Source organism: Pipistrellus kuhlii, unplaced genomic scaffold, assembly GCF_014108245.1.
Source record: "Pipistrellus kuhlii isolate mPipKuh1 unplaced genomic scaffold, mPipKuh1.p scaffold_m20_p_33, whole genome shotgun sequence".
NCBI classification, from domain to species: Eukaryota; Metazoa; Chordata; class Mammalia; order Chiroptera; family Vespertilionidae; genus Pipistrellus; species Pipistrellus kuhlii.
This window is the reverse complement of record NW_023425533.1, coordinates 839,247-911,335: the sequence shown is the minus strand read 5'-3', so window position 1 is coordinate 911,335 and position 72,089 is coordinate 839,247. Positions and strand designations below refer to the sequence as shown.

The window sequence follows — 72,089 nt, the reverse complement described above, 5'->3', positions numbered from 1 at the left end:
GGCAGTGGGGGGAAGGCTTATTTTTGGGGGACGCCTCATATTTCACTCAGAAGGAAACCTGTAAGTATGTCTTATTTCGAAGGATGTCTTATTTTCAGGGAAACACAGTACTTACTGGTCCCTGGGCCCCGAGGGCAAGCTTTCTGCTGCGTTCTCGGGGAAAGCCCTTCCTTGAGGACAAGGGACCTTCTTGCTGGCATCCACTCTGCTTCAGGCTACAAAGTTTCAATTGTAAAAGATGCATAAATCCCAGATACCAGCGGCTCTACTTGGCTCTCCAGGGGATGTGGCCAGCCTGCAAACCACCACAGGCCCCTTGCCCAGGCCACCCCACACCCCAATGGAACCTCCACCTTGATCTGGGACACCCTTCAGGATAAACCAGCTGGTCCCCACCCATGCACCAGGCCTCTATCCTATCTAATAAAAGTGTAATATGCAGATTGACCATCACTCCAACACACAAGATGGCTGCCCCCATGTGGTCAAAGATCCTGCTGTCATGTGGACACAAGATGGCCAGCAGGGGAGGGAAGTTGAGAGGCACCAGGCCTGCAGGGAAGGGCAGTTAGGGGCAAACAGGCTAGCACAGGAGAAGTTAGGCATCAGTTTGGTTGGAAGCAGAGTGGTTAGGGAATGATCAAGCTGGCAGGCAGAAACAGTTGTGTGCAATCAGGAAAGTAGGAAGGCAGGTGAGCAGTTGGGAGCCAGCAGTCCTGGATTGTGAGAGGGATGTCTGACTGTCTAAATGGGCAGTCAGACATCTCTTGAGGGGTCCCAGATTGGAAAGGTTGCAGAGTGGGCTGAGGAACAACCCTCTCTGTACACAAATTTATGCACTTGTCCTCTAGTTATTGAATATTACACCCAGAACTTGGGATTTCAAGAATTCATAAGAATATGAATACTCTAAACCTCTAAAGTCCACAAATTTCCTTGATCAGCAGAAGCCTTCTGATAAGATCTTTTCTCATAAGTTCATGAAGGTAGTCCTGCATTGCTAAAATATCCCATAGTGCTATCACTTATTTAGAAATTGAAAGCATCTCAAAGTCTAACTTGGGGAATAAGGATCACATGCAAAAAGTATTCTAATATTGTGTTAATTTTTGTCAGTATAAACTTGAGGAATAGATTTAAGGATGCATGATGAAGAAAGACATTTTTATAAGATTTGTAGAAATAGGTACACCTAAAATAATATCTAATGTTAATATGCTAGCTCAGAGAGCTGCATGTCATTTGTCAAGGTCGATAAACAGTAGAAGCCCTGGCAAAAACCTTGTAGTTTGAGTTGGAACCCTAGAGAATTGCACCCTAAGATTCAAGATAAATTGGAAATAAAACACTTTTCAGACAGATTGAAGCTCAGCTGTGAATCGTTTTGGTGACTAAGAAAAATCTCGATCCTAATATTGGATTAAGACATATGAAACATAATGATCTATGATATTCATTGTAGTAAACATGTCCACCTTGCATCTTGTAGTTAAATGCTGCTACTTGGCATCTGCCACTCTTCAATACCATCATTCCCATTAAAATAAGTTAGCCCATTTTAATGGTGGATCTCCTTTCATTATCTCCAGACCTCAGAGACCAGGATAGTTATTTTAAACCTCCTTTTTGGGTGAAATATAACAGACTCAGAAAATTACATGAATACAAATGCAAAAATCCTAACAAAATGCTAGGTAATAAAACCCAACTGTGTATAGAAGAGATAATATATCATATCTAAATTTAGTTTATCCCAAGTATGCAAGAATGGCTTCATATTAGACAATCCATAAATGTACCTTATTATATCAAGGAATTAATACAAAACATACATGATCATAAAAAATTAAAAACATCTGTAAAATAATCCTAAATTTACTGTTACCAGAAATGAGCAAACACTGGGAGCATTTTCTTTAAAATCAGAAATGAGACAAGAAAGTCCATTATCACCATTTCATTTAATATCATACTTGAAGTTCTATCCAGTGTAATATGACAATAAAAGTTATAAAGATTGGAAAGGAAGAAATAAAATTGTGATTATTTGAAGATTATTTTTAATGATGTGATAATTTAGAAAGTCCAAATAATAATCTTTGCTTCAATAGAAATGACAGAAGAGTTTGGCAAAATGGCTTCATATATGATTAATATACAAGAGTAGTTTTGATTTCTATTCACAAATAGCTAACCATTAAAAATATACTTTAAGAAAGACAAGTTTACAATAGTGTCAGAAATATCAAGTATCTGGGAACAAATATAATAAAAGATTAATAAAATAATAAAACATCTAGCCAAAACCAGTTTGGCTCAGTGGATAGAGCATTGGCCTGTGGACTGAAAGGTCCCAGTTTCGATTCCGGTCAAGAGCATGTACCTTGGTTGTGGACACATCCCCAGTAGGGGGTGTGCAAGAGGCAGCTGGTCGATGTTTCTCTCTCATTGATGTTTCTAACTCTCTATCCCTCTCAATTCCTCTCTATGTAAAATCAATAAAATATATATTTTTAAAAATTAATAAAACATCTATTAGGAAAATTATAGTGTTAAGATACACTCTAAAACATCTAAATAAATTAAATATGCTTTATTATTGGATTAGAGCATAAAATATTAAAGATATTGATTTTCCCATTTTTTTATTTTTGTTTTTAGTTCCCTTGCATTTGGGGACATATTCATAAAATTCTCTCTGACACCAAGGTCCATAAGTTTAATACTGAAGTTTTCTTCTATATGCTTTATTGTTTTAGATTTTATATTTAGTTCTGTGATCCTTTTTGAGTTAATTTTTGCATATGGTGTCATATAGCAGTCTTGTTTCATTCTTTTGCATGTGGCTTTCTAATTTTACAATGAAAAAAAACAGACAAACTCATAGACACAGACAACAGTATGGTGGTTACCAGAGGAGAATGGGGAGTGGGAGGAGGTTGAAGAGGATGAAGGGAGTCAAATATGTGGTGATATAAAGAGACTAGACTTTGATTTGTGAGAACACAATGCAATATACAGATTATGTATTATAGAATTTCACACTTGAAACTTACATAATGTTATTAACCAAAATCACTCTAATAAATTTAAAAAAATAACACCAAAATAGGCATAGCATTAGGTTCAAATTCATTTTATTAAGTAAAAGATCCTATTGAAGTTAATACATATAGAAATGTCAAAAAATATAAAACAAGAAAAAAATAGCAAAAATGACATGGATTTTTTCCCAAATTTACCTAGAAATAAACTCAATGCAATGTCAACCTATATTACAATAGTGTTTTCTTGTCACTTGATTATAAAAGATAAAAGGGTAAATAATAGCTAGAACATAACTGAAGATGAAGAGCAGGTTTGGGACATTTGTCCAACCAGATGCTGGGAACTATTATAAAACTATACCAATTTAAGCAGTGAAGTATTAGCACAGAGATATATAAATTAACCAATGAAATAGAAAACACCATAAACAGACCCACCCATGAATGAAACTTTGATATAGGACAGAGATGGTATACCTACTCAGTAGAGGAAGTAGGGGATCTTCCAAAATGCTGTTAAAATGACTACCATATAGAAAAATATGAAATTGACCCCTATCTCATACCATATCCAGAAAACAACTTCAGATGGATTAAGAATCTACTAATAAAAGTAAAAAATTAAACTTTAGATTATTTTATTTTATTTTAAAATAAATGATTTCAGTAATCTTACAAGATACAGAATAAATATACAGAAATCTGTTGAGTTTCCAAACTAAAATAATTAATAACCAGAAGAAGAAATTATGAAACAATCCTATTTACAATTGCAGCAAAAAGTATAAAATACCTAGAAATAAATTAACCAGAAGGAAGACCTATACTCTGAAAACTATGACATTGAAGAAATAAATTTAAACATTATGAACAAATGGAAGGATATCTTTGTCATAGATTGAAAGGATTAATATTGTTAAAATGTCCTTACTATGTAAAATAATAACACATTCAATGCAATCCCTATTAAAATGCCAATAGCTAGACCTCCAACTTATACCATATACAAAAATAAACTCAAAGTGGATACAGGATTTAAACATAAGATGGGAAACCATAAAAATACTAGAGGAATCAACAGGCAGGAAAATCTCAGACATATGCCAAAAGAACTTCTTCACTTATACTGCTCCTAGTGCAATGGAAGCTAAAAAGAAAATAAACAAATGGGACTACATCAAAATAAAAAGCTTTTTCACAGCAAAGGAAACCATCAATAAAACAATAAGAAACCCCACCTCATGGGAGAACATATTTGCCAACGATATCAATGATAAGGGTTTAATCTCCAAAATTTTACAGAGAACTCATACAAATTAACAAAAAGAAGATAAACAACCCAATCAAAAAATGGGCAACTGAGCTAAATAGACACTTTTCGAAAGAAGACACAAGGAAGGCCAAGAGACATATGAAAACATGCTCAAAGTCATTAATCATCAGAGAGATGCAAATCAAAACAACAATGTGGTACCATTTTACACGGTAAGAATGGCTATCATCAACAAATCAGCAAATGACAAGTGTTCGGGAGGATGCAGAGAAAAAGGGACTCTTTTACACTGCTGGTGGGAATACAGACTGGTGCAGCCACTGTGGAGAACAGTATAGAGTTTCCTTAAAAAACTAAAAATGGAACTCCCATTTGACCCAATGATCCCACTTCTAGGAATATATCCTAAGAAACTAGAAACACGAATCAGAAAGGATATACTCATATTTTCCGGCATATAAGACGACTCCCTAATTTTACAGTTAAAACATAGGTTTAGGCCTATATTCGCTGTATAAGACTACTCCCCACTTCAAAGAAAAGACTTACTTTGCCATCAAGATCTGCAGGTAATTTTTGTGCAATTTTGGTCTTTTGCCCCCAATTTTCGGTTGACTTTTTCGTTTCAAAAGTCATCTTATACGCCGGAAAATACAGTATGCACCCTTATGTTCATAGCAGCTCAATTCACCATAGCTAAGATCAGGAAACAGCCTAAATGCCCATCAACAGATGAATGGATTAAAAAATTGTGGTACATCTAGTCAATGGAATACTATGCTGCGGTAAAAAAGAAAGAGTTCCTACCATTTGCAGCAACATGGATGGAGGTGGAGAACATTATGCTAAGTGAAATTAGCCAGGCAGAGAAAGATAAACATCACATGATAAACATCATTTATAGAATATAATGAATGGCATAGACTGATGAACACCGGAGAATGCCTTTTCTGCCATTCTAGCAGTCAGCAGCTGTACCCAATAGCCCCAGAGATTTATATATCTCTGGGGCTACTGGGTAAGTATTTCTGGACTTATGTTCCTAATCCTCTATGGGTGGGAGCCCTTACCTGGGTTGAGCCTCCTGCTCAAAGTAGTCACTAATGATACCAACACCTTGGTCATCCCAGAGGACCACGGGTGGGACAAGGAAGTATAATTACATAGGGGTCACCACCCAGCTGCTATTCTGTATGACACAAAATTAATCCATTGATCTTTTGTGTATAAAAGTAAAGAGAGGTTTCTGGCTTGTGAGGACACCAAAGGAAGGGACCATCACTACTTCCTCCTAGGAGAGGTGGAGAAAATGTAACAAAGACCTTGTCTATTTTAAAATGGAATTTCCATGGCCTAGAGCAAAGATTATCCTTACATGATATTATTCTACGAGGTCATTATCATTTTTGCCAGACTTGGGTTATCCCCATTACCTATAAAAGTACCTCGCACCATGTGGTATCAATAAAAAATCATTTATTTTATTTTATATATAACACTTGCTGGTGCTTGGAGACAAAGGTAACACATCTCTAGATATTTTAGAATTACAACAGCACATTGTACAATTTTCCCAAACACACATACAAACCAATCCTTTGAATGTCTGGCAGCAATTTAAAAACTACATGAAAGGACTTCATTTCTTCCATTGTGCAGAGGGCCCCCTGGGAAGGCACATGAGCATTCTCTATTGGCTGGTCTTGCCCTTTTGGACAAAAATGACCCTCTTCTCATGATCCAGGTGACCACAACTGTTGCCTGACCTTTCAGCTCATGACAAGGCTGAAGCACCATGGTGGCTGGTACCGTGGATCTCTCTCTTGCCCAGTGGGGTGAGCTGGGCCCTCTCTGGATAAGAAACATGGGTTCCCCAAAATATGAGATCAGCGCCAGGGCCTCCCCAGCAGTTGAGGGGTCCCCAAGGCAGGTGCTTGGCTTGGAGCCCATGGGGGCATATGCTACCAAGGAGACAGACCAAAACTCACATCACCCTGCTTGGCCCTGGAGGATGGCTGGTTAACCAGAGACGGGTAAGATTCCTCCGGGAAGGAACAACCTAAGACAGGCACAGTCGCAGAGGGGCCATCAGGAGAGAACTTGGGGGTCAACAGAGGTGGGGCACAGACCCTTACCACCCCCCCTCAATGTGGCAGGCCCCTGAACCTTCTTCCATTCTGAGGGAGGTCTCCTGCCCCCATGGCTGCTTAGTTTCTCATGCACAGCTCAAATTGGGTCCCAGGTAACAGACAGAGACTTGGCTGATAGAAGCTGCCCTCTCACTGCAACAAGACTTGTTTGAGAGGGCTTGTACCCATGATGTGGAAAAGAGGGTTTTTAATATCTAAATCCAGCCTACTACCAGGAATGCTCAGGCCCTTCTCAAGAAGGCAAATAATCAATTCCACTAATGCACACATGGTAAATAAGATTGTTGCTAGAGTGTTGAGTTTGACAGTTGAATAGTAGCCAATTTCTCAGAGGAAATTAATGTGGCTAATGGAAATAAATGAATATTCTAGAAAAACTGATTGTACTGTACAGAAAGCTGTTCCTAAAGTGTTAACAAAAATTCTTATTGGCAGAGCGTCTCATGGTAAAATTGCATAACATGTCATGAACCTAAAGCAGTCATAGTTTAGCACAAATAATTAAAATGTAAAAGCTATCAAGACTACATTATAAAATTTCCAAAAGTCTCCTATTATTTAAATTAAAAAAGGGGGTGACAGTGGAAGAATATCATGTAAGAAAAATATCCTGAGAATAATTTACATCTAAAAAAATTATACTTCAGAAAATTAACCTTCATTCAAAATGCTAACAGAAAGATAACCATGAAAATATACACATGGTGTCAAAACAAGCCAGAGGAAAATCATTTGGGGGGGAGGGGGAATGAAAAAGAATCCCAAGTCAAATTTATAGTAAATATCCCTTTATTAACTTTTGGTCGAGAATATGTTTGTATATTTTCAGAAAACAACCCCAAGACCATCTGGAATCCTGTAACAGAGAGGAATAGACAGAAGTGCTCCAGCCATGAAGACAGAAGAGAAACAATTCAGAGATGGAAGATGCTGACGACACCTCGTCATACCAGCAGACAGCAGCTGGATGCCGAGGACCAAACAGACAGAAGGATGCCGAGGACCAAACCAGAGACAGTCGGACCTGCATTACCACCATTTGTCCACCAACCAGATCTGAAATAGCATGGCTATTTGATATTGAAATTGGGACTCAAAAGAACCGTTGGTCCAGAAAGGAACTCACTACAAACTGATTCATTTGCCTCTCAGCATAACCATTATGGCTTTTCTCAGTTTAGGTTCTTACAAGGGTATTTCATAGATCACATGATCTCACACATCTAGAGGAAATGATGAACAACATAGACCGATGAACAAAAACAGACCCAGAGAAAGAGAAGCACCAAACAGACTTTCAAACCTCAGAGGGAAAGTAGGGGAGGATGGGGGTAAAGGGGAAGAGATCAACCAAAGGTCTTGTATGCATGCATATGGGCCTGGCCAGTGGCCATGGACAACTGAGGGGTTGGAGGGAGTGAGGACATATGTTGGGAGGGGTTTGGGATGGGATTGGGGGGGATGAGGACAATTATGTGATACCATAATCAATAAAAAAAATGGGAAAAAATAAAATGCCAATAACATTCTTCTCAGAATTATAACCATTAATTCTAAAATTATATGGGACCACAAAAGACCCTGAACTGAACTAAAAACACAGTGGAAGGTATCACACTCCTTGATATCAAAATATACTACCATGGTATAATAAAACATGGTACTAATAATCAAAACATGGCATCAAAACAGATATATAGATCAATGCAATAGAATAGAGAGACTTACCTGGTCAATATAAATAATGAAAGCAAAGACATATAATGGGGCAAAGATAGTCTCTTCAATAAGTGGTTTGGTAAAACTGGACAGGTACATGAAAAAAAATAGAATTGGAACATTTTATTACACCATATGCAAAAAGAAACTCAAAATGGATTAAACACTTGAATGTTAGACCTAAAGCCATAAAACTCCTAGAATCAAACATTAAGCAGTAAACTCTTTGACATTGTTCTCAGCAATATTTTATTAAATATATCTATTTGAGCAAGGAAAACAAAAGAAAAAATAAACAAATAGGATTACATCAAACTAAAAAGGCTTTGCACAGTGAAAAAAATGAAAACAATCTACTGAATGGGAGATGATAGTTGTTAATGATACATCCAGATATATTAAATAACTCACACAATTTAACACCAAGAAAAAAACACACAATACAATTTTTTTAATGTGGGCAAAAAACATGAATAAACATTTCTCTCAAGAAGACCTACAAATGGCCAACAGACATATGAAAAGATGCTCAACATTAGAAAACATTAGAAAAATGCAAATTAAAACCACAATAATATATGACCTCACATCTGTCAGAATGACTATCATCAATAAGTCAACAAGTAACAAGTGCTATTGAAGATGTGGAGACAAAGCAACCCTTGTAGAGTGTTGTATAATTATAAATTACTGCAGCTATGACGGAAAACAATATGGAGAATCATTAAGAAATTAGAAATAGAGCTGCAATATGATTCAGCAATTCAACTTCTGGGTATTTATCTGAAGAAAACAAAAACATGAATTAAAAAATATATAGGCACCCCTATGTTCATTATAACATTACTAGTAATAGGCAAGATATTGATGTAGCCTAGATTTCCATCAATAGATGAATGGATAATAGAGTAATATGCAAATTAACCATCACTCCACGACAAAAATGGTGGTCCCCATAGCCACAAGATGACGGCTCCCAGTCAGCTTAGCCCCGCTGCTGCAGCGAGGCTGTCTGCAGGAGCAGCAAGGCTGAATCTGCCTCACCATTCCACCGCTGCTGCAGTGTCTGGATCTCTCAGTTTGCTGGGGTTGAGGGGAACCAAGCAGTGAGGCTTGATCTGCCCCCAGACATGGCAAACAGAGCCCAGACAACAGGGCATAGAAGCTTCCTTAGTGTGGCTGCAGAGGCAGGGCTGGCTTGGGTGCTTCCTTAGAGCAGAGGCAGCGGGAACACCCCCAGATTTAAAAGACAGAGCCCAGACAGCAGGGCTTGGGAGCTTCCTTAGTGCTGCAGTGGCGGGGAAATCCCCAGACATGGCAAATAGAGTTCAGACAGCAGGGCTTGGGGGCTTCCTTAGCAAGGTAGCGGCGGTAACACCCCAGGCCCCATAGATGGAGACAGGACAACAGGGGATGGGGGCTTCCTTAGTGTGTCGGTGTCAGCTAAGCCCCCAGGCCTGGCAGGCAGAGCACACTGCAGGGCATTGGGACTTCCTTCGCATGGTACATGGCTAAGGCAGGCAGAGAGCAGGGTATGGGGGCTTCATCTCCATGGCTGCAGCGAAACCTTCAGGTCCGCAGAGAGCAGAGAACCACGGGGAGTAGGCCTAAATCATCAGTAGGACATCCCCTGAGAGCTCCTGGATTGTAGATGGTGCAGGTTGGGCTGAGGGACCCCCGTGCACGAATTTCATGCACCGAGTCTCTAATATATATATTAGATGAATGTATAAAGAAGGGAGGATAATCTGAAGAAAACAGAATATAAGGTATATAACATTATATCAATATATATATTCGCATTGCTGTGGTTCAGTCCGGTTAAATGGAAAAGAAAGAAAAGAGAAAGCATATGTTTTTAATATGTTTAATTTCACAGCTCTTGTGGGTATACAATATTTTTTGTTGTTCTATTGTCTCTGCAGATATAGAGATTGTCTGGTTTGCTGACCCTAGAACATGCAACATACAATTGTTCATGTGAGAAGCAATCCCTGTCTAGATGTAAACCGCACAATTCTAAAGATTGGCCCTGAGCTTTGTTGATGGTGATTGCAATCGAATTGGGAATTGCAATCTCTTAAATTGAAATGGCATATGTGTTGAAATCATGGGAATGCAAGGAATGAGGACATATTCACCTTTGAAAGTTCCTGTCAAGATTGTTGCTTCTATGACGTTGCTCATTATTTTTTTTACTGCAAGCTGCGTGCCATTGTAAAGCTTTGGTTGGTTGATAGTTCGCAAAATGATAATTGGCATACCGATTTTCAATTGTAGTACTTGCATGGTATCCCGAGTGAGTTCAAAAATTCTGTTGGATAAGTAACCGCTTTATCTGCTTCCACAACAGTGTCCACAAACTTGTATGTGACTGCCTTACTTTGAATGTTAGACTGAATAATATTGTTAAGTTCATAGATGTCTTTGTTCTTGGCAGCAGGAATGGCTCATTCACCCAGCCAATTGTAATTCTTATAATTGGTTTGAATATTGGGAAATACTTTTTCAACTGATTCTTCTTTTGACATCACTAAATTGCAGAAGTTATGAGGCAATGAAATTTGTCCTGAGGTCAGATCAACCGGCACCTTTCTGTTCCCAATTTCCAGCAATTGATGTGAGAATATTTCAGCTGATCAATCATTTTGCAGCTGGACACGCATATTTGTAGTTAATTTTAACATCTTTAGGTGTCGCCACAGAGTATTTCAGGCAAGCGTTTATTTTATCCTCTGGTGTCGATAGAAGAATTACAGGTAATGTGTGCCTGAAATCTCCTGCAAGCAATATTAATGCATTCCCAAATGGTTTGAAGTTTCCACTAAAATCTTGCAATGATCAATCAAGACCCTTGAGCTAATTTTTGTGCGCCATTGTGCATTCATCCCAAACATTTCTGCAAGACTTTTGCCATGCTGGATGCTTTGGAAATGTTGCATGTGGGAGTTTCAATGAATTGCATGTTCAATAGCAATTTTAAAGCAAAATGAGCAGTTCTTCCACCTGGTAGCAATGTCACAGCTATTCCGGACAGTGCAACAGCTAAGGCAATGTCATTGTGGGATCGAATTGCTGACAGAATCAATCTAATTAGGAATGTTTTACCAGTTCCTCCTGGAGCATCTAAGAAAAAGATTTCTCCAACCCTGTTATTAACAGATTGCATTATTTGATTGTAAATGCCTTTTTGCTCAATTGTTAGTTTAGGAATATTTGATTGCACATACGACTAAAGATCACCCATGTTGTAATTTTGTTCACAATGCAATTCTACGTTGAACTAAGCAGCAGCAGATAGGTTCGGTGATGGCATTCCTGATTGAGAACTTTGTTCATGATTTCTAAGCACAAATCTTCAATCATTATCAACATTAAAATGGAATCGTAAATTTAGAAATTTGAAATTCGTAAATAGGAAACATTGAAATGGACTCATAAAATATTTAGTATAGCGTGTGTTGCTTTTACGTCCAACAGATGGCGCTGTTTTTTAAAAAAAAGCATGTTTTTACCTGTCACAGGTGTGACATCTATATAATAGTAGGTATACGGTATATAAAAACACACACGTATTTGAATGCAAAGTTGTCAAAATTTCAAAGCAATTGGTGAACTTTCGGAGATTTAAGTTTTGAACAAATGAACGTTTACATATATGTATGTATGTATTAGAGGCTCAGTGCATGGATTCATGCACCTTTGGGGTTCCTTGGCCTGGCCTGCACCCTTTAACAATCCAGGACCCCTCAGAGGATGTAGAAGAGCCACTTTTTGCCCGATCCTCTCAGGCCAGGCCAAGGGACCTCACTGGTGCATGAATCTGTGCATTGGGACTCTAGTATGCATATAAGATCTTTGGTTAATCTCTTCCCAACCTCATCCCTCCCTTTTTCCCTCTGAGATTCATTAGTCTGTTCCATGTTTTCATGCCTGTGGTTTCTGCTCCTGCATTGAGAGTCTGCCCCTGGTGGTCAGTGCACATCATAGCTACTGGCCAGCTGGTCAGCTGGACACTTAGACATTATATATATATATTCCATTATATAATATATACTCCATTATATAATACATATTCCATTATATAATACATATTCCATTATATAATACATATTCCATTATATAATACATATTCCATCGTATAATACATATTTCATCATATAATATATATTCCATCATATAATATATATTCCATCATATAATACATATTCCATCATATAATATATATTCCATTATATAATACCAGAGGCCTGATGCACAAAGATTCTTGCAAGAATGGGCCTTCCAACCCCTGGCTGCCAGCACTGCCTTCACTCTCAACCAGAGCTGCCTTTCTCCCTTCCCATGCTGCCCAGAGTCCCAGAGCAGCTGCTCAGTACTTGCATATGCAAATTAACCTACCATCTTTGTAGGGTTAATTTGAATACTCATTCCTGATTGGCTGGTTGGTGTCATGAAGGTACAGTCAATTTTCATCTTTCTCTTTTATTGGTGTAGATACTAGAGGCCTGGTACATGAATTCATGCATAGGTAGGGTCTAGCTGGCCCACCCCAATTGGGGCCAATCAGGCCAGGCCAGCAAGGGGAGAGTCCATGGGCAGTTGTCTGGCTAGCCCTATCCTTAATTGAGGTTAGGAGGGCCTATCAGGGATGGCGCCAGCAGGGGTGAGGGGTCATGGGTGGTTGTGCAGCTGGCCCTGCCTCTTATCGAGTTGGGGGGATTGATCAGGGGTGGGGCTGGTCAGGGAGAAGGGCCATGGGTGGTTGGCCAGCCAGCCCCACCCCTTGATCAAACTCTTGGTTTAACTCCCCAATACAATTTGCATATTAGCCTTTTATTATATAGTATATCCCATTGTATAATATATATTCCACTAGAGGCCCAGAACATGAAACTCATGCACTCAGGGGATCTCTCAGCCTGGCTGGGGCCCTCTCACAGTCCAGGAGCACTCAGGGGATGTCTGACTGACAGTATAGTTAGATATCCTTGCTGTTGCTGTGGATGTGGAAGAGGCTTCTGCCACTACCGATGTGCTTACCACCCATGAGCCTGGTTTCTGGCTGAGCAGTGCTTCCCCTGTGGGAGTGCACTGACCACCAGGGAGAAACTCCTGCATTGAGTGTCTGCTTGCTGGTGGTCAGTACACACATCATAGGAACCAGTTGTTCTGCCATTAGGTTGATTTGCATATTAACCTTTTATTGTATAGAATCCTATCTAATAAAAGAGTAATATGAAAATTAACCATCACTCTGCTACACCCACTAGCCATGCCCACCATTCAATCAGAGAGAGTATGCAAATTAACCTCAACCAAGATGGCTGCCACCACAGAGAGCAGGATGGAGGCTTGGATTTCCCTGGCAATGGAGGAAGCCAAGCTTTTCATACACCCTGGAGGGCCCCTGCCTCCACTCAAGTGTACAAACTTTCAATTATAGAAGGTAAATAAATTCCAACAGAAATGGTGGCAGCCACAGAGCTGGAAGAGCAGGAGGCTAGGGTTTCCCTGAGTGATGGAGAAAGCCAAGCTTCTGCAGCCCTGGCAGACTTAGGCCTCCACTCCAGGCTACAAAGTTTCAATTGTAGAAGATAAATAAATTCCAGATACCAGGGCCTCCACTTGGGTCGTCAGAGGGTGTGACCAGTCTGCAAACCACCACAGGCCCCTTGCCAGGCCACCCCACACCCCAAGAGAACCCCCACCCTGATCTTGGACACCCTTCAGGGCAAACCAGTTGGCCCCCACCCATACACTAGGCCTCTATCCTAGCTAATAAAAGAGCAATATGCAGATTGACCATCACTCCAAAACAGAAGATGGTTGCTCCCCTGTGGTCAAAGATCCTTCCCCCGTGTGGACACAAGATGGCCACCACAAGATGACCAGCAGGGGAGGAAAGTTGAGAGGCACCAGGCCTGCAAGGGAGGGCAATTGGGAGGGACCAGGCTAGCAGAGGAGGGAAGTTGGGGGCAAACAGGCTGACAGGGAGCAGTTAGACATCAATCAGGCTGGCATGGGAGTGTTTAGGGGCTGATCAGGCTGGCAGATAGAAGTGGTTAGGGGCAATCAGGCTGGCAGGCAAGCAGTTGGGAGCCAGCAGTCCTGGATTGTGAGAGGGATGTTCCATTGCCTGTTTAGGCCAGAACCCCTAAAAGGACAGTCGGACATCCCTCGAAGGGTCCCAGATTGGAGAGGGTGCAGGCTGGGCTGAGGGACCCTCTGCACCCCCTCATGCAGGAATTTTTTGCACCAGGTCTCTAGTTATATATTTAATGCTAGCAATGAAAAAGTGAAATTTTCCTATTTACAAAAACATAGATGGACCTAGAGTGTATGTATTATGCTAAATTAAATAAGTCAGACAAACACATATACCATATGATCTTATATGTGGAACCTAAAAATAAACAAATAAATAAACAAACTATTGTAGAAACAGACCCATATACAGAATAAGTTGATGATTGCCAAAGGAGAGGTGCTGGGAGGATGGGAATTTTAAAAACTCGTGTATTACCATTGTTGGGGGAAAAAACACTTTAAAACTTTTTTTTAGAAAATGGGCATGACAATATTTTATCAATTTGGAGTAGGGAAATATTTTTAACAAGCTACTAAATGATTGATAATATTGACTATAATAAAACTCATTATAATACTTCAACAATAAAAATGAAATAAACTCATTAAAGGTACTTAAAGAATTTGAAAAAGACAAACTACAAACTGAAAAATTATATCATAGTACATACAACCAATAAATAGTTAATATCAAGAATAACAAAGATATGGGCTGGCATGGCTCAATGGTTGAGTGTCAAACTATGAACCAGGAGGTCATGGCTAGATTCCCAGTCATGGCACATTCTTGTGTTTCAGGCTCAATACCCAGTGTGGAGAGTGCAATAGTCAACCTATCAATGATTCTCTCTCATCATTGATCTCTCTCTCTCTCTCTCTCTCTCTCTCTCTCTCTCTCTCTCTTTCTCTGAAATCAATAAACATATATTTTTAAATAAAAATACATAAATTCTATATAACCAGAAAAGATGCACAAACAGCCCAATAGGAGAAAAAAAAATGGACAAGGGATATTTTACAAAAGAGGATACACTTAAGGTAAAAAAATATATGAAGTAAGTTTAACATCAATGATGATCGAGGAAATTCAAATCAATACATCAATGAGATACCAGTTTATACACATTTACTAGGACAAAAAGTCAAAAGTCTAACAATACCTAATGTTGAAGATGACATAGATGTGCCATATGACTCTCCTGTCACTTTTGGTAATGAAAATTTCTGCAACCACTTTGAAAAAAAAATGTTTCATATTACCTCCTAAAGTTACACATTTTCATCGCCTATGGCTTAGCAATCCCACACTCATATATATTTCAAAGATAAACTCTTAATGTATATACAACTGGAAATATATATAAGAATGTTCATAGGAGTACTGTTCACAACACTAATACCCTGAGAACAGCCCTAATAGTAATGAGAGAGATTAATAAACTGTGGTATAGGCACATAGTGGATTAGTATAAGCCAGTCAAAATAGATGAATTACAGCTACACAAAGCAATAGGTATAATTTTTGAAAATATAATGTTGAGTAAAAAAAAAATCAAAATAAATTTTAAACATTACATGTAGCATGAAAACCATTCTATAAAGTAAAACACAACTAAACATTTAAAGTATATTCTTGCCAAAACTGGTTTGGCTCAATGGATAGAGCGTCTGCTTGAGGACTGAAGGGTCCTGGATTCGATTCCGGTCAAGGCCATGTACCTTGGTTGAGGGCATATCCCCAGTAGGGGGTGAGCAGGAGACAGCTGATCGATGACTCTCTCTCATCGATGTTTCTAACTCCCTATCTCACTCCCTTCCTCTCCGTACAAAATCAATAAAATATATTTTTTAAAAATAAAGTATATTCTTTAGAAATATATTTTTTCATGCAATACAACTATATAAAAATGGAACAAAGGAATCATAAAAAGTAGAAACAGGTTGATGCTTTTTCTGGTGGGGGAAACTGGTGTTCGGAAAAGTTATTGTCAAGGTCTTAGCTTTTGTTTTCAGTGATTGGGTTTAGAATGTTTATTACATTATCAAATACACCTACAGTTAATTAAATAACCATAAATAAATAAAGGCAGGATATATGTAAACCAGTGATGGCAGTACGCCCCTGAAGTCTATTAAGAATAATTAATGGATGAGTGGATAAAAAAGATGTGGTACATTTACACCATAGAATACTATGCAGCAGTAAAAAAAAAAGAATCTCTTACCCTTTGAGACAGCATGGAGGAAGGAACCTGGAGAGTATTATGCTAATCAAAATAAGTCGGTCAGAGAAAGACAAGTATCACATGATCACACTCATATATGTAATCTAATGAACAAAATAAACTGACAAACAAACTAGATTCAGAGACATGAAAGCATAGAACAGATTGTCAGATCTCAGAGGGATGGCAGGGATAGTTGGGTGGACAGAAAGAGATCAACCAAAGAACTTATATATGCATATATACATAACACATGGACACAGACAATAGGGTGGTGAAGGCCTGTGATAGTGGGCAGGGGTGGGTTACAAGAGATCAAAGGGGGATAGGGGGGTTATATATGTAATACTTTCAACAATAACGCTTTAAAATAATAATCCTATATAATAAAAGCTAGTATGCAAATTGTCCCCTTGGGAGTTAGACTACCCCTTATGACATGCACTAACCACCAGGGGGTGACACAGAATGAAGGCCCAGACCAGCAGCTGGCAGTCAGAAAGAAAGGCTCCAATTGGCCCTGATCACTGGCTAGGCCTAGGGACCCTACCCCTGCATGAACTTTGTTCACCGAGCCTCCAGTAATTAATGAAAGAGTTCAGCAATCCAATACCACCAGAATCATGAAAGACCCCTGCTACTCAGGAGTAGTTTTAAATCCCCTCACAAAGTAAAGAGCCTGGGCCTGCAGAGGTGCTGCATGAAGGTAAAAGAACATAGAAAATATAAATAAAAAAGCAATTAAAAATGCTTATGAAAGAAACTGTAGTATTGTAATTCAGTTTCAAAATGAAAATTGCAGTAGTCATCCTATTTTCTTCTTTGCTTACACACACACACAAACACAAATATACACATATTTCAGTATTTCCCTTTCCCCAACTATTTTATATAAAAATTCCTTGGCAGCAATTAAGTTTATTATAGTTTTCATAGCATCTCCAGGTGGGATTATGACAAAAGTATATGATAAATGAACAGAAGAGGATGAATTCCATTTTGTTTTTGCCAGAAATTTTTGGATTATTTTAGGCATCACCATATTGTCATTGCTGTTTTTGTTTCAAGTATAAATACGGAAAGATAACTATGTACAATGTTTAATAGCAAAAGAGGTGGTTAGTATGGGAATTGCATTCAACACCTATTTTCACCTCCTAACATGTCTTCCTGTACTACTTAGCCTGGAAAAATCAAATCTACATTTCTGAGACTCCTTTATCTTTATATTTCTGGATGTAAGTTAGGTTCCACCAATTAGATGTACCTTCATGGGATTTAGAAGGCATAACTGATTTGAGGGTCATTTTTCTGCTTTAATGATGGTTGCAGGCAAGCAAAGTCTTTGAAGACCTGGATTTTTCTGCAGCAGCTTCTAGAGTTAATTATCTTAGCTAATGTTGAGAGGCAGTTGTATTGGTGAGGCGAATGAACTCAACTTTGGATGCCCTGGCACCAGCTTCATAACATGAAGAGGTAGCTGCAGCTGCTAGATTCAAGTACAGCCATGGCTGGTGTCCTTGAACTCAACAGTTCCAGTGGAAAGTTCCTGATTCCCTTCCTTCCTTCTGTGAACAGAAGTAGCTTATCCTTTGACAGACCAGTTCTTCAGTTTTATTCTAAGATTCATTTCTGGAGGCTCAGTTCAGACCTCATGCCTTTGGCCAAGACAATATTTTGGGAGGCCCCTATTCCATGTATTAAATACCTGGAAAGACAGAGTGGTTTTTATTTCCTGTAACTGAATCCTAACTGATACAGATGTGGTCTTCAGGAATAATTTTTACAAAGAATACTTATTTGTTTGTTGAAGAACATATTACAAAAGACTATAGGTTCACTTTTATTAAATTTCGGGGGATATTTGGCTTATAAAATGTTAAATTTAAATTTCTATAATGCCCAGCTTATCTCTCAAGCCTTTAATTATGCATGCAAACATGTTTTCATAAAATAAATAATTAACCACAGGACAAAGAAAAATCCTGTTCCAAATATTTATGGATTTGCAAATTACTCCTGTCATTTAAACTAAGCTTTTAAAATACAGGCAATTTTTACTAAAATAAATTGAATTAAACTTAGTCTAATATCAGCTCATATTTACTGAGGGCATATTTTGAGCTAAGCAGTATTCCAGCATTCTGCTTTCTTTTTTTCTTCCCTACCAGACATTTTTTTGATTCCCAGAAAATAGTCTTGCTTTGTGAAGACAAGCTCACATAGGATTATAAGGATGGTGCAAAAATAGGTTTACAGAGGTGAGTATGCAAAACAGAGTTTATTCTTGTATTATTATTTATTAATTATTATACTATTTTCCATATGAACAACTGTAAAACTACTTTTATCCCATACTGTATTAATGGTTAAAACACACACAAGAGTGTCTGCAGCTTGCAAAGGGGCAGTCATCTATAGATTTGTGTCCCTTTCTAGGTATAGCTACTTCACCATTAGAATTATGAACAAAAGAGAGAAAGTAAATTTGGAAGTTAGTAAACCCCTTGATAGTAGGAAATATGGACCCTCTCCATTGGGACTGTACTATAATGAGTGGATATAATGCTCATGCAGTTAAATAATTTAATTTCTAAATAATCTAATTCCCACTTATATATGAATTATGTCTTTTATTTTAAATGCTAGAGGCCTGGTGCACAAAATTCATGCACGGGGGAGGGGGGAAAGTGGAGTTGTCCCTTAGCCCAGCCTGCACCCTCTTCAATCTCACAATCCAGGACTGCTAGCTCCTAACTGCTCACCTGCCCATCTTCCTGATTGCCCTAACCACTTCTGCCTGCCAGCCTGATCACCGCTTAATCACTCCCATGCCACCCTGATTGATATCTAACTGCTCCCCTGCCAGTGTGTTTGCCCCCAACTTCCCTCCTTTGCTGGCCTGGTCACCCCTAACTGCCCTCCCCTGCAGGCTTGATTGCCCCCAACTGCCCTCCCTTGAAGGCCTGGTGCTTCTCAACTTTCCTCCCCTAATGGCCATCTTGTGGTGGCCATCTTGTGTCCACATGGGGGCAGGATCTTTGATTACATGGGGTCAGCCATCTTGTGTGGTGGAGTGATGGTCAATCTGCATATTACTCTTTTATTAGATAGGATAGAGGCCTGGTGCATGGGTGGGAACCAGCTGATTGGGGCATGGGGCAGCCTGGGCAAGGGGCCTGTGGTGGTTTTCAGGCAGGTCATGCCCCCCCCCCCACCTCCAGTGGCCCAAGTGGAGGCCCTGGTATCTGGATTTTATCTTCTACAATTGAAACTTTGTAGCCTGGAGCAGAGCCAAGCCTTCTGCTTGCTCTGTGGTGGCAGCCATATCTGTTGGGGTATATTAACCTTCTATATTTGAAACTTTGTAGCCTTGAGTGGAGGCCTACGACAGCCAGGGCAGGTGGAAAGCTTGGCTTCCTCCATCTCCAGGTGAAACCCTAGCCTGCTCTTTTCAGTTCCTTGGCTGCTGCCATTTTTCTTGGAATTTATTTACCTTTTATAGTTGAAATTTTGTATCCTTGAGTGGAGGCCTGGGTCAGCCAGGGTATGTGGAAAGATTGGCTTCTTCCATTGCTAGAGAAACCCAAGCCTCCCTCCTGCTCTCTGTGGTTGCAGCCATCTTGGTTGAGGTTAATTTGCATTCTTGCTCTGATTGAATGGTGGGCATGGCTTGTAGGTGTAGCAGAGTGATGGTTAATTTGTATATTACTCTTTAATAGGTAGGATTTTCACTTCTCTCCATCTCTACACTACAACTCTATTACAAACTTTTACCATCTCTCATCTTTATTTCTACTTCAGTTTCCTGATTTTTGTGTTACAATCTCCCCTTCCAAAGTACCTTTTTCACAGCCCCCTCGGGTGACCTTTTATCTCTCTCTCTCTCTTTTTTTAAAAAATTAATTAAGGTATCACATAATAGTCCTCATTCCCCCATCCCCACCCGGAACCCCTGCCCACATATGCCCCCACCCCCCTGTTGTCCGTGGCCACTGGTTAGGCTTATATGCATGCACACGAGTTCTTTGGTTGACCTCTCCCCCTTCCCCCACCCTTCCCTACCATCCCTCTGAAGTTTAAGAGTCTGATTGCTGATTCTGTGTCTCTGGGTCTGTTTTTTTGTTGTTGGTTTTTTTTTTTTATAAGTCTTTATTGTTCATATTATTACAAAAGTTCCTCATTTTTCCCCCCTCCACCAGGTTCCCACCCCACCCTCTGCCCTTTTCCCACCCCCCATTGTCCTCATTCATAGGTGCACAGTTTATGTTCACTCTCTTCCCACACCTCCCACTCCCCTTTTCTCTGAGAATTGTCAGTCCACTCCACCTTCCATACCTATGATTCTATTATATTTAACAGTTAATATTGTTCATCAGGTTTTTTAATCCCTTGGTTTTTAGATTCACTTGTTGATAGTTACATATTTGTTGTTCATAATTTTTATCTTTATTTTCTTCCTCTACCTAAAGAACCCTCTTCAGCAATTCATATAATTCTGGTTTGGCGGTGATGAACTCCTTTAGCTTTTTTATTTTTTTATTTGTGAAGCTCTTTATCTGGCCTTTGATCTGAGTGATAACTTTGCTGGGTAGAGTATTTTTGGCTGTAGGTTCTTGTTATTCATCACCTTGAATATTTCTTGCCATTCCCATCTGGCCTGCATGGTTTCTGTTGAGAAATCAGCTGACAATTGTAATGGGTGCTCCTTTATAGGTAACTACCTGCTTTTTTCTTGCTGCTTTTAATATTCTCTCTTTCTCTTTTGCTCTTGAAATGTTAATTATGATGTGTCTTGGTGTGGTCCTCTTTGGGTTCCTTTTGTTTGGGGTTCTGTGTGCTTCCTGGACTTGTAAGTCTATTTCTTTCACCAGGTGGGGGAAATTTTCTGTCACTTTTTCTTTCAATATGTTTTTGGTATCTTGCTCTCTCTCATCTCCTGGGACCCCATAATTCTGATGTTAGTTTGCTTGAAGTTGTCCCAGAGGTTTCTTACACTTTCAACTTTCTGGATTCTTTTTGTCTTCTTGCTTCTGTGGAGGAGTGTCCTCTGGCTCTTTGTGTTCCACATTTTTTACTTGATTTTTTTCGATCTTCCATTCTGTTTTTAGGATTCTTTATTATATATATATATATATATATATATATATATTTCAGACAATGTATTCTTTATTTCTAGTTGATCCCTTTTCATATTCTCATAGGTCTCATTTATTTTATTGGCCTTTTCTAGGAAATTCTTGAAAAACCTTATAAGCATGGTTTTAAACTCTATATCCAGTTGCTTTTTGTCCTCCATTTCTTTCCTTTGTGATCTGTTTCTTTGTCTTGGCATTTTCACTGCTTCCCTGAGTTGGTAGGGTGTGTACTAAGGTGTCCTATATGGTTCAGTGGGTCAGCCTCCCAGTTATCTGAGGTAGACACTCTTGGTGCACCCCTTTGTGGACTGTGTGTACAGGCTTTTGTAGTTAAGTCTTAATTGTTGTTGGTATCACTGGGAGGAACTGACCTCCAGGCCAATTGGCTGTGAGGATCAGCTATGTCTATGCCTGGAGACAGCCTTATTCAAAAGCCTCTGTGCTCAGCTTGGATGGGGTGGAGTTTCAGGGTGGAGCCTACAGCCTTGGCTTCCTATCAGCCCCGCCCTATGAGGATCCTGAGTCTCAGTGTTCCTCAGTGTCCTTTGGTACTCGCTGCTTTGGTGCTGGCTGCATGCATCTCTGAGAGAAAGGTGCCCTCGAGTTTTGCCCACTACCAGACAGTCTAGTCTCTCACCAGGTGAGCCCGGAACTGGGGTTTAGTGCAGTCCAGAGCTTTTGTCTCCTTCCTGCTAGGGCAATCCAGTGGCACAGTCAACAGTCCATCCTCTACGTGCAACATGCGAGACTCTGAGGCTCTGTCTTTTGCCGCTCCCCTGAGTTTCCGCCTTACAGCCCAGATTCCCTCCGTATGAGCTTGGGTCCCCACAGTCTGGTCTAGAACTGGGGTTCAGTGCAGTCGGAACTGGGGCTCAGCACAGTTTGGAGTTTTTGTCTCCTTCCCGCTAGGGCAATCTAGCAGCACAGTCAACAGTTTGTCCTCTGCATGCAATGTGCGTGACTCCAGGGCTCTGCTTTTCGCCGCTCCCCTGAGTTTCCACCTTACAGCTTAAAATTCCTCTATATGAGTCTGGGTCCCCAGGTCTCACCCAGAACTGGGGTTCAGCACAGTCTGGAGTCATTATCTCCTTCCTGCTAAGGAATGCCAACCAGGCACTCTGCCACCCCTCCTCTCAGCTCCGTCCTCTCCCCAGGTGTGTACCATGTCTCCTTACCTTAGGCTTTTACAGCTCCTCTGATTTTCCTTTTGGTTTTTCCTATCCTTCTAGTTGTAGAATTTCCAGTCAGTCAACTTTCCTGTAGTTCTGGATGCTGTCCACTTTATATTTTAGTTGTATTTTTTGAAATTGTTGTGTGAAGCTGCAGTTAGGCATTTATCTATGCCGCCATCTTGTTGTTTTTCTCTCTGGGTCTGTTTTTGTTCATCAGTTTATGTTGTTCATTATTTCCCCTAGATGTGTGAGATCATGTGATCCAAGAAATACCCTTGTAAGAATTGAAACTGAGACAAGCCAAAATGGTTATGCTGAGAGGCAAATGAATCAGTCTGTAATGAGTTCCTTTCTGGGCCAACAGTTCTTAATGATCAAACAAAAACACATATCCAGCCTTCTTAAAACTCTTTAATTCCTTATTTCACCCTTAGGAAAAAAATCCCAAATCCTTAACATAGACTTCATGATTTTTCATGATCAGTTAACTTTTAGCTCTTTAGCCCCACCCTCTCACTACTTAGACACCTCAATTTCTCCATATATTGGACTTGCATTCACTTTCTTGAATATCGTGGTTCTTTCCTGACGTGATGCCATCTCACTTATATTTCCTCTCCTTGGAACATTTTCCCTTCCACCTTTACATTACTGGCTCCTTCTCATTCTTCTCACTTCCTCAAAAGATTCTGTTCTTTTTCATAGGACATTGTACTCTTCCTCTATAATCCACATCATAGTTGTTACATCTATATATTTGTTTGAATTTATTTCTTTATTTTCTTTCTCTCTCACTAGACCATATGCTTCAAGATGATAAAAAAAATAAAAAATAAAAACAGACCATTCTATCCAGCCGGTGTAGCTCAGTGATTGAGAGTTAACCTATATATGAGAGGTTACATTTCAATTTCTGGTCAGGGCACATGTGGAGGTTGCAGGCTTGATCCCCAGTAGGGGGCATGCAGGAGGAAGACAATCAATGATTCTCTCTCACCACTGATGTTTCTATTTATCTCTCCCTTCTTCTCTGCATAGGATGATCAAGCTAGTGGGGGGGGGACAGTGGGGGTGACCAGGCTGGTGGGGGAGCAGTTAGGGATAATCAGGCAGCCAGGCAGGTGAGCAGTTAGGAGCCAGCAGTCCAGGATTGGAAAGGGTGCAGGCTGGGCTGAGGGGACCCCCCCATGCACCAATTTCATACACTGGGCCTCTAGTCCCATATAATAAAGAGGTGATATGCAAATTAACACTCACTTTCATAAGATGGCTGCCTATGACCAGGCTAACAGGGGGTTAATGAGGGATGATCAAATAACTGAACAACAGGCTGCATGGGGCGACCAGGCCAGCGGGGGTGAAGCCTTGAGGGGTAACCAGGTCCATGGAAGAGGGGAGAAGTATGAGGCAACCAGTACAGTGGGTGGGCAGTTAGGGGCAACAAGTCCAGTAGGGGGTGCAGTTGAGGGCAACCAGGCTGGCAAGGGGGATAATTGGTGGCAATTAGGCTAGCGGGGGTGGGGGGAAGTTGGGGTCAACCTGGCTGGCAAAGGGGCAGTTAGGGGAGACCAGATCAGCAGAGGGGGGCAGTAGGGGGCTACCAGGATGGGAGGGGGGGTAGTAAGCAGTGACCTGGCCAGCGGGGGTGGCAGTTAGAAGTGACCAGGCCAGCAGGCAGGGGGCAGTTAAAGGCAACCAGGCCAAGAGGGGGGACAGTTAGGAGTGATAAGGCTAGCAAACAGAGGCAATGAGGGGTAATCAGGTCCGTAAGAGGGGGTAGTTAGGGGTCACCAGGCAGGCAGGTGAGCAATTAGGAGTCAGCGGACCAGGAGTGTGAGAGGGATGTCCGACTGCCAGTTTAGACCTGATCCCTAAGATCAGGACTAAACTGGCAGTCAGACATTTCTTGAGGAGTCCCAGATTAGAGAATGTGCAGGCTGGGCTGAGGCAACCCCACCCCATGCACAAATTTTGTGCACCAGGCCTCTAGTATTGAATAAGAGTGATGAAAGTGGACATCCTTGTCTTGTTACTGATATTAAAAACTTTCAGTTTATCACCATTGAGTATGATATTAGCTGAGGGTTTATCATATATGGCCATTGTTATGTTGAGGTACTTTCCTTCTATTCCTATTTTATTGAGTGTTTTAATCATAAGTAGATATTGTATCTTATCAAATGCTTTTTCTGTATTTATTTATAAACATATGATATTTGCCCTTTTTTATTAATATTATATTGATTGATTTGCATGTGTTGACTCATCTTTGTGCCCCTGAAATGAACTCCATTTGATCATAATGTATTTTTTTATGTAATGTTGTATTCCATTTGCTAGTATTTTGATTAGGATTTTTACCTCTAAGTTCATTAGAGATGTTGGTCTGTAGTTTTCTTTTTTCTGTAATTTTTGCCAAAACTTTGTATCAGGGTTGTATTGGCCTCATAGAATTTATTAGGATTTCTTATCTGTTCTTCAAGTGTTTGAAAGGGTTTGAGAAGAATAAGTTTTAAATCTTCTTTGAACATTTGGTAAAATTCACTGGTGAAGCCATCTGGTCCTGGACTTTTATTTTTGGGGAGGTTTGGATGTGTGTGTGTTTATTTATTTTTTTTTTCAATATCTTCGCTGATGATCAGTCTATTTAGATTTTCCAATTCTTCATGATTTAGTGTAGGAATGTTATATACTTCTAGGAACATACCTTTCTTCTAGGTTATTGAATTTGGTGGCATATAGTCTTTCATAATATTCTAGTATGATCTTTTGTATATCTGTGATGCCTGTGGTGATTTCTCCCTCAATTCTGATTTTATTTATATGGGTCTTTTCCATTTTTTCCTTCATGAGTCTAGCCAGCTGTTTGATAATTTTATTAATCTTAAAAAAAAAAAAACTGAGCTATTTGTTTAATTATTTTTGTATAGTTTTTTTGTTTGTTCTCTCTTTCATTCAAATTTTGCTCTAATTTTTATTATTGCCTTTTCTCTGCTGACTTTGGGTTGCATTTGTTTTTCTTTCTCTAGTCCTTTAAGATGTGATGTTAGGTTGTTTACTTGGAATTTCTCTCTCATTTCTCAAGATAGGCTTATAATAATTTAAACTTTTCCCTTATTCTTTCACTGCATCCCAGAAGTTTTGATATGTTGTATTGTCATTTTGACTTGTCCCTCTATATATTTTAATCTACCTTCTTATTTCTTCTTTGACCCAGTAATGTTTTAGTTGTATGTTTTTCCATCTCCATGTATTTTTCCCCCTTACCATAATGCCAACCCTTGATCTCTGTGAGGTTCCCTCCCCCCATGCACTCCACCTGGGGATCAATCATTGTAGGAAACAGAGTTCAACTACAGTAGCTCTAGGTTAACAGACAATATGCTCCTTGACCCTACTCTAAGGACAATGGGAGGCATGTTTTTGGAGTTCAGGTAGCAGCAGGGCTCTGTGGTTCCTTTCCTTGTCTGAAACACCACCACCCGGCCCAACAGTGTAGAGCCACATGGCAGAACTTCCTGCTCTGTCAGGCCTCTGTTGGTTTGGTCACTATTCACTCAGCTTGCCACTTGCCCTGCTGGACTGCCCCCTGCAATGCTTTGTTCCTCCCAACCAAAGGAAGTGCCTGCTACCTCTGGCTTCCTCTTCTCTCCAGGCTGAGCCACACACACCCAGCTCCAAGGCTGCATCTGTGGGCCACCTGTGCTTTTCTCCCTTCTTCTCTCCCCATTTATTCCAGGTTGCCCACCTTTAGATGTCTCAATGCACGGGTCTCTTAGGCATGCTTCTGTATTGAGCAGGGAATTCTTTGTTGAATTATATTGGTTAACTTGCTAAAATTTCAGGGAGAAAACCCAAGGAGATCTCTCATGCTTTTTCCTCTGACTTCCACAAGGAATACTTTTGAAACTCAGTTTACTCTCTCTGATTGAAAACCACAGTAGAGCCAAAAGTAAACACTTTGGCTTACATAGCAACTGGAGGCCTGATGCACAAAGATTCATGCAATAATAGGCCTTCCTTCCCTTGGCTGCCAGTACCCAGGACCTGGGCCTTCTCTATGACCACTGCCTTCCAACTTTGCTCCACAGCCCCAGAGCCACATTCCACCTTCACTCCAGCCTGGAGGCATGGAGTGGCTGGGGAGGGGAGAAATGCCTGCATCATCGCCATGACAACAACACAAGTGTCCTGGCCCAGCTGCTGCCATCTTTGTCACACCAATTTGCATATCCCCTCCTTATTGGCTGTGGTTGCCACCAACTTTGTCATGAAGTGACAGTCAATTTGCATATTCCTTCTTTATTAGATAGGATAATTACCCCTTAAAAGTTTTTAAAATTATCATGTTTTCAGAGAAGCTTCAAGTGCTATGTCTGATCACCATAACATTTTAGGTCTGCAAGAGTTTCTATGGTCATTTTGTACTTCTCTGTGCCTTCTGAAAATTTAATAGCCTCTGAGCTTTTCTTTATCCTAAGGCACAAAAGAATCCTTACTGCTTGCTTATTGAGCTTGAAAATAGTGGGCAAAAAAAAATCTTATGCAATACAATATGTGAAGTCTTTCATATACAGGTAACAACAGCATAGACTTCCTTTCAGTAGGAAGTGTGTTTCTTATCTCCCAGGGGTCAGATAAATTGCCTGCTGTAACTTTATACACAGTGCACTTGTTATTATTTTTAATTTAAAAAAATATTTTTTTTATTTTTATTGATGTAACATTGCTTAATAATATTCTATAAGTTTTAGGTATACAACATTCTAATTCATCATCTGTATGGATTATACTGTGCTCATCAGGGCACATATTTTTTTTTTTGATGGCTGATTACAGAGGTTCAGAGGTACAGAGCAAAGGAATACAGACTATGCACAAAGCAAGCATACAGCTTTGACTTCATTTATTGTATGTCTACTGACAGGCAGATAACAAAGTAACCTAATCATAGGGCAAGTGCATGGTTCCTGGCTTGGGGGGAATACTCTATGATGATAACCAGAAGGCAGGAGGCTGAATAGACGATGTATTTGCTATACACAGAGGGATTAGTGTCTGGAGATGGGGTCAGGAGACAGGAGAGTGTGAGATACTGAAAAATAAATGTAGAAGGGTAAATAACTGCTAAATACGTTTTAAGCAGTCTTCTTTCTTCCCTTTATTAAATTTACTGGGGTGACATTGGTTAATAAGATTATATGGGTTCCAAGTGCACTTTTCTATGATACATGATTTGTATATTGCATTGTATGCCCACCATCCAAAGTCAGATAATTTTCTTTCACAATATATTTGACTCCTTTTATCCTTTACTACCCCCAAAACTCTTCCCTTGGTAACCACCATACTGATGTCTGTGTCTATGAGTTTTACTTGTTATTTGTTCATTTGTTGCTTTCAATTTTATATTCCATGTATGAGTGAAATCATATGATTAACTTTTTCTGTCTGACATTTTGCTTAGCATGATACCCTCAAGGTCCATCCATGTTGTTGCAAATGGCAGTATTCCATCTTTTCTTATTACTGAGTAGTATTCCATTGTATATGTGTACTTCAATTCCTTTACCCAATCATCTATTGAAGGACATGCTGGTTGTTTCCATGTCTTGGTCACTATGAATAATATTTCAATTAATAGAGAGGTGCATATATCCTTTTCAATAAATGTGTTTTTTTTTTTTTTTTCTGTGTATAGCTACCCAGAAAAAGGGTTGCCTGGTCATATGGTGACTCTATTCCTACTATTTTCCATAATAGCTGTAGCAGTTTACATTCCCACCAGTAGTGAATGAGTATTCCATTTTCTCCACTACCTCTCCAACACTTGTTGTTACTGTCTTGCTGATAATAACCATTCTAACAGGTGTGAAGTGTTATCTCATTTTAAGCATTCTTGATTGTTATGGGGAGTAAATAGCAAGAATGACTGTATTTTGGGGAGGGAAGAATATTTTGAACTACTGTTGGTTTTGAATACATGTAAATATTTATAAAATATAATTTAGATATTTTCAATATCATTCAGGAAATCAAAGGAATGGTCCTTAAACTTTATTTAATTGATATAGATATTTATTTGTTTATATAAATTTCCCTTGAAATGATTTGGTAATACAGACAGCACTGATGGGCTTCTCAAAGTCTAGTAGGTTAATTTTCATTGTGGTCTTCATCAATTATATTTTTATGTGTTTTCAACTGAAGATCTATTCTCAGACTAGTTATGAGACTAAACAGCATATGCTATTTGTTTATCTATTTGTTTAGTTTTTTATTCATTCACTCAACAAATAGCTCAATATGTGTGCTATGCACTTCACAGTACAATTTATTCATTCAGAATATTTATTAAGCACTACTCTGTATGTTTAAAGCAAATAAATAGTATGAAGATATCTCTCAAATCTCTCAATCTCTCTCTGCCTTTTAAAAATTATTGTTGATACTATTACAGATGTTCCAATTTCCCACCCCCCTTTGATCCCCTTCACCCATCCCTCATCCCTTCTACCTCTGGCCATTACCACACTGTTTTCTGTTTCTATGGGTTATAATATATGTTCTTTGGTTACTCCCTTCACTTCACGTGCTTTAATCCAGTCCACATGCCACACCCCTTCCTGCTAACTCCTTTCAATATTTTCCATGTATCCATACCTGTTTCTCTTTAAAATATATTTATTGTTAAAAGTATTACATATGAGCCCATTTCCCCCCATTGACCCCTTCTAGCATGCCCCTGCCCAAGGCCTTACCACACTATTGCCTGTGTCCATAGGTTAGGTATATATAAATACAAATTCTTTGGTTGAACTCTTGCCACCCACCCATCCATCCCCACCTTCCCTCTGAGATTTGACAACCTGTTCCATGCTTCTATGTCTCTATATCCATTTTGTTCATTAGTTTATTTTGTTAATTAGATTCCACATGAGTGAGATCATGTGATACTTGTCTTTTTCTGACTGGCTTATTTCGCTTACCATAATACTCTCCCTATCCCACCATGATGTCTCAGGGGTTAAAGATCCTTCTTTTTTACTGCTGCACAGTATTCCATGGATAAATGTACCACAGGTTTTAAAAATCATTCTGTTTCCTTTTTTAAAATTTTTCTTTATTGATTAAGGTATTACATATATGTCCTTATCCTCCTCCCCCATTGCCTTTCACCTCCTCATTCATGCGCTCATCCCCCTGGTGTCTGTGTCCATTGGTTAGGCTTATATGCATGCATACAAGTCCTTTGGTTGATCTTTCCCCTTTTCCCCCACCCTCCCTTACCTTTCCTCTGAGGTTTGAGCATCTGTCTCTGGATCTGTTTTTGTTCATCAGTTTATGTTGTTCATTACAATCTGCAAATGAGTAGGATCATGTGATATTTATCTTTCTCTGACTATGTCTCTTAACATAATGTGCTCCAGCTCTGCACAGCAAAAGAAAGCATTCATGCCGAAAACGACTTGGCTCAGTGGATAGAGAATTGGCCTACGGACTGAAAGGTCCCGAGTTCAATACCAGTCAAGTGCATGTACCTTGGTTGCGGGCACATCCCCAATAGGAGGTGTGCAGGAGGCAGCTGATGGATGTTTCTCTCTCATCGGTGTTTCTCTCTCACCGATGTTTCTAACTCTCCCTCTCTCTTCTTCTCAGTAAAAACTCAATAAAATATATTATTTTAAAAAAAGAAAAGAAAGCATCCACAAAACAACAAGAGAGCTCACTGCATGGGACAATATATTTGCCAATGTTATCTCTGATGAGGGTTTAATCTCCAACATTTCTATGGAACTCATACAATGTAACAAAAATATAAACAATCAAAAAGTGGGCAAAAGGACATAAATAGACACTTTCCAAAGAGGACATACAGAAGGCCAAGAGACATATAAAAACATGCTCAAAGTCACTAACCATCTGAAGATGCAAATCAAAACGACAATGGGGTACCATCTTACACCTGTCAGAATGACTATCATCATCAAATCAACAAACAACAAGAGCTGGGGAGGATGTGGAAAAAAAGGAACCCTCATGCACTGCCGGTGGGAATGCAGACTAGTGCAGCCACTGCGGAAAACAGTATGCAGTTTCCTCAAAAAATGAAAAATGGAACTTCCATTTTATCTAGTAATTTCCCTTCTGAGAATATATCCCAAGAAATCTGAAACACCAATCAGAAAGGACATATGCACCCCTATGTTCATAGTAACATGATTTACATTAGCTAAGATTTGGAAACAGCCTAAGTAACCATCAGCAGAGGAGTGGATTAAAAAAACTGTTGTACATCTACACAATGGAATACTATACTGTTGTAAAAAAGAACTGTTATCATTAGCAACAGCATGGATGCACATTTACAGCATTATGCTAAATGAAATAAGCCAGTCGGAGAAAGATAAACATCACATGATCTCACTCATTTTTAGAATATAATGAACTACATAAACTGATGAACCCAAATATATACAGAAATTGAGAAGCATCGAACAGACTGTCAAACTCCAGATGGAAGGCATGGGAAGGGTGGGTAAGAGATCAACCAAAGTGCTTATATGCATGCATATAAGCTTAATCAATGGAAAAAATAAACAGAGGCTCAATAATCAGAAAATTAATAATAAAGGGCCATCCCTTAAAAGGCTAATAATTGAATTCTATGGACATCTCTATGCCTGAAAATTGGTAACATCTAAACAAACTAATTCCTTGAAAGACAGAAACTAGCAAATTTCACACAAGAGGAGATACACAATCTAATTTTAATTTGACCTACTCAAAATCAATAACTTTTTCTCTGCAAAATACTTTGTTCAAGGGATAAAAAATAAGATATAGGACTGGAGAAAATAATTGTAAGCCTCTATACATCAAGGTACTACTAGACTATTTAAATATCTCTTAGAACTCAACAATAAAAATACTAACCCATCCATTTAGAAAATGGACAAAAGACCCAAGCAGACATTTTACCAAAGAACATACAGATATAGCAAACACACACATAAAATTATATGTACAATATCATTAACAATTATGGAAATAAAAATTAAAACTACAATGAAATAGCATTAAAGACCTGTCAAGAAATTAAAAATAATGATAATATCAAATCCTGGTGAGAATACTGAGAACTGTATCACTATGCCATACATTACTGTTGGGCATGTAAAATGGTAACAGTTTGGCATTTTCTTATATAATTAAACATGCCACCATCAAATAACCGAACAATTGCACTCTTGGAAAATTTACCCCATAGATTAAAGGTTACGTTTACACAAAAACCTGTACCCCTGCCACTGAAGTGGTTATATTAGTAAGGACAATAATTTTTGAGTATTGCTATATGCCAGACATTTTCCTAAGAAATTCATGTTTATTTCATTTAATACCCATAACAATATATGATATAAGTGCTATTATTATCCCCATTTTGCACATGAAGAAACTGAGGCACAAAAATACTGAGTAATTTGTCCAAATATTCACAGCTAGGAAGTTCTAGCTGTGAGACAAACCAAGGTAACTTGGCTCCACAATCTTTATTCTTAGCAACTGTATAATGTGAGAAAACACTGAGAAGTTTGCTCTCTGCAATCCAAGAATAGAGTTCTCACCAGTACTTGACCATGATGGCATCCTTATCTTGGACTTCAGCCTCCATAACTGTGAGAAATAAATGTCTGTTTTTAAGCCACCCAGAGTATGGTACTTGTCATGGCAGCCTAAGCTGACTAAAACAGGACTATGTAAGTACTAGTAGCCCTGTGCATGAATATGTGCACCAGTAGCTCTCTGCAGGGCCTGGCCACTCTGCACCTGCTGCTCCAAGGTTCTCTGTGGCCCAGAGGCCCATTTGCTGTCATTTGCTGCCAGGCATGGAACACTTTTCTCATCGTTGCGGCGATAAAGCAAGCATTCCTCCAAGAGGCTCATGCTGCCTGCTCTCAGCGGCTGTTCCCTCCTCCCAGGACTGGGGGACTCCAGCAGGGCTGAGAGGACTGGGCACTGCCATCTTGTGGCTAAGGGTGTCGTCATCTTTGTGACCAAGTGATGGTTAATTTGCATATTACCATTTTATTAGATAGGATGCCTCATTCCTCTGCCCTATTAAAGCACTGGTTCTTTTTTTTATTATTATTGATTTTTTACAGAGAGGAAGGGAGAGAGATAGAGAGCTAGAAACATTGATGAGAGAGAAACATCGACCAGCTGCCTCTTGCACACCCCCTACCAGGGATGTGCCCGCAACCAATGTACATGCCCCTGACCAGAATCGAACCTGGGACCTTTCACTCCACAGACCGACACTCTACCACTGAGCCAAACCGGTTTCAGCAAGCACTGGTTCTTGATAGAATGCTCATAGGAAAACTGAAAGGTTGTTTCCATATCTAGCTCCTGGGTATACATAGGAGAAATTATTTAGAAATTAGTTTTAATGGGACATAAAATATTTACAACATAGCAAGTAATTTCATTCTGATATCAAATTTTCAGGCTATTTTAAAAGGTAGCTAGATGCCAAGTTGGCTAAAACTCAGAGCAATACAGTGACCTGAAAGGGGAAAAAGAAAGCCACAAAACAAGGGAAAACTTGGCTAGATCCCTAAGGAGGAATAAAAAGAAATAATATGAGACATTAAAAATAACAAGAAAACTTTTCAAGATCACCCAAGGTAAAAAGGGATAACCAAAAAACATAATGGCCCTCAGAAAAATGAGGAAAATTGTAAGCAGGTGACTGAGCAAAGTTTTTTTTATGGTCTTTCTGAAAATGTCTAAGTGTGATTAGTCACCCACTAGTGAAGGGTGGATGGTATATCAGACCACAGGAAGGAAGAGAACGGCTGAAAAGAGCATTAACATGCTGAATAGGCCATATTAGAAAACGGACAAACATGAAGCCTTAGAGATATCCTGTAGAAGTGTCCAAGCCTAGTTTATAATAGGTTACTGTACTTGAGACCCACATTGCAATCTGAAACACAAATTCCTTTTTGTTTCATGTTCTTTTATGTTCTTTCCCTATCACTTGGAACAAAGTGAGCTACATGGTAGATGCTTAGTAAATACTTACTGATGCTATCACTTAGAAGAGCTTCAGATTCTAGGTAGCAAGCAACATACTTCTGCACAGAGTAGCTTATAAGAAACCATAGCAATCTCCTTATGAATTTACCTGTGGAAAAATATGGGGAAAGAGTAGGTGAAAAGTCACTGGATGTAATTAAGGAGTTTTATTGGCATTCTTTCTAATGAGAGAAGGAGACTGGACTTAAACCAAGGATAATAGTTTAAGAAAGAGTAAGAATGAGAATTCACCAGTATCATTAATGAGGGACTATGATGAATCTAAATCTGAAAAACAAGGAATAATTTAAATATTACATTACTGTCATTAAAATACAGTTCTAACTGCTGGTTTAAAAAATTTTTCATGTGTCTCTATTTTGCTATATAATTTTATGCAGTAAAAAGTACAAAGTTATAATTCTAATCACAAAAATCATTCAATCCTGGGTGGTGAACTGCATTCATTCCCATCCAATGTTTACTATTTTCATCATTTCATATAATAAATTCACCAAAGTGACTATTGCTAAATTTTTAAGATTTCTGCCATAATTAGGTGTTCTTAAAGTGTGTCACAATTACCTGATTTTCTAGTTAAAAGTATATCATACTCAGTCACTTATTCTTTGAACATCTTGTACTGTTCATTGCTATTCAATTTTGGAGTGGCAAAAGAGTAAAATGTAATCTGAAATCCCTAGATTAAGGAGAGGTAGTTTTGACCACTGATAACTTATTTGTTTTAAATATGGAATGCTTCACAAATGTGTATGCCATCCTTGTACAGGGGGCATCCTAATCTTCTCTGTTCCATTCCAATTTTAATATATGTACTGCCAAAGCAAGCACAAGCTCTGATAATTCTTTAGCCATCAATATAGCAAATATTGTCATATAAGATGTGGATGCTTCTTGTGTGAATTAGGAAAGAACACACAATAGGATGAGTGAAAATTTCTTCAAAGCCACATTAGATTTTCCAAGCTTCCTGGTGCAAGGTAGTTTTTAGTTTTTTAATATAACAAAATGGCATGAAGTTCTGCAGAAAATACTGAGTTCAATTCAAATTTGAGCATGTTCTTTAAATGTAAAAGTCAATAATTGGAAGTTGAAAAATAATGAGCTCTATTAGAGTGGTAATAGCTTAATGAAAAATTTGGGACTTTTTTCTGTACTTGGTATTGTTTTTCTAGACTGGTCTCCTGTCAGAATTTGCTTTAAAGCAATAGTACAGAGTGGATTAGAAAGGCAAATGCAGATGTATGTGAAAATTCTAGATTTAGCATAACTTTTTTCACATCATACTTAGTATCTGGCACTGGATCCTAAGTGTCTATGAGATTTGTGTTCATACCTAGTAGGGGCTACTTTGCTGTGCTAGAACAGAGATGGGGGTTTCCTCAGCACCTCATGCCTCTGACACTGAAAGCCAAAATTAATTAAGCAGATTATAAAGGAAGCCATGCAAATATGTAAGAATGATACCTCTCCTTCTTATTAAGCAAAGAAATAATTCCATCTAACCACACTCTTTGCTCCCAAAGCAAATGTGTGTGTGTGGGCAGGGGGCAGTTGTATATATAATTGCTCACATTGAAGGCTGGGCATTTTGAGGTATGCCCGCTTGGTACTCACCACCAACTTTGAGAAGTGTAAGAAAGAAATGCCCAGCATTCAGCTGTGTGAAATATTCATGCTTTGTAGTTAAAGAAAAAATATTTTCCAGTATTAGTACCTAAATAAGGCACTTTTGCAAGGCATTCTGCAGCAAGGAAGAGTAAAGAGCTTTTTTTTTCCTTTTCAATGAACACACACACACACAAACACACACACAGATGTACATGCTCACCAGGTCCTCCACAAAATTGTAAAATGGATTAGGTTCTCTTTGGCTCTCACTTACTCTCTCTGTACTCACAACTTTCCTTTGACATCCTCAGGCACCTACTCCCCCATGTCTCTTATGTTATCTCCTAAGGTGAGACATCCTAGGAAATATCCTACGTACTGAACTGTTCCCTCCCTGTATCTCAAATCACATTCAATGTTATTCATCATCTATCCTACTTTATCAGAACCTTGTTCTCTATTTAAGATATATTGACATTACCCCCTCTCACTAGCTTCAATGTTGTGAAAGCACTGTGGAAAGGCCCATATAATGAGGAACTGAAGGTTCCTGCTAACAGCCATATGAGTGATATTGGAAGTATACCCTTTAGCCACAGTCATGCTTTCAGATGACTGCATCCCTGAATGACAGCTAGACTGAAATCCCTAAAGGCAGTGATAAAACCAGTTGATTTACTAGAAGGTGACTTTTGCTACACTCTAAATGTAGTTCTATCTCAACCTGGACTCAAGTATTTATTAACTATGGTATCTTAGGACAGTTTCTTAATCTCTCTGTGCCTCAGATTCTCATTTGTAAAATGTGATTATACTTAGCTCCTACCTTACAGGGTGTAGGGATAGGCTATGCACATGTGTCAAACACAAGGCCCGCAGGCCAAATCCGTCCCGCCAGGCCTTGCAATGTGGCCCGCACCGCGCTGTCATCACTGCACTCCGCTGCGTTTCCATCACAATGACAGTTTATGACTGTTCAGTAAACCATTCGGCCCGCGATTTAGGCTGGATTTTAGATTTTGGCCCTTTCTCTGATTGAGTTCGACACCCCTAGGCTATAGGGTTAAGCCTCGAACTGACCTGTTGGCAAAGCCACAAACAAGTCCCAACTTAGAGGGCACAGCCTTCTTGGCATAATTAAACTTGACCTTGTGATGCTCCCTAGATCTTTCCTGAGTAGCTAATGGTCTGTGGGAGGTGCAGCAAGTGCTGCCAAAACAAGTGAAACTCATAAGAACATTGCAACTATGGTGACCATTACGTTGTTTACATTTGGCTATAAAATAAAGGCTCAGCTTGCTGTCTGGATCTTTCTATGGCCTTATCCAGGCACAGGAGATCCACCTAGACCCACTTTATGCTCTTTGTCTGTCTTTTCTTCAATCCTTAGCCCCCAACCCCCACCCCCAGGCTCACTGAACTCTTGGCAGTGCAGGCATGGCACGGCACAACAGGGTTGTGAAGATTAAATGAGATAACATGTACAACACTTAGCAAAGTTATCTGGCTCAAAATAAATAGTAGTAGTAGTAGTAGTAGTAGTAGTAGTAGTAGTGGTAGTAGTAGTAGTTTATTATTATTATTATTATTATTATTAACATCTCTATATGTTATTAGAAGAAAAGAGTTACATTTGTGGCAGAGATTATTAGTGCCCACTAAGTATTCCAGGTTCTGCCTTACATTTCCCAGCCTCATTTGCAGTTAGGATAGGGCCTTGTGACTGGTTCTGGCCAATGAAATACGAGCAGAGTGATGTGTCATTTAGAAGCTTAAATATGTAAGGGCTAGTGTGTTGTCACCTTGTCTTTTTTCTCTACACCAGCCTTGCATGAGAGAGAAATGAGCCGCTGATCAGTGCATCCTTATTTAACAGATTAGGACATTGATGTACAAAAATAAATGTAAGATCAAAGTGACTTTCATATGCAGTGACTTCATGTCTAGTCTCATGTATAACAGACCTTTCACATAAACAAGGATTGTTTCCAAATTCATCATTGTATGTAATCTCCCTCATGAAACTGTATCTAATAAGTAGAGAAAAATAGATCCCTGTTGAGACAAAGGTGCTAGATGGTTAGTTAGGCAGCTATGTAGGCAACTCTCTCCCATACTCCTGCCTCAACTAGGAAATTTCAGATTCATGTCTTTAGCAAAATGACAAACTTATCTACCATGGACCTGAAGTATTATTGTTAGTTTCAAGGCAACAAATTATAAAATTATGTATGTTATGTATCTACTATAAACAATTCACAGAATGTTATAGATGATAGTGGCTGTTAGAGGTCATATTAACCAATGCCTACACTTACCACATGAGGACACTATGGCCAATGAAAGGGGAAATAGTTGAACCCAAAATGATCAATACACTGGGATAATACTGGTTTAATAAACAAGGAACCCTACCTCTTAGATCTGTAATGTTTGCACTAATGTTTACTACTCTGACATATTACAATTTAAATATACATGGCTTTGTTTCCTTTCTTTGGTATGGGACCATGTAGTTATATAAGGTATTGAAACAGCACATCAAAATGAGCTGAGAAAAAGTCCTAGATTTCATTGAAACATGAGAAAAGTTAATTAAGAGTGTGTAAATATATCCAGGGGAAAAAAAATCAACACACCAAATCCCTATTAAAAATATTCTAGAATCACCACAAAGCATCTGTGCTATCTATGAAGAAAATGTATCTGAGGTACTTTTTCCCCAAGATGGGGTTGCACAGAATCATCTACTCTTATTTCCATTAACTTCTGAAGTGACTGTCTGGCTGGCAATAAGGATACAGCATAAGGCTAGTGTCAGGGGTATGGCCTGTTAAAGCACTCAGGGTTAGGGGAGACACTAGCTGGTTTATAGAAGGAGTGGTCCCAACATATGTCTAGGCTTCTTAAACGTTAGGTCAGACCAAATGATAATCAACCCAGCCTGACTCTTTTGTGTCCAGAAGCAGCAAGGACCAAAGGCTTTCATTCATTCATGAGGAGCTTGCACCTGTGGCCAAATATTTGTTCATCCCTTTCAGTATCTCCATCTTTAGTCTCAGGACCATGTCAAAAGGAAAAAAAAAAAAATTGGAATGAAATTTGTCTTGATTTCAAACTGCCTGTCTGTGGAAAAGCTCCTAGCTTGCTCTCTCCACTCTCACTGACAGGTTGTACACTAGTAAATCTCAGCATGAAGCTGAAGGCCACTAGGCCAAGCTGCCCTGTGTAGGCCTTGAGAACATTTGTCATGTGTTATACACCAGAGGCTTGAATTACAACATGTATTGCTGAGGATGAGCCATTTATAAGAAAGACATTAAAAAAGCATATTCTGTTAACTTTGATACCATCTATACCTAAAAATGGAATATTTCTTTCCTTGGTGGGAGGCAGGCAGTGGGTAGATATGGCCTAATGAATGCACCTGCCAGAGTACCACAATTATGCAGAGTGCTGACAAAGCAAAACATGGTACATAGCCACATGAGTTTTTTTTAGATTTTCCAGTTGTCAGTGGCTTAGTGCAATCATTAGTGGATTCCCTCAAGGCCCAGAATGCACATCACCTGGACCTGCTGATTGGTATATATTTCAAGCTTTTTCACTTACCTGCAATTTTTATCTATTGCATTTTTATCAACTTAGATTTTTATTACTGTCTAAATGTCTCTCTCTTTTTTTGTTATTTCTTAAGTATTATTTTAATTACATATATAAAACATATGGTATATAGCAGGTCTAATATATAACATGTAACATATAACAGAACCTATAACATATAACCTATAACATATGTGTGATGTGATATACTAACATTATATATGATATGTAATAATGTGTGTCTACACAAGTATATATATATATATGTGATTGAGTGTTGTGACTGTGTTTGTGAGTATAGCATTCATGACACTTTTAGAAGTGCTACTATTTAAATATTTGATCTCCATAAAGTATAATTACCCTAAGCAAGACTTTAACAAGTAATTTGTTCCACACTGCCATGTCCCTATTTTCATGCTCAAATCATTTCTACTCAAGGTTTAGAGAGAAGGCAGTTTAGAAGTAATGAATGCTTTGGGGCAGTGGTTCTCAAACTTCAACATGCATCAAGATCCCCTGGAGGGCTTGTTAAAACTCAGATTGCTAAGGACACTCCAGTTTGATTCAGTAGGTCTAGTGGAGGGGAAGGTGCTGAGAATTTGCATTTCTAATAAATTCCCAAGTGACACTGATGCTCCTTCAGGAATCATACTTTGAGAAGCACTTTGGCAACTGTGATGAAGAGTCTTGGAAGCTTGCTGATGCAAACCTGCCTGCCTCTGACTCTGACTCCATAGAGCTAAAATAGTTCCTAGGGCATAAAGCAAGAGAAAAATAAGACTTCCATTTGCATGTCAAGTCTAAGGGAAAGGACTGTAAGTTTCATCCCATCCCTCCCTATAAATATGCATGTTTGCACAAAATGAGGTAACCCATACTTGCGGTGAGAAATAAGAGAGGGGAAACATATAATAACATATACTTGTTAGCCTGTCCATGATTACTGGACACTGATCTTTAGACTATGACAGATAAAGAAAAAAAATGATGAGATTACCAGGTCACCTCTACCCTAGGTAACTTAATGTTGTAAGTCTAAAAACGTAATGTGACAATTTAGATAGCAGGGTTCTCAACAGACCTTGATGTGAATCTCAGGGTTACTGGCCCAAGCACTCACACTTTAACAAGTGATTCTAGTGCAGGTGACATAAGGACCACATTTTAAGAAACATTGTTCTAATGGTAAAAAGGCATAACACATAGGAAATAGACCAGAACAATGCTTATTTTAAAATAAATCTAGAGGCAAGTGTCACTTCATATAGTGCAGGCAACATACTCAGGGCTATCAAGTGAATGGGGTGATCAGAATGAAATTTGTTCCTGTAAATAAGAGGCATTTAGGAGTTTTGGAAATGTAAACATCATTTTTATTTTATTTTTTTTAGTAAAGAAGCTATTTCCAGCACTGAACTCATTCATCTACACCTAGAAATGGAATCCTGAAAACTGAATTAGGCAATGCTTTTGTATATTTTCATAATTTCTTCAAAGTACTTGTATTCACTCACTGCATCCTCAATAGTACATCTAAGAACTCACCTTGCCCCATTTCAAAGATTAGTAAATAGAAACCTAGAGACCACTTTGTCCCTGGTCACACGAGTTATGTGACTGAGCTAAGATTAGAACTCAGACCTCAGGACTGCTTAAAGACCCCCAATTTGTGCTAGGTTAAAGTTACATGAAGAGATAACTGAAAAATACACTTCATGGTATACAAGGTTGGCATCATTTAGGGGTGATACTCCATGTTTTTGTGCTGGAAGCTCATAACACATTATGCTAGTTAACAGGAACCAGAATAAATAAGCAGATTGCCTCCTCACTTAAGTGGGCTTTGCCTTCTGGCTACCCTTCAAAATCCTTTAAGATGACATTCACAGGAGGGAGATGGAAAGGAGGAAAGACATCACCCATGCCTATTACTTTCATTACTATGAATTATCATTGTTTTGGGAATGCAATAGAATCTGACTCTGCTCAGCTATAAACTTTTTTAAAAAGATTATTTTGGAGAAATTAGCATAATTTGGCATTCCTTTGCCCATCTGCAAACTGTATTTACCTGAAGCAGCTGTCCCTAACTATTAGACACCCTCATATATTCAGTATGGCCACATGTGTCTATACAATGAATGGTTTTTGCTAAATAAATAAAAAAAGAAAGCATTGAAGAAATATAGACCAATCAGGACCATGTTAAAAGAGTTAGGACATAATTACTCTGCAGTTGTTTAGAACATGCAATACCCTTTAAATTTAAAGACTATGACATGAAGTCCTGGTCTCAAAGACCACCCAACGAGAGGATTTAGAGGACACAAAGCCACTGACCAGAAGAATAGATGTGTATAAATGTCAAGAGTTGGCTGGAGCCTCTAAATCTAACTAAAACCCTCCTATCCTACTGGTTAAGTCAAAATACATTTATTTCACCCCTACCTGCCCTCCTGGTCCCTCATTCACATTAGAGGATTTTTTTAAACAAAAGAACCCTTATTCTCCCATTTTCTACCTAATTATTAGGGAGGATAAGCATTTTAGAATGGGCTTTTATTTATTTGCTTTTTGTATACTCTAGTAGCATTCCAACTTGTCAGAATACATGATGTTCTGTAGCGTTTGGGTGGGGGGAGCTATAGATAAATAGAGCTGTGAGAGTACAGCCCACTGTTAGCATGCTTGCAAGCCATCCTATATAATAAAAGCCTAATATTCTAAGTGTCTGGTCAACTGGTCTGCCATTCAACTAATCAAACACAATATGCTAATGATATGATAAGGCCACTCAACCACTCACTATGATGTGCACTGACCACTAGAGGACAGACACTCTGACTGGTAGGTTAGCTTGCTGCTGGGGTCCGGCTGATTGGGACTGAGTGAGATGAGTTGGACATACCCTGGAACCCTCCCATGGTTCATCCCCTGCTGGCCAACCTCCCACATCCCTCCCTGGCCCTGATGGTGCACCAGTGAGGTCCCTTGACCTGGCCTGTGCCCTCTCACAATATGGGACCCCTCAATGGATGTTGGAGAGTTGGTTTCAGCACAATCCCGCAGGCCAGGCTGAGGGACCCCACTGGTGCATGAATTTGTGCACTGGACCTCTAGTTGCTTTATAAAAACACACTCTGGAGTTTGCCTTATTACCTTCTGTGTTCATTAGCTGGCCTCTGCCCAATGTTAAACTGAAATACCTTGGGCACTTGACATTTAAACTTCCATTTCTTTCCCCTGTTGTTTTTTCCTCTACTGCAGGAAACAGGAGAGATGATTCTCACTTAACAAGATACAGAGACAGTTTTCATTAAAATAAGGGGGTAGAATGCAAGAAAAAAAAATGCAGACACTATTTTTGCCTATTGTAAAATAACACTCAGTATCAAAGACAGAAGCAAAGCAATACATAAGTAACTTTCATCAGAGCCCATTTTTTTTTAAAGTAAATTAATCCTTTACTTTTCAAAATATACAAGTAATACAACAGGTAATATTAATATGATTTTCTTCTTTCCTGATATACATCAATACTTCTCTCTGGGAAAACAGTTCTTTGCAAATCAAAATAGAACATTCAATTGTCTTGTGTATCCCAGGCTCCTGCCATGTATTTTCATGGAATTGCCATGTGCAACTATCCTGCCTAGACAGCTTGTGGTCTACAGCCTTCAATCTGTTTTGAATTTGAGCACAAATCATAATGGTCTTCTAATTGCTATGGTACCAGGATGTGGGGAAGGTGCTGTGGAATAAGTATATAACTGTGTTCTGGATTGATTAATAAGGGAAAGCCACCACTCTATACTGCCTCTTTTTCTTTCTTTCTTTCTTTCTTTCTTTCTTTTTTTTTTCTTCTTATTTCCAGTTTGCCCTTTCTACTCTCCTGGAAGATAATATCAGTTTTTAAAATAAGTTAAAAAAAACAACAAAAAACTATAAAGTCCCCCTTTTTTTTTGTTTCCCCAGACTATCTAAAATCTTACAGGCAAACTGAGACTTTCACAACTTCTGCATTTCTCCTAGAAGAAATTAATTTGGGTTGATATGCCAAGATCAGATCTTGAGATAGTGACCCAGATGTAGATTCTAGCTCAGTTGTTCAACAGGTGTACCATTGTTGTGAACAATAAAATAAATAGCCATTTATTAATTACTTACTGTTACAAAGCACTTTATATATTTCCTCTCTTTTCATCTTCTGTTATGCCCAGATTTCAAGATCCCCAAGGACCACCAGGGAGCCGAGTCCGATGCAAAAGCAAAGAGCCTTTATTCAAGCTTGAGCCTGGTCTCTCCGCCTCTACTGACACAGCAGCAGGATGCAAAGAGCCTTGAGCTCTGAAAGTACAACCTTTATATAGGGCTTACAGTTGGGTGGTGGGGTGATGCTCAGACCACTGAGTTGGCTGGTTTTGATTGGTGGGATGAGGGCCAGAGTCCAGTTATGCTGGGTTACTTCCCTCTGCATTTCTATTGGCTGATTTAAGGGTGGGTTGGGAAATTGACACATTCTGTGGTTTTTTCTCGGAAAGTGGTTATGTTGGGGACATAGTTACACAAGATGGAGGGCACAGTACAAAACTAAGTCAGTCCTGCTCTGCCCTTGAAGGAAGGCCTACGTGCTGGGAAGGGCCATGAGACTGCGTCTCAAGGCCTGGCCTGGTGTCAGCACTGATAACTCTATCTGGAGCATAGTCCATGGCCTTCCTGGAAGCATGCTAAAAAATTCTCACTTTCCAACACTTCACTATTTACTATTATAATCTGCATTTTACAGCTTTAAAAACTAAATCATTATTTAACTTCTAGCAATGGAATTGAGACTTAAAACCAGATATTTATGATTTCAAAGCCTGTGCTTTTGATCACTATATTGTACTCCCTCCCATAGTCAGTCAACTCTGCCAAGAGGTAAAAAAAAACAAAAAAAAACACAATAATTTAAAAGAGAAAATAGTTTAAAATTCATTAATGTGCTTTTCTCTTTTGCCTTTTTGAGTACTTAATTTATACCCTAGTCTGCCTGGGGCAATCATTTGGGGAGTGGGTGGGAGCATATGGCAGAGAAATTAAGATTTATGACATGAGAAAAAATAAAAAGACAGGGCAATATTCACTTCTGACACAAAATAGGATAACATAGTAGGTAGGGTAATAGGCCTACAAACCAGGTTTTTGTCTTATGACAATAACAATAGAATAATTGATAACATTAATGCAATTTTTAATACTGCCAAAATATATCTACTCTTTTCCATTTCTTGCTAGGAATTATATATAAACACACATAAATTATATATAATTCTATGTAAAGATATACTAGTATGTGTATATATGTGAATATATATGAAAAAATATACATCTATAATAATAAAAGCATAATACGCTAATTTGACCAGACTGCCAAATGACCTTCTGAACATCCTTCCAGACATCCTTCTAGAAGACCTTTCGGAGGAAGCTGGGGCTGTGATGGCTGAGGCAGCCATTGAAGCTGTGAGAGCCAAGTTCCTTGCATAAATTTTGTGCATCAGACCCCTAGTGTAAAAGAGTAATATGCAAATTGACCATCACTCCAAGACACAAGATGGCCACTTCCATGCGGTCAAAGATGGCTGCCCCCATGTGAACATTTGGACACAAGATGGCCAGCAATGGAGGGCAGTTGTGGGCAGTTAGGGATGGCCAGGTTGGCAGAGGAGGGCAGTTGGGGGAGACCAGGCCAATAAGGGAGGGCAGTTGGGGGCAACTAGGCCTGCAGGGGAAGACAGTAAGGAGTGAACAGACTGTCAGGGGAGGGCGTTGGGGATGACCAGGCCTGTAGGGGAGGGCAGTTAGGGGTGACCAGGTCGGCAGGGGAGGGTAGTTAGGGGCAATCGGGCCAGCCAGGGAGCAATTAGGCATCAATCATGCTGGTAGTGGAGTGGTTAGAGGGTGATCAGGCTGGCAGACAGAAGCAGTTATGGGCAATCAGGCAGCCAGGCAGGTGAACAGTTCGGAGCGAGCAGTCTTGGGTTGTGTGAGAGGGATGTCCAACTGCCTGTTTAGGCCCGATCTCTCCTCTCCCAGATTGGAGATGGGCTGAGGGACACCACCACCCACTAATTTCATGCACCAGGCCTTTAATTTTATATATATATATATATATATATATATATATATATATATATATATATTCCTTTATCTTCTAGTTTAGCAAATCAAGGGTTAAGTTTAAGGATCTAGATAGAACATAGAGTGTCCCAGAAAAATAATCCATTTCAGTATAACAGCTAAGTCAACTTTACAGTAGAAAAAGGATACAATCTAGTAGTGGTAAAAAATATTTCCACTTTTCCAGTTCTGAGAAATTTTGAGGGGAACAAGAAAGAGAGAAAGGCAGGAGAGACAGAAATCTACAGGGAGAATCACAGTAAGATAAATAAAATCACTACTCTCCAACTGAAACTATGAAGGAGGTTATCACACAGACTCCCTTATGATTTCCAGTCTAGACCAACTATATCCAAGTTTCTTTGGTCAGGCAGAGAGTCTTGTAATTTAGCTTTCCCTAACTACCCTCAGTTTCCAGGAGGAATGGACTCTGAGGTGAGAGAGACCATAAGAGAAAGGCCCTATTAGATATAGGCACATTGGTAAATGTTGATTTTCTCTGCACATCCAAGTTGTACTATGAACTGTATCTGCAATCTTGCTACATTAATTTCATATATTAACAATAATAACCTTTCACTATTATGTATATAGTATTTTAGAGTTTATAAAGTACATTCATATTCACTGGCTTCTTTAATCACAAAAGTTTCTTTGAGAAAGGGAAATTAGCCCCATTTTATAGATGAAGGCATAGCTGAGTCTCAGTGAGGTAAAATGACTTTCTCAAAGTTACATACATATCTAGTAAGAAAACCAAAATGTGAGGCTCAGGTATTCTGATTACATGTCTCCTGTGTTTCTCACCTACTACAGCCAAACCAATAGGACTATCAATTTCAACTCAACTGAAGCATTTTTTTTTTTTTTTACAAACTTGGAAACTGGTACTCCAACTTTACTCTGAGTCATCACAGTAGAATTTTTAATACTGAATATCTTTGAAGAACTATGCTGTATTATTTGCTGTATGATAAATTGAAGAACTTGCCCTCTGCTATATTTGGAATATATATATATTCATATTCATATTCATATTCGTGTAGGATAATGTCATTGTTCAGAGTACATACAGGATCTATGATCAGATTGGCTTGGGTTCAAGTCTAGCTCTGCCACTTGCCAGCTGTGTGACCTTGAACACATTAATTAATTAAGCTGGTTTTCACCTTCCTCATATGCTAAAATGGAAGGTGGGTTTTCTTTTTAGGATTAATAAAGACAATTTACGTTAAGTACTTAGCACAAGACCTGGAACATGGTTAGCATAAAATAAATGACCCCTCAGTATAATACTGCTACTGCAAACAGTACAGCCACTTTATAAGAATCTGACAGTCTTATAAAATTGAACAAGAAATTACCATAATACTAAGAATTTGCACTCCTGAACATTTATCTGACAGAAATGAATAGTTACCTTTACATACAAACCTGTATATGAATGTTTAGAACAACTTTAATTGCAATAACCAAAAATTGTTCTTAAATAGATAAATGTTCTAAAAGACTGTGCTAAGCCTTAACAGGTTTGGCTCAGTGGATAGAGAGCATCGGCCTGCAGACTGAAGGGTCCCAGGTTCAATTCCATGTATCTTGGTTGCAGGCACATTCCCAGTGGGGAGTGTGCAGGAGGCAGCTGATCAATGTTTATCTCTCATTGATATTTTAACACTCTATCCCTCTCCCTTCCTTTCTGTAAATAAAGTAATAAAATATATTTTTTTTAAAAATCTGTGATAATGGATTCCACAGAATGTTATTCAGCAAAAGAAAAAAAAGAAAAAAAAAAGAAAGAAACAAACTATTTATACAAAAAAAAACAAAAAACAAAAAAACCACAAAAACAACTTTGATGAATCTTCAGGGAACTTTGCAGAATAAAAAAATCTAATTTTAAAAGGTTACATACTATATGATTCAGTTTATGTAACACTTTTGAAGTGACAAAATAATGGAGATATAGAAGAGAGTAGTACTTGCCAGGGGTTTAGGAGGAGGAGTGGGAGCATGAGAGGTGGCTATGACTATAAAAGTGTAGCACAAGAGATCCTTGTGAAGATGGAATTAATCTGTAACTTGATTTTAGTGGTGCTCACAAGAATCTACATATGTGATAAAATTACATACAACTAAATACATGCAACTATATATTAATGATAATGTGTAAAACTAGTGAAATCTGAGTAATATGTATAGATTATATAAATGTTACTCTCCTGGTTATACTATATGTATAGTGTATTATACATAAATGGTAGATAAAAAATAGACAAATGACAAATATAGATAGATAGATAGATAGATATAGATATGGTACTACTGTACTATCTATCCTATCTAATAAAGAAGAAATATGCAAGTTGACCATCATGCCATGACCAAGATAGTGGCACCCATAGCCACAAGATGGTGGTGCCCAGCCCCACTCAAGTTCTCCAGTCCTTTCAGCCCCACTGGGGGATGGCAGGAGCATGGTGCAGCCTGACCCGCCCTCAGCCCCCCAGCCTCCCAGAGCCGGCCCGAGGCGCAGGCAAGCCTCAGATGACAGCTGACCAGCTGATGCCTGAGGCACAGGCAAGCCTTGGATAGTAGCTGCTCAGTCACCCAGGGCAAGCCTGAGGTGTAGGCAAGCCTCAGATAGCAGCTTCTCAGTAATCCAGGGTGGGCCCACGGTGCAGGCTAGCCTCGGATGGCAGCTGCCCAGCCACCTAGGGTCACCCTAGGCTCAGTTAACCAGGGGCAGCCAAGGCTTGTGCTGTTGGCAATGGCAGAAGCAGAGGGGGACATCACCTTCCCCTGATCCCCAGGTGGCCTCTCACCCCTGAGGGCTCTCAGATTGTGAGAGGGGGCAGGCTGGGTTGAGGGACTCCCTTCTAGTGCATGAATTTTCATGCACCAGGCCTCTAGTATATATAATAAAAGCCTAGGTGGCCCTCTCGCCCTCACATCATCTCAAGATGGCCATCCCCATATCATCACAAGATGGCCACCTCCACATGGTTACAAGATGGCCACCACAAGATTGTCACCCCCATGTTGTCACAAGATGGTTGTGACAATATGGCTGCCACAAGATGGCTGGCAGGGGAGGGCAGTTGGGGAGGACCAGGCCTGCAGGGGAGGGCAGTTGGGGGTGATTGGGTAGGCAGGGGAGGGCAGTTAGGGGCTATCAGGCCAGCATGGGAGCAGTTAGGTGTCATTCAGGCCAGCAGGAGAGCAGTTAGGGGGAAATCAAGCTGACAAGCAGAAGCTGTTAGGGGCAATCAGGCAGGCAGGTTAGGAATCAGCAGTCCCAGATTGTGAGAGGGATGTCCAATTGCTGGTTTAGGCCCGATCCCACAGGGATTAAACTGGCATTCAGATATCCCCCAAGGGAACCCAGATTGGAGAGTGTGCAGGCTAGGCTGAGTGACAACCCCTCCAAGCATGAATTTTGTGCACTGAGCCTCTAGTAGTTTTATAAGATATCTTTGGCTGAAACTAGGTAAAGTGTACAAAAGACTTCACTATGTTAGTTCTTATAACTGTTTATGAGTCTATGTTATATCAAAATAAACATTTGAAAATTATTAATGCCTTTCTTTCAAAATAGGCATAACCCAATATAAGCTGCCACTGTATATAGTAAAGATACTTCTCAACCTGGTGTCCTTATATGTTACAATCAACAAAGGACAACTTTTAAATGTTTTATTGGGATCCTGAATTTAAAATTTTACACTAGTTATAATAAATTTGGCAGGGAAGGGGAGGTTTCCCACTTCTAAGTTAACACCAAAGGTCTGTGTAAAGAAGGCTATTACCCAGCATCCCATTCACACATCAGCAGATACAGAGGTGCCTTCACAAAATTTGGATGGATAGTTAGCCAGACCTAGTTTGAATGTTTGCTCTGCAACCTCACTCACTGGCTTTTTAATAAAGGCAGTCTCTGAATTTCACTATACTGGGGTTATTTTGAGGCATTGGAAGGAAGTTGTAGAGCATTTTAGGTGGCAAGTGTGTTTTTTTTTATCATCCCTTATATACACACTGAACCGTAACACAGTTCCCATTCATGTAAATATGCTTTAACCGTATGTACATGAAAAAAATGAAGAAAACTTTCCCTGGGTAACTCAGATTCTTTAAGGCAGGGGTGGGGAACCTTTTTTTCTGCCAAGTACCACTTGGATATTTATAACATCATTCTCTGAATACAATTCACTTAATATAAATTTATGTCGCCATGAAAAAATGCTCCTAGATTTACTGAGTTTTGAGTCCCATCTGCGATTACCTTGGCTGGGCCAGACCAAATGATTTCCCATGCCTTATACAGTGCACAGGCCAGACGTTCCCCACTCATGTTTTAAAGGACATAAAAATGGCTAATAAGAGTGCCATGTCATTATACTTTCTTGCCCCACCCATGGAATTTCCTGGTTGTGATATTGTACTATAGTTAGGGATGATGTAACCAACTAGAGGAAACTGGTTGAAAGGTGCATGACACTTCCCTCTCCTATTTTCCAATTTATTTGAATCTGTAATTCTTTCAAAATAAAAAAGTGCTTTAAAAAACATAGAAATGTGTTATGGTTCTGAGGTTCCTGAAGATTTTATATTTATCACCTCTTAAAAATTTGTAAAAAGTTGATTCCTTCCCTTCAAACAAATACTTTGAAATATGGTTTTAAAAAGTCTGAGTTGATTGGGACCTTGGGATTAGCTATTTCAGAAGTCTCTTGATCTATTTCTGCAACATATTATTATTCAATATGAATACCTCCATTGACAGAAAACTCACTCCCTACCAAACAATACCTAACAAACAAAAAAATCACAAAAAAACCCTCTCTATTTGGAAACAGATCTCATACTTTAAAAACTTTTTCTTATATTAACCTGAATTCTGCCTCCCTCAAATTTTCATCTTTGATTCATATTTGTCCCTACTCCTTATTCCCAAAGAAATAAGGAAAGCATTTTTTGTGAACTTTTAGTATAGTAAAATAAACCATCCTTTTATCTGTGTTGACTAGAAAATAAGACAGGTATCAGAAAACCTCTCTTTTTCATCCTTAGAGGCTGATAACTGCTATTATTTCTTGTAGAAACATACCACTCATCAGCATAATTTAATAAATGCAACAACATATAGTGATAATAATAAGAAATTACAAAACTGTGCCTTGGATTTACATAACACCTTTTCTCAGAACAGCAGCTAAGAACAAGGCTGGTATCAGAGCCTTTTCTATCTTAGGAGCAAGGAGCTTCTTATAAACACCTTCTTTGTTTTAACTTATGCCATTTGGAGGGGCAATTTCCAAATTTTTCTTTTTATTATCCATTGCATTGTGAAAAACTAAGTCTGGGAGGGATTTCTCAGAGCACCATCCAGGTGTAAAGAATTAACACTCCCTTGGATTTGCTGGAAATTTACATGTGAAATCCTCATTAATGCAAATGTGAGTTCTGGAACTATATAAATCGCCTGTATTAAGGGGAAAAAATGCTAACTGGAGGACTTCAATTGACATATTCTATTAACTCTGAGATTCCTAACTAATTGATTTTCCTTTTTATCGCTGACTTGTCCCCCACTACTGCCCACACAATGAAAAAAAAAGCATTTTTCATGATGAAAATGAATGCAACTCTTTTTCTCCTTGACCAAGCTCAGAATTGAACATGACCCTTTAAAACCTTTTTTCTCAGCCAAATCCTCTGCTCTCTCTGGTTACCATGTGACAGCAAGGACTTCTGGCCTCTGGGGCACTAAGTACTCATAAAAATCTCCCTTCTTAGTAATTATCATTATTATTTCCCATTTGGTATGTAGCAATATTGTCCATCTAGGTTAAGAGGCCACATCCTGTGTCCTCCTTCCACCAGCTCACACAAAAGTGCTATTATGACTTCAAAATATAAACATCTGTTCTTGATTCTTTTTGGTGGTGGCCCAGTGTGGGTAGAAGGAAGAGATCTACTACATTGTCAGCCTTAGAGAATACATATTTCAGTGAGCCATGAGTGCAAACTGTGAGCTGAAGTGAGTCTGAAGACAGAGGAAAGGAAATTAGCACAAGATAGATGCAGTCTTGGAAAAGCATCTGGGACTCAATGCCCAAGCAGGAAGCTGCTGTGAGCATTCCATAATTGATGGGAAGCCAGAAAGAAAAGGTCAGAGCAAAGCAGCAACTCAAAATCAGTCAAGCAAGTTGGAGTTAGGGTTCAAAGGCAATATAAGGCGCACAGTGTGTTCAGAAGTCCAGTAAGTAGATTAGTGCCAGAAAATCATAAACCTTGGGAATAGAGAGCAAAGTGGAAAAATGAAAATTCAAGCCTATAGTTTGACCCCAGGAGGACTATGGGAAGAGAATAAGGGTAGGGGTAAGGCAACAGCCAATACCTAGAAAGGAACTTAGAAAACTGAGGCATTTTACTATGCAAAGATTTATATTATTCTGATGAAGGCAAGAAAATATTCTTGAATAGCCAACTAAGCACATAATTGAGAATTTGTGACTGAAACAAGTACCAACTTTTAGCAAAAAGATATCGGCTTGAATGTACTGGTAAACATATATACTGGAAAAATCTGAGCAGACAGCAAATCCTACAGTTTGAAGGGCAAATGCCATATTCTATTATTTTGGAGTAGAGGCCTGGTCTACAAATTCATGTATGTGTGGTGTCCCTTGGCCTGGCTGGTGATTGTGGCCCATTGGGATCCAGCTGGCCAGTGGGAGGAACCACTGGAGGTTGACTGTGGAATCACACTGACCATCAGGGGGAAGTTCTTGCATTGAGTGTCTGCCCTCTGGTGCTCAGTGCACTTCATAGTGACTGGTTGACCAGTTGTTCTGGTTGTTCTGATCATTCAGTTGTAATGGTCACTTAGGCTTTTATATATATACTAGAGGCCCAGTGCACAAAATTTTGGCACAGGGGGAAGGTCCCTCAACCCAGCTTGCACCCTCTCCAATCTGGACCCCTCGAGGTATGTCCAACTGCCCGTTTAGGGATCGGGCCTAAAAGGGAAGTTGGACATCCCTTTCACAATCCAGGACTGCTGGCTCCCAACAATCGCCTGCCTACCTTTCTGATGGCACCTAACTGCTTCTGCCTGCCAGCCTGATCACTCCCTAACCACTCCCCTGCCAGTCCGATTGATGTCTAACTGCTCCTCTGTCAGCCTAATTTTCTCCAACTCCCCTCCTCTACCAGCGTGGTCCCCCCCAACTTCCCTTCCTTTCAGGCCTGATCCCTCACAACTGCCCTCCCCTGCTGGCCATCTTGTGGTGGTCACCTTGTGTCCACATGGGGCAAGATCTTTGACCACACCAGGGCAGCCATATTGTGTGTTGTAGTGATAATCAATCTGTATATTACTCTTTTATTAGATAGGATGGAGACCTGGTGCATGGGTGGGGGCCAGCTGGTTTTCCCTAAAGGGTCCCTTGGGGCATGAGGTGGCCTGGGCGAGGGGCCTGTGGTAGTTTGCAGGCCAGCCACACCCCCTAGCAACCCAAGGAGGCCCTGGTATCTGAGGTTTATTTATCTTCTACAATTGAAACTTTGTAGCCTGGAGTGGAGTCAAGCCTTCTGTTTGCTTTTTGGTGGCAGCCATTTCTGTTGGAATTTATTTACCTTTTATAATTGAAACTTTGTAGCCTGTAGAGAAGGCCTAGACCACCCAGGGCTGCATAAGCTTGGCTTCCTCCATTGCCAGGGTCAACCATGGGCTCCTGCTCTTTTCAACTCCATGGCCACAGCCATTTCTGTTGTGATTTATATAACTTGTATAATTGAAACTTTGTAGCCTTAAGAGGGGCCTGGGCTGGCCTGGGTGTGCAGAAAGCTTGTCTTCTTCCATTGCTGGGGAAACCCAAGCACCCTCCTTCTCTCAATGTCTCTGCAACCATCTTGGTTGGGTTTATTTGCATATTCGCTCCTGATTGGCTGGTGGGTGTGGCTTGTGTGTGTAGCGGAGTGAATGGTTAATTTGCATATTACTCTTTTATTAGATAGGGTAAATTCTGCTGGGCAATATGGCTTTAAGTTGAGCTATATTTAGTCCAACAAATTTACAGATTTCAAAAGTGGCTCCTAGTGGTAGAGCAAAGAAGCCACATTGTTTTAGAATAGTGCTGGGCAAATTAACCTTCATTCAAAATGCTAACTGAAAGACACCCATGAAAATAAACACATGGTGTCAAAACAAGCCAGAGGAAAATCATTTGGGGGGGAAAAAAGGATCCCAAGTCAAATTTATAGAAAATATCCCTTTATTAACTTTTGGTCGAGAATATGTTTGTGTATTTTCAGAAAACAACTCTAAGACCATCTGGATTCCTGCAACAGAGAGTAATAGACAGAAGGCAGAAGTGCTCCAGCCATGAAGACAGAAGAGAAACAGTTCAGAGATTGAAGATGCTGACAACACCTTGCCATACTAGCAGACAGCAGCTGCGTGTTGCTGAAGGATGCCCAGGACCAAACCAGAGATGGTCGGACATGCATCACCACCATTTGTCCACCAACCAGATCTGAAATATCATGGCTGACATGTACACATAAGGAACTGTTTAACATTGAAATTGGAACTCAAAAGAACTGTTGGCCCAGAAAGGAACTCACTACAGACTGATTCATTTGCTTCTCAGCATAACCATTATGGCTTGTCTCATTTCGGTACTTACAAGGGTATTTCTTGGATCACATGATCTCACACATCTAGAGGAAATAATGAACAACATAAACTGATGAGCAAAAACAGACCCAGAGAAAGAGAAGCATCGATCAGACTGTCAAACCTCAGAGGGAAGGCAGGGGAAGGTGGGGGTAAGGGGGAGAGATCAACCAAAGGACTTGCATGCATGAATTTAAGCCTAACCAGTGGCCATGGACAACAGGGGAGTGGAGGCATATGTGGGGAGGGGTTTGGGATGGGAATGGGGGCATGAGTACAATTATGTGATACCATAATCAATAAATTAAAAAAATAAAATAAAAATAGTGTTGGGCAACCATGAGTAGAGGTTCTTAGTACTTCAGAAGATATGGATTAAATTGAGAGCAAATAACCATTTGGAATCTCAGTAGACATGGGATTTTCACAACAGTATAAAATTCATTATACTCCAAACTGAGATGTCAAAAGTATTATAAGAGCTTTTTTAAAAATGTATTTATTTATTTATTTATTTATTCATTTATTTACTAGAGGCCCGGTGCACAAAATTCATGCACCGAGGGAGAGGGGTGTGTCCCTCAGCCCAGACTGCACTGGGATCCCTCAAGGGATGTCTGACTGCCCATTTAGGCCCAATCCCAGGCCTAAATGGGCAGTCAGACATCCCTCTCACAATTCAGGACTTTAGACTCCCAACTACTCGCCTGCCTGCTTTCCTGATTGGCCCTAACTGCTTCTGCATGCCAGCCTGATCACCCCCTAACCACTACCCTGCCAGCCTGATTGATGCCTAACTTCACCTCTGGCAACCTGTTTTCCCCCAACTTCCCTCCTCTGCCAGCTTGGTCACACCTAACCGCCCTCCCCTTCAGGCTCAATCACCCACAACTGCTCTCCCTTTCAGGCCTGGTCCCTCCCAACTGCCCTCCTCTGCCTGCCATCTTGTGGCAGCCATCTTGTTTCCACATGGGGGGAGCCATCTTGTGTGTTGGAGTGATGATCAATCTGCATATTACTCTTTTATTAGATAGGATAGAGGACTGGTGCATGGGTGGGGGCCAGCTGGTTTGCCCTGAAAGGTATCCCTGATCAGGGTGGGGGTTCCCTTGGGGTGTGGGGCAGCCTATGGTGGTTTGAAGGCTGGCATGCCCCCTGGAGACCCAAGCAGAGGCCCTGGTATCTGGGGTTTATTTATCTTCTACAATTGAAACTTTGTAGACTGGAGTGGAGTCAAGCCTTCTGCTTGCTCCATGTTGGCAGCCATTTCTGTTGGGATTTATGTATCTTCTATAATTGAAACTTTGTAGTCTTAAGCGGAGGCATGGGACAGCCAGAGTGTGTGGAAAGTTTGGCTTCCTCCATTGCCAGGGGCAACCCTAGCCTCCTGCTCTTTCCAACTCTGTGGCTGCCGCTATTTTTGTTTGGATTTATGTATCTTCTATCATTGAAAGTTTGTAGCCTTGAGTGGAGGCCTAGGCCAGCAAAGGCATGCAAAAAGCTTAGCTTCCTCCATTGATGGGGAAACCCAATCCTCCCTCCTGCTCTCTGTGGCCATAGCCATCTTGGTTGGGTTTATTTGCATATTTTCTCCTGATGGGCTTGTGGGTGTGGCTTGTGGGTGTAGTGGTGTGATGGTTAATTTGCATATTACTCTTTTATTAGATAGGATTTCAGAGAGAATGGGAGAAGGAGAGAAACATCTATGATAAGAATTGTTGATAAGAATCATTGATAGGTTGCCTTCGGTATGCCCCCTGCTGAGGATAGAGCCCATAACCTGGGCATGTGCCCTGACCAGGAATCCAACTGTGACCTCCTGGTTCATAGGTCAAGGATCAGCCACTGAGCCACATGGGCCAGGCAAAATGTGTAAGTTTTATTTGAAGCAAAGCACAGAAGGAATGAACCAAGGCCTGGTCAGATCTGATGGGTACGGAGGGGAAAGTGGGCTAGGTCTTTGGGGACAGTTATGACCGCAGAGACACTGGGGCACCAGGGCATCAGGAAGGGAGGAAGATCAGGGCCCAGAAAGGGGGAAAAGGTGATTGCACTGTCAGAGGAAGGAGATGCTGAAGATGTGTATGCTAGCTGCATATTTTTGATGGATGTCTTTGGACCGCCTTTCTGTCTACCTCCCTAATGGTGTCCTGGAGGATGGAGGAGAGTTGGGTCAGATGGCTTGTATCCCTGTCAAATGGCTTCCCCAATCTTATTCTCAGCTTCCTCATCTCAAAATGGGAAGCGTCTTTAGCCTCCCTGTTGCAGGAAGATGTGTGCTGGTCAAACGAGGTAGTGAATCCATTCACAGGCCCTGTCCCCGTGTTCAAAGTATCGATAGCTCCTTTTACAAACCTTGGGCCCTTTCTCACATTGCTATCAAAACAACTTGGCAAGCAAGTTGGAGGAGAGGAAAGGATGGTTAATGCCCCACATCTTGTTGTGGCTACTGTCACTTCTCAAGAGCTTTTGAATAATGTGATTTTAAATAAAAACCTGGGCATTTAAAAGCAAAACAATACAATATAGAAATCATTAATCCATATAGTAATCTGCTATGCAGCTAAAACATAAGTCCTTATTTTTCTCCAGAAAATGCTCTATGATTCCATTAGAGATAATATGTTTCAAAAAAGTGATTTCACATGTAGACAAATTCCAACTTGATATCAAGCAGTTGTATATCAATGATTCTGAAATGGAATTAAAGGTTAAAAAAAAAATGATAGGAGCCCTTCCCTTGTCAGAGTAGATATTTAGAATATTTTTCTTCAGGAATTTCCTTAATACCTTATCCATTACTGAAAAGGAAATTTTACCTTATCTATTATGCCAGGGAGGATCAAAGGGCTTTTAGGTGATATAAAAAACCAGAAATCCCTATTCTTCATGGATTAAGTTATTTTCCTAATTGCATCTACAATTCCTAGACTTTTGGCATTAAAAATAGGAATATTACACCTTATTATTATCTAGGTTCCTAAAGTAATTAAAAGATACCCCAGCACAGATTTACTAAGTGGTAAGTATTCCTGGGATCCCTACAGATAACGTCAAACCCCAACAGAACTTAAATTAGATTGAGATCTATTTCCTGCACTTTGAGTTTTGTGGGACCTGTAGGATAAAATGTTACTCTTAGAAGCTAATACGTAAAATAGCAATCCATTAGAGGGTTAGAAGAATTCTAGAAGGGGGAAGTAGGATTCTCACTTGGAATAATTAGAAAATACCACTGAAGCCAATGGTTCCCAAGTGCTTCTTTGTGAACTCATGCCCATCCATGATTATTTACTTGACCATGGTAAAATGAGAAAACCTGGACAATGTGGGGTTTTAGTAACACTGAAATCATTCAATATTTTATTGCAAGTTTATGTTTCATTTTCTTCTTTTAAATATTGATTCTTTTATAAAATGATAATGTAAGCAGATAATAGGTTTTTAAAAAATACATTTTTATTGATTTCAGAGAGGAAGGAAGGGAGAGGAAGAGAGAGGCAGATACGTCGATTATGAGAGGGAATCATTGATTGGCTGCCTCTTGCACGTTGGATCGAGCTCGCAACCCAGGCATGTGCCCTTGTCCAGAGTTGTACATTTGGTGGGGAGGGGGGATTTTATCAGTTTGTGAAATCTATATTTGGTTAGCAGTGTCCTAGAATATTTTTCATATTTACAAAATATTAAATGATTCAGACCTAGAATATATAGCACACTCTCTCCTTCCTCTGTGTCCTCATACCATGTTACCTGGACAACTATTATGGCACTGACAACCTTTGCCCTACCTCTATCTTCCATTAAGTTAAAGGCAGAATGAATACTCTCCTTAACTCATTCAGCGTGGCTCTGCAGCTGATATGGCCTACCCACTGGCCTTGAACACAACTCAAAACTCCAGCCACAAAAGTGACATCTGCATCTATCCAATGTAAAGGCAAATTGGCTGCCTGTGAACCCAGCCAAACTACTTTGCAAGGCCACTCATTCCACTATTGGGCAGCCCAGGTAATTAAAAAGTGTTTCTTCATATTGAGCCCAAATATTCCATCCTGTAATTTTCATCTATTGGTCTTAGCTCTGTACACTGGGTAACATAGATAGACTAAAGCTAATCTTTCACTTGCATCAGAGGACAACTAGTGTATCTATCTCCTTCAAAATATTTTTCTCTCCAGCTACCTTCATTGCTTCTTAGGACACAAATTTTAGGCTTCTCTGAATTTTAAAATTAGTCTTCTTCAAGGAAGTCTTCTCAAAATCCAATTAATGCATTGATCTGAACCCAGGTGGGGGTCTAGCCAATTCCTAATCATCCACTGCCTCCTATGATATAGACATTTGCCTAAATATTTCCTTTGATTATAAATACTTTTCTGAATATATCAGCTATATTGGGATAATTATATACATACATCTGGAATCATTAATTTGTTCATTATGTCAGGAATCATACACCTCCTGTATGCATGGTAAAAAGAGAGTATATTAGAGTTCTTTACAGAAACAGAATTAATGAAATATAAAAGTTTTATTTTGAAGAATTGGTTCACACAATTATGGAGGATGGGAAGTCTCATGATCTTCCATTTGCAACCTGGAAACCCAGAAAAGCAAGTGGTATAATTCAATCCAAGTCTGAAGGAATGAGAACCAGAGGAACAAAAGGTTAAAGGCATAGTTTAAGGGCAGGAGAAGATAAGATGAGATGTCCCAGCTCAAGCAACGAGGCAGAAAAAAATGGGTGAATGCCTCCTTCCTCTGCCTTTTTGCTTGGATGACACCTATCCACAAAGGCCTTCTACCTAAATGAGCTCACCAATTCAAATGCTAATCTCATCCCAGACTAAACGCTCTCACAGATATAGGCAGAAATAATGTTTAGCCAGATATTTAGATATCCCCTGATCCAGTCAAATTAACACATCACAGAAGTTATGTAAATATTTAAAACATATTTTTTGCCCTCCAAAATCCTTAAAGTAATTAAAAAATAGAAACATTCAAAACATAATAACAATGCCGAAACCAGTTTGGCTCAGTGGATAGAGTGTCAGTCTGTGGACTCAAGGGTCCCAGGTTCGATTCTGGTCAAGGGCAAGTACATTGGTTGTGGGCACATCCCCAATACGGGGTGTGCAGAAAGCAGCTGGTTGATGTTTCTCTCTCATCTATGTTTCTATCTCTCTATCCTTCTCCCTTCCTCTCTGTAAAAAATAAATAAAATATATTTTTTTTAAAAACATAATAACAAGATAGCTAACTTATATAACATTATTGGTCAAGTACATGCTAAAAGCTGCACACATTTTAATTTTAATCTTCACAACCTTTTAAAAAAGGTGCTATTTTTATCATCTCCATTTTGCAGATAAGGAACCTGAGACATGAATAGGTGAAGTAAATTGCTCCAAATCACACTGCTATTATTATACATGGTAGAGAGCACCAAATCCTGACAGTCTGATTCTAGATCTCAAGCCATTAACCACTGTGCTATAAAGCAGAATCTATGTATATAAAACATATCATTCAAAATAGAACTGTACTTAAGTGTCTAAAAATACAAATAAAAGTAGAATAATATTATGAGATATGAGGGGCTGTGGTTGGGGGATGGGTTGTGGTTGCATTTGGAGAGGTAGTTGGTCAGAGAAGTTTTCTTAAAATTAATAGTCTTATACCAGACCTTGAATGAAAAGAAACACAGTTGGTTGTCAAACTTGCTATTCTTAACCTCTACCATTTTAATACAGAAAACACCTTAATAGTATTTAAAACAATTAACCCATGATAAGATTTTCTGATTTTTGACTGCCAAAGGCCAATTCCAGCATATCAGCAGGGCTGAATTATCTGGAAATGGCTGAAGGCATTTTCTCAGAGATGAAAGGGATGTATGTATGATTACTTTCTGCCAGACAACTGAGGGCATTTCAATCTACATGTTATTGCCTCCTCCTGGCCAAACATCTGAAGAGCAGTAGGCAATTCTTTCAATCTGACAATGGATTCTGTATACTAAACCCTGGCATCTGATGTGTATATCTACCTTGTCTTAGGACAATTTGTGTTAATAAAGAGCAAGGGGTCCTGAGACAAGGAGAATTTAGTTCCTTTAGCTAAGTCTTCTCTAGCTCCTCATAATGACTTCCAAAATTATATTTCATCTCTGGACTCTTTAATAAATTTACACACAATGCCTTCTCCAGATTCTTGAACCTGTCTAGATGCTGGATTAAGATCACTGGCACTTGGCCTCACAGATAAATCTAAAGCAGTGCTGGCACATGCATTCTATAGGAAGACATAATTAAATGGAAATAAGGGCTGATTTACAAGACTTTATGAAATGGACCATAAACTTCAGAAATTATCCATAGCAGTTGGAGGTGTAGTTAATTTTGTAGGATTGAAGAGTGAGTTAGCTATTCATAAGAAATTACTGATACAGAAATCAATGTATCTTGGATAAGATCCTGGGGTAAGAATGATAGGAATGGGAGAGGAATAAAGTAAATCCCTTACAATAGCAAATGCATTGGGCACTTATCACTCCTAAATGTTATTTTCAAATAGCAATAAAAATTGCTAGGGTTTGTTCTCCCTTCAAAGAAGATGATTCACTTAAAGTTTATGAATCTTATCTAGTTTTAAAATCATTTTTATGCCCTTTATCCCAGTTTATATTTGTTTATCACTAAATGGCATTACCCTTACTTTGTATCTTCTATTTGCAAATTTCTATAACACATGTGGGAATTTTTTTTTTAAAGAAAACAAAATGGGAATGCTATTATCTTGAAAATACCATTCCATTTGCTTTCAGAACCATGATTATTCCATAAGTAGTTTGTACAATAATCAAACAATTGCTTTTTATCAGATCATGGTTTTGATCTTGGAGCTTTTCACTTCTTTTCAGCCAACTTACGCTAACATTAACTATGAAAACTAAAATCATAATCACTTTATGAAGCTATTTATGGCATGTTTGTTGTTGTTTTTTTTACTATTATTAGCACATGAAAAAAAAATAACTGATTCAGCAAAGAATTCCTTTAAAGAAAACATTAGTTTTTTAGTCTCTTTTGGGCTAATTTGTACATTGAAGATATTTAAGAGAGATGAACATCCAGCACCTAACACAGCATGGCTATGTTTCTATAACAATAAACTTTCCAACAAAAGTAAAAATTTCCCACTATCTGAAGTGTTTCTAATAACTAGATTGCTTATAGCCTTTAGTAGAACATCTTGGCTAAAGTTTTTACTGTCACCTGAATTTTTCCTGTTCATACTTGTTCACTGAGCACTTGGAATCTGTGGTCAGTTGTGCTGTTCCTCATGATTACATGGCCATGTTTTGTATCCCAGCTCCTAAAAGTCAGGAACTTCATCTCTACATTGCATCACCAGTTCTGCATGAAGTTTATCTTAGTCAATATTGATGATAAAACTATGAGTATATTAATGTGTCCTTCAAGGCTCTCTGGGATATCAACAAATGAGCACAAAATTTACCAAATAAAACTTGACATTTGCACAGATTAATATGGGATTGTACTTTCAGACACCTTGTTTAACCATTCCTGCAAACAGTACTGAATCAGAAATATGTAACCAGAATGTTTCAGGTCTCTGACAATGTTCCCGTTAGTGTGCAAGCTTCAGAACAATACAACCAAAGTCACAAGGAACAAACTTTTCTTGAACAACTATTATATCCCAAGTCTTCTGCTAGATAGGAAAATGATTTTTTAAAAAATCCATTTCTCAAGGTGTTTTCAAACTAGTAAAGAGACAGACAAATAAATGAGCAACAAATAACCATTTCTTGTGGAGTCTATCATATGTGGTCTGTATTGGAGAAGAATGTCAAAGTGTGCAGTTCCAATAATATTCAATCCATATGCCCCTGTACCTTCTAAATGCCCTCCACAAAAGGAGATAACCCTCATTGAGAAAGAATGCCCCAGTTTAGTCACACCCATGAAGTAAATCAGCTAAGCAAATTTGTAAAAGGGGAGGTAGAGAATGGAGTTTAGAAAAACAGCCTGAGAATGTCCAGTATATCACATTTCTACCACATATAATTAATATAGAATTGTGTACGTTATATTAGACTCATCAAAAACAGTTACCAGAGTTGATGGATCCACTTATTAGAAATTCTCCTACACTGACATTATGTTCAACAGATGATATTTTTCATTTTATATTTCAATTAGAAGTTAACCACACTCCAGGAAAAAGCAACTTATTAACTTTGGTTTTTCAAATTTTCTTTATCTATCAGCATGTGGACCAGGCTTATTACATTCCCTGTTTAGTCCATATCCAGCCTACGAAAAGTACTGCCACCCACTGATATGAGTAAAAATAAATAAATCCCTTCCCCACCCCACACAAATAACAACAGATAAAACACCCCAAAAGGTTCAAACTTCCCATAATCCAGAATATAGTCATTTTTTACCTTTTCATTTATTATATATCCATGTCTTTCTCAGGGAAAGTTTTCTTATGAGAAATGGGGTTTTGTTTTGGTTAGCTTTTTTGCACTAAATTAAGTGAGGAAAATCATCAGCCAATTATTTGCTATTCCTGTCATTGCTGAGTTGAAAGTAAGCATAGGTAAAAACAGAGAGCTATAACTTTAAATTTTCAGTCTTGTTAAATAGAAAAAATAAGTATGGAGAGAAAGCACAATTTTGGAGCAGTCAAAAGATCCAGGGCTTTGGAGGCGCTTAGATATGGAATTGAGTTCCATCTCTGCCACTATGTCATTCAACAACTGTGAACAGCAGGTGCCTACTATATGTCTTGGACTATTCTAAATGTGAGGTATATACTGATGAATTTAACAAAATATCTGCACTCATGGCATTTTCATTCCAGTTTGGGAGAAGGCAATAAATGAGGAAACAAAGACATAAACAAATATATAATTTCAGACACTTAATGGTAATGGCTGACAAGAGAAAAAGAAAACTTTTACAGACTAACAGATCTCAGAGGGGGGGCAGAAGAGATTAAGTTAAGAATTTATATGCATAGCTCATAGACACAAGCAATAGTGCAGTGAAAGCCTGAGGTAGGGCAGGAGCTGGGTGGAAAAGGGAGAAAACAGAGGATATCTGTAATATTTTCAACTAAAATTAAATTTAGAATATGTGAGGTGATGGATGTTAAATTATTGTGGTAATAATGTCACAATACATACATATGTCAAATAATTATGTTGTAAACCTTAAACTAATACATGTTATTTATCAAATATATATCAATAAAACTAGAAAATCATATTTTTTAAAAAAGGTTTGTGACTAGCTAAGTGATCAAGAAGCAAGCCACTAATCTTTGAATGTCAGTTTTCTCATCTAGAAAATGGGGATAATAATACTTCTTACCTTGCCCTAACTGGTTTGACTCAATGGATAGAATGTTGGCCTGTGGACTGAAGGGTCCCGGGTTTGATTCCAGTCAAGGGCATGTGCCTTAGTTGCAGGCACATCCCCAGTAGGGGATGTCCAGGAGGCAGCTGATCAATGTTTCTCTCTCACTGATGTTTCTAACTCTCTATTCCTCTCCCTTCCTCTTTGTAAAAAAATCAATAAAACATATATATTTTTAAAAAGTAGTTCTTACCTCATATGATTATTGTGCAATTTTAAAATCTATTTATGATATGACAGCATATCCCTTGTCATATTATAGGCACAAAATAAATGGTAAACATTGTTGTTGTTGTTTTGTTTTTTAAATAAAACTATCCTAATATATAAAAAGCCAGGGGTTGTCATGACCGAAACAACTGATGCATGACCAAACACAGGCTACGTGGGGCTACAAGGCTGGCAGGGGTGTTAGTGAGGGACAACCAAATGACTGAACAGCAGGCTGCATGGGGTGATCAGGTCAGCAGGGGAGGGGGGGGTCAGTTGGCAGCAATCAGGCCAGTGCAAGGGAAGTTGGGGATGACCAGGCCAGTAGGGGGGCAATTGAGGGTGACCAGGCCAGCAAGGGGGCAGTAAGGGGCAACCAGGCAAGTAGGGGGGGGCTGGCAGTTAGGGGCAATCAGGCTGGCAGGCAGAGATGATTAGGGGTGATCAGGCTGGCAGGCAGGGAGCAGTTAGGAGCCAGCAGTCCCAGATTGTGGGAGGGATGTCCGACTACCAGTTTAAGCCCGATTCCCAGGATTGGGCCTAAACTGGCAGTCGGACATCCCCTGAGGGTTCCTGGATTGGAGAGGATACAGGCTGGGCTGAAGGGATTGAATTTCATGCACCTGGCCTCTAGTGATGAGATAATGAACACCAAATGCCCCAATGAGTCAAAGAGCATTTTTTTTTTCTATAATGAATATGGAGTCTTTTTCTTTTAATCTTTAGGATTTTCTGCAGGACCAAACATTTCATTTCTGTAATTCCCTGATGCTCCTCTGAAGTCCTGCATTCCTTTCCTATGGTGGCCAAATGCCATGACAATTTTCTTAGTAGGGATATTCTGGTATGAAGGAGTGATTTAATCTGAATATTTGTCTTAGAATGGAAGCTCCTCTGTGTCTGTAGCTCTCTGTCTGAGGCTCTTTCACAGCCTCATGCATGATACACTCTAATTTCTACCACTATTTCTTTTCCCTTCAAATAATGCTATTATGTTAGGAAAAAGCAAACCACTAAGATCAACAAGAAAAGAACCTGATCACTCTCAAACCTGACTTTCATCTTTGTTCCTGACCCTGACCTACCAATCTGCTTTATTTTTTTTTCATTTAAGTCCCCTTGGTTTGTCAGATTCCTTCCTCCTTTTCCTGGACTGAACTTGTGTTAATATTCACTTTGTTTCAACTTGTTACCTCCACTGCTGCTTAATATTTTAGATTCACCAACCTTCAGACAGCGATATTCAACAGAAACAGGTTTTAAATGATGGGCTGTTTTCAAATAATATTCACTGTGCATCTTCCAACAACATAAGTGGGTGGGTGTGGCAAATATTGTTAGTCACAGTCTTAGATGTAGAAATGGGTGTTTGGGGAGCCAAGTGTACTATTGCCACCAGTGACACAACAAGTCACTGGTGTCATTTACATTTTACTATTTCTAAAATATTAGTGTGTAAAATCATTTTCACCTTCCTCTCTGACAATAATAATGAGGCAGTGTATGTGGTGGCTAAGAACCTTGATGCCAGAGCCAGATTCCCAAGATGTTTAAATCATAAATTACTATCTGTGTGACCTTAATAAAGTGTCACTTCTCTGCACACCAATTTTTGTCTTTATAAAGTGAGGGAAATAACAATACCACCTGACTGTATTGTGATGAGTGTTATATACGTAATACCTACTTGCTTACAAATGCCTAGTATATATAAGATCCTAATAAATGCTAGCTATTATTATTATTATTGCAGGCATCTAATGATTCAATCCTATCAAGGCAGATTCTATATTAAATTGATCATTTCTGGTCCTTGGTTCAGGTCTGCTTAGCCAACCAGGGTGTAACTATAGTTGTGGGTCTTTGTTCACTGGTGAACACTCCACTGGTTTGTGAATTTTCTCCTTTTTCCGTGTTCCACATGGAAAAACGACAGGTTCCTGAAGGGAGGAGCTGGGAATTAAGAAATTAGAGAAAGGAAGAGAAAGAGACAAGAGGCAGAAATAGATTCATAAAGCTGGGAGCTAGGTGGGTGCCATCTCTCTGATGGAGAGACAGTCACACTGTGCACAGACAACACAGCATATTTATTGGCTTCCAAAGGGGAGTTTAAGGTCAAAAGGAGTTTGAGGTGTGCCCGGATCCTATTCATCAAAATCTGGGTAAGCTCCTTACTTTTTGATACAAGATTTAGCATATCAAGACCTGGGTGAGTCAAGGTCCTATTTGTTCCTCATTCCAAACACATAGATTAAGAAATCAGTACTGATAATAGGATTCTGCCAGTGCCCTAGGGCTCAGCTGATAAGAATTTAAAAAATATCTATGTGCCTTCTTGGCAGCTCTCTACACTGGTTGTTCTGTCCATATAAATAAATCTATATTAAAGGGCTGGCAGCTTACAATGATATCAGCTGTGTGCAACATAATAAAACACAATAAAGAGGCAATGCTGGTAACCTAGAAATGATTCTCTAGTGAATGCTTAATTGGAGAAGGCCACTGAGCTGATGGTCACTAGAGCAGCAGTTCATTGTATAGCTCTATAAGCAATGGTGGGCAGATGCCAACCTGGCTATCAGCTGTAAAATTTCCCCACATGACCTGGCTCCAGTATATTTGGCTGAATGCTCTGTCACCCCGAGATCTTAGACTTTGAGTAATCACAGTCAAGGTAATATTCCATTTTAGACATATCACAAGTCAAATATTATTACCCAAATCATGACAACTCAAGTTAAAGTTTTCTATTAGAGGCTTAGAGTCTAATAAGACTGTTGATATTATCCCTCAACCCTAGTGTAATGAAGGTGGCCACAGCGAACTGAAAGATCAAGAGTCACCAAATCAAATTCCAACATTTCACATTACTTCAAGTACTCTTATACAGTAGGAAAACATTTTATATTCATTTCAGGAGAAATATATTTGCAATGTTTTGCTACAATGGGAATTTGTCTCCATTGTGCATTTATGCCAGGTGAACTACCAAAAGAAATTACAGCTGCAGTACCAGAGGTATAGCTGCAAGAAATTTACTAGGCAGGAGGAAAAAAAATCTTTATGACATTCTCCCCTAAGGAAAATTACTGTAATCTTTTTCTGACAGACGAGTAATAAGTATTCACTCAGGAGCATATTGCTTATATTCCTCTGTCAGGAAAGAACTGTTTTTTTACTCTGGAAAAAAACTATGGAGGATAAACTACAGGTATATTTCTTGTTCTAATGCAGGTATAAGAATTCACTGTTTTTGTTTTTAATTTTTTAAAAATGTATTTTATTGATTTTTTACAGAGAATAAGGGAGAGAGATAGAGAGCTAGAAATGTCGATGAGAGAAACATCGACCAGCTGCCTCTTGCACACCCCCTACCGGGGATGTACCCGCAACCAACGCACATGCCCCTGACCAGAATCGAACCTGGGACCTTTCAGTCCGCCGACCAACGCTCTACCACTGAGCCAAACCGGTTTTGGCAAGAATTCACTGTTTAAGTGAAGCCAAAAGCAGAGTCAATGAAGTACTCAAAAACTATAATAAAAGAAAAAAGTAGATCTTGAGGTGAAGATAAAAGACAGGTATTCAGGGTTCTTGGATACTTAAGCTGGCTTTAGTTTCCAAACAGATGAACCTTTTGGGTACCTCTCTGCTTATCTCTAACCTGGGAAAATATGCCAATTAAGAATTATATCCTACAGGTCCTGGCTACTGTCCATAAAAGAGTAGTATTATATTGACATACTCTTCTTATAAACACATTCTTTCTTTTCTTATTAAAAATAAGATGGACTACCCTTGCTGGTGCTCAGTGGTTAGAGTGTCAGCCTTTAGACTGAAGGGTCATGGGTTCAATTTATGATCAAGGCCACATACTTCAATTGCAGGTTCCTCAGCCCCTAGTAGGGGTGTGTGCAGATCTGTCTCTCTCATGTCGATCTCTCTCTCTCTCTCTCTTCCCCCGCCCTCCCTTCTACTCTCTGTAGAAATCAACAGAAAAAATATCCTCAAATGAGGATTTAAAAAAGTAATATAGATGATGATGATGAAGATAGATAGATGATAGATAGATAGATAGATAGATAGATAACAGCAGCAATAAACTATTGATAATAATTAGCCATGAAAACTAAAAAGGAAACACGATCCCAATTTATTGGCCAGTTTCAGTGAACCTTATTATCAGTTGCCAATACTATACTCCCTAACAATAGTAGCCATCAGTTAACACAGGAATTCTACAGAAAAGAGAAATCTCAGGAGAAATTTCATGGTAATTGACAGGCATTAGTCAAAAATTTACTTTTATTTTTTACTACTTGTGATAGTGCCTGTAGTCCCAGATATTCACTGAAAGGACACACTGGATATATCTAACTTGCCTATGTAGGCATCTCCATGATCTACTCTGTGAGGATAATGGTATGATCTTTAGTAGCAGTCCAGCTGGTTGCAGAATGGCCTCAGCACACTCAAGACAGATAGTAAAAACAATGGGTAACATTAAATTTTTGCATCACATATGAGTCAAAGGAGAACTGAATTGGTGAGGCAGAGTAGCAACTTCTTTGTCTGATATGTCTTTATTTTGTCACAGTTGTGCCTTGTCTGTTATGTTATTCTGTCCAGTGATTTTCTCCAGGAATGTGGCTTGATCTGTTAACTTCTCAGTTTTCAAATCCTTGCTCTACTTCCCATTGGAAGCTTCTCATTCTATCTGCATTCTCTATGCTTTTCTGTCCCATCCAAAATTTCATTTCTTACTGATATTCCAGTTGCTATATACCATTTCTGATTCTTTGGAAAATAAACATCTTATAGGCTCCTTGAGGTGAGGCCCAAGATGTACTTGCCCCAAGTTGCCAGGGGTCTCACCTGACCCCAGAGATGCTGGGGTATTCTTTACCCTCTACCATGATACAACACTGAAGCATACAATGCTCCAGGTGTCCATCTTTTCCTACCCTGAGTCCCATTCTGTTGATGTCCTATTTTTATTGAATGTTAGTTAATAAGCCCACTTTTGTTATTGGTTATTCAATTACTCTGGCTCTTGCAATTTAGTGCATTTTAACTGGAAACGTTCTGGGGACAATGTCATAGCACCCAAAAAGTTACTTCAATAATGAAAATTCTAGTCACTTTTTCAGGCCAGGAAGAGATCCTTCTGAACATGGGGAAACCTTAGAGTATGACAGTGGCCTCCAAATTATGGTATAACTTGAACAGCATGCAATAGCAGGATTGGCCCAGATCACAAGCCTGCTACACACTAATACACAGCAGGGTTTTGTTGCCACAATCCCTAAAAAGAAGAGGTGAGAAGTGTGAGAAGGTGCCAGCAAGATGAACTCTGAATTTCACAGGGCTAAATGGCACCTGTCCCACTAAAAGAAAGTCAGTGTTCTTCTACTGAAAATAATAAATATGAAAGTTACAAATTCTGCGGAAAATATACATAAGACACCTTTTATGAGGAACAATTAAGTAACCAACTAATTATGGGAATTTTAATGATAAGACCTTCAAAAATTTATAAACCCATTACTATCTTTTCAGCTCCTTTCTATGTAGTAGGAGCAGAAATATAATTATGCCAAAGCTGTATTGTGTGTTTTTTTTTTACCAACCACTTGAGGAAGTGCTTAAATTTAATTGCAGTCAGACAACCTACTTCTTAGGAGCCCAGCCGTTAGGCAGGTGTGGAGCAGGAGAAAGGCAGGATGTAGGTGGGAAAAGAAGTAAGTCCTTTACAATGCATGCGAATATGCTTTCAGCTACCTTTGCTTGACCCAAGAAGGCTTTAAAAAGTCTAAAAAATCTAACTCCTCTATTGTAGTAAAATGTTTGTTTTCAGACTATTTCCTTCTTGTCAAAGGGATTTAGGGCTAAAGGAATGTCCTGTTAGCAGTCCTTGATCATAAAAGATAACATAGAGATATACAAAAAGCATCTTGAAAATGTTGATAGGCGTCATGAGACAATTCTTTGGAATATTGCATATATCGGGTCTAGTAATAATTAATGTCGTTTTAAACATTCGTTTAAAATCTTGCTTGGTGTTGACTTGTATTGACATAACCTTCAAACACGTGGTATCTACAGAACGTGTGAAGTGCAATTAACAAGTTTTGCTTGGAAAAGTTTGTGTTTGGTTTGGTTTTTGTTGCAAAACTAGGGCTAAGAAGATGGTGGATGAAGAGCATATTCGGCACTGCATGCTTTACGAGTTCCAATTAGGAAGAAAAGCAAGTGAGGCTGCAAAAAACATCTGTAGTGCTCTTGGTCAAGATGCAGTTAGCGCCAGAAAATGCCAGCATTGGTTTGAGAAATTTCGCGAGGGAAATTTTTCGTTAGATGACAAGAGTGGTCGAGGCTGTGTGTCCAATTTTGATCAAGAAGCTCTTCAAGCTCTTTTGGTGCAAAATCCTCAAATTACCCAACAAGAGCTTGCGACAACTTTAAATTGTTCACAAAAAACAATTTCCAATCAATTGCGTGCACTTGGCAAAGTCCAAAAGTTTGGAAAATGGGTTCCTCATGAGTTGACCGACAACAACCGTAATCAAAGAGTCACAATTTGCAGTTCGCTCCTCTCTCGTCAAAACCGTTTGCCGTTTTTAGAGCAAATTGTTACTGAAGATGAAGAATGGGTGCTGTATGTTAATTTGAAAAGGCGGCCTCAATGGTTGGACAAAAATGAGGCTCTGCAGCCCACGCCAAAACCTAACTTGCATGCGAAAAAAGTGATGTTGTGTGTTTGGTGGAATTTTAAAGGAATTCTTCATTATGAACTTTTACCATCTAACCAAACCATTACAAGTGCAGTGTATAGTGCCCAATTGGAAAGGTTAGCCCAAGCTTTAAGAGAAAAAGAACCCGCGCTGATTAATCAGAAGGGCGTAATTCTTCACCACGATAACGCATGACCGCATACTGCAAGAATCACTGCTGAAAAACTGCGCCAGTTGGAATGGGAAGTTCTCCCTCAACCTGCATATTCTCCTGATATTGCCCCTTCCGATTACCATTTGTTTCATTCTTTGCAAAACTTTCTTCTTGGAAAAAAATTTAATAATGAAGAATGCCTCAAAAATGCATTGACTGAATTTTTTGCATCAAAATCACAAGAATTTTGCAAGAGAGGGATTAAAATGCTTCCTGAGCGTTGGGCACAAGTAGTAGAAAACAACGGCAACTATATTGTTGATTAAATTTTGTTGTATTGTTTAAATAAATTCGATTTAAAAAAGTATTAGAAAACGACATTACTTATTACTAGACCTAATAGATCTAGTATCCATGCATTAATTCTGGGTAATGGTAAGCCTTGAAAAAACATCCTAAGAAGTATAATGATGATTAACTCCAGAAATCACCTGTCTTGGTTGGCCTGATTCCCTCAATGTTAATATTATACTAGAAGCTCTAACAGATAAACCCTGAAATCTCAGTAGCTTACTTAACACAATAAAAGTTTTACTTAAGCAAATTCTAAAGTGGATGTTCCTTTTGGGTGAGAAATAGTCACTATTACTTGGGCACTCACGCTGGTAGAGGCTCTGCCAGATTTATCATATTGATTCCAAGGTCATCTACAACAGTGTTCTGCAAACTGCGGCTCTCGAGCCACATGTGGCTCTTTGGCCCCTTGAGTGTGGCTCTTTCACAAAATACCATGGCCTGGGAGAGTCTATTTTGAAGAAGTGGCATTAGAAGAAGTTCAAGTTTAAAAAATTTGGCTCTCAAAAGAAATTTCTATCGTTGTACTTTTGATATTTGGCTCTGTTGACTAATGAGTTTGCTGACCACTGATCTAGAACATCAACATCTAGCCAGTAGATGGGAGATGAGAAATAATGGAATATCATATGGGGATTTATGGGCCAGGACAAAATTTGATACACAACTTCTACCCACATTCCATTGGTCAGAACTTAGTCAAATGGCCACACCTCATTGTAGAGCCTAGAAAATGTAGTCTGGCCAAAAGCTGTTTAGCTCAGTGGATAGAGCATCAGCCTGCGGACTGAAAGGTCAGAGGTTTGATTCCAGTCAAGGGTATGTACCTTGGGGTGTGCATGAGGCAGTTGATCAACGTTTCTCTGTCATCAGTGTTTCTAACTCTCTCTCCCTTCCTCTCTGTAAAAAATCAAGAAAGTATATATTTTTTTAAAAAGAAAAGAAAATATAGTCTGTGCCAAGGAAGAAAAGGTAAAAGATTTGGTGAATAACAAGCCAATCTCTGCAACATACCCCATTCTCATGCACATCTCTCATACCTCTTTTCTGAATATCCTCCCACCACCTTTTCTCCAAATTCACTCAACCCTTCCAGGCTCTGATGACACCTTCTCTGGTCACCTGCAGCCCTTATGGGTCTCCCCATTTTCACAGATATTTTATCCCACTGTTTCCCAAAGTATGGTTTAGAGA

The 72,089-nt window shown here is 39.3% G+C and overlaps 1 non-coding gene across 1 annotated transcript; it reads right to left on the bottom strand.

Moving 5' to 3' along the window:
* Positions 1–34,644: 34,644 nt before the first annotated feature.
* On the bottom strand, positions 34,645–34,751 carry LOC118731917. The gene has a single exon (XR_004992007.1). It is a non-coding gene; the product is annotated as a U6 spliceosomal RNA (small nuclear RNA).
* Positions 34,752–72,089: the final 37,338 nt, after the last annotated feature.